Here is a 72,089-nt window from a genome sequence, read left to right on the forward strand (position 1 = left end):
TTAAGTAGTATACATTTCAGTTTGTTGAAACAATGATCCCTGAAACCAAGATAAGATCACCATAGGAATTTTGTAAATTGATGCGTAAAAAAAAAATTATTTTAAAGAACAAAGCTGCAATTTAGTTAAAGGCTATGTAGATATGTATAATATGCTTCACTGTACATTTGGTAATATTCAGAACCATGTTTTCCCCTTGAACCGAGCAAATGGTACACTTCTTATACGGTACAATAAAGCACCCACAAATAGGCTATACACTATGTGCAAAATTCATATTCAGGCGTCTTTCTCGATTTTTGTTTTTGCATTCATAACCACCTGTGTCAACACTTCGGATGCCCTGGTGGATTATTATAATAATTAAGACATTTCAATTTGCATTTGAATAAGTTTACATACATCATCTGACAGGTTGTGTTTAATGTCTGGAGTTGTCAATTGACAGTTCTAGCGTTATGATCGGGTTACTCTCACAGCTATGGATCTCTTTGTCACAGCAAAGTGACTGTGGTGATCTTCGAGACCTATGTACCTTACACATTGTTTGTTCTGTTTCAAATATCAAATCCAACATCCAGTATGATAGCCAAATATAAAACAACCATTCTTATAAGGACGCCCTAGCTGTTACTTAATGTTCACTTTCAGCATTTATGAATTATAAAAGTAATATAAATATATGTATGCATCTATATGTCAGGAATTTCCCCTGTGCTATATGTTCGATAGTTCTTCACTATGAGCAGTTACATTTATATAAAGACTTGTTGTGAAGAATGTGCTTCATAAAAAAAATATTTTCAAAGATAGTATGTGCCATGTTCGATCGTTTCTCAATAACGGTGTAGTGTGTGACATCATGGTATCTTTAACTGCACTAGATGTTTGGGTGATTTAATATGCTTGGTCACGCACTACTAGGAGGTTGGTTTACGTAGCTTGTTACGTCGACCGCAAGCGGGAGTGAAAGTATCTACAGATCTGTAACTTTCTGGAAAAGTATTGGGATAACATGCAGAGCTACATTCCCACCCCTCTTAAAACCTTTGATTTACTGCGCAGAAAAATGCGCACAATTGAGGTATTCAGCCATGCAGTTGTTTTTCTGAGCCGTAAATTGAAGGTTTGAAAAGGGGTGGGTATTTATAAAGTGTAGATCTGCCGTTCTCTGGTCCGTATTTTACCAGAGAGCTATAGATCTGCAGGGAGAGCGGAAGTGGGTTACTAAATTAGGATTGTCCCCTGTCTCTACGGCTATACATGTACAATTATTCAGTGGGTTATGATTAGAATGAAGTGAAGCTGCTTTTTCATTTTCTTTTGTTTTTGTTTTTGGTAGGCGTGATGGGGTGAGCGATTCAATTTGAGTCAAAATGCATGAAGGGATGAAAACGAAACAAGCAAACAATCTGTATGACTTACCTATATCTATTTCCTTAACCTCTTCGTAATTGAATAAATGTATATCAGTAATATATTAGTTCATGTTCTCTTTAATGAAAATCATCAATACAAGGTGAAGATAACGAACAGTGATCAATCTCATAACTCCTACAAGCAATACAAAATAGATAGTTGGGCAAACACGGACCCTTGGACACACCAGCGGTGGGATCAGGCTTCTCAATTCCTATTTTTAAAATCGTATCTAATTGGTTGAATTTCATGCCAATTTCTTACTAGTGGAAATATTGAAACCCACGCACCACCATCACCACCGTCATTATAGTGATAATCATTGTCATCGTTGTCATTTTATTACAACTATTCTAATACTATTGTTATTTAGTTCTGAATATAGCGCGTATAATGCATATTTGGATGCCAGTGACCCCCAAAACGAGGTAAACGTGATATGTTTATCAATCCATTTCAAGTTTACTCTGCATTGACATAATCAATGTTGTTTTAGCACAGACGTGTTAACAGACTGCAAGTGCAACGAACGTTTCTATCTGTGGTGTATAGGGTATTAGAAATGAAAATGTAACAGGTGATAGTCATTATACAGTTTAGGCAAAACAGAAAAATTAATATCACAAAAAAAAAAAAAAAAAAAAATTAAATTACTATCAATCAATTGAATTGCGTTTTAGGAAAACAAACCAGTTGAAAAAGAAGGTCAAACCTCTATTTAGAATAGAAAAAAAAATCTTCAGTATATTACAATTGACTTATGTGCAATTGGCACTGAAATCCATAAACCTTATCCTGAATATTTTGTAAATTTCAGATGTCTTCTCGGTGATTTCCATAAGTACATTGTAATGAAAAAGACTATATTGACAAGATGTAACACTGACACTCAGTCAAACGTCCAGCATGTGTTTTGGGTGTTCAATTGTTGAAAACTAGTGAAACCATAACTATCTATTTTGTAAAGCTCTTTACCATCAAAACAAGACAGGAACGTATCTAGGTTATTTCGATGTTGACTCCCTAAAAAGCCCAAGACGAAGCCCTAGAATATTTTGGCGGTTTCTCGGCAACTTGACATCGATTTTAAAAACATCCGGGGAACTTCACATTTACATTTTGCTAAACTGATTTGCATATATTTTTATGTTATTCAACATTTATAGTTAGCTTATATATTCAAGAAAATGCATGTATTTTTAAAATATTTTTAGAACACTGACAATTAGAAGAAGAAAAACTGTCATCCCTACGTTGAAACAAAATCTGAATTAAATTTATCCAAGTTAATGGAAACTATATCTTTAATCCTTTTTTTTTCCAAAGGAAATTCTTGTATATTATTTCTATTTCATTTATTTTGCCGATGGATATGAATCCTTGAGTTTACGAGCGTACTAATAAATATGCCCCCCCCCCCCCGAAAATGTTGTCTTACGTGTATTATTATTTCTTCTCTGATATCAATCATTTAACACAATGTTCTGGATTGGGGATTGTGAGTTAATGCAACACAGTGCGTAAGGATACAGCTTGCAACTCCGCAGGGAATAAATTGCACATTGATTATGATATGATATACATGTATAAAAGAGACATGGACGATGGTTTTCAAATCAGCTGGAACACGGTAAGTTTTAAAACATTGAAATCGCATTTGAAAACGGCTATCTTCAGCCAAAATTTGTTCGTGTTATCCCCTGTTTTCGTCTTAATTTTTCTGTTTATTTGGTAATTTATATGTAACTCTAAATCACCCATTCATAGAGATGCTGTCTTGTGCGCAGCTAATTTTTTTTCGATGTTTCCAAGCACAGTAGTATAAACAAAAAGTGAAATACTCTCTCTACAAATCATAACGTACATTATATGTAATGATGTGGCACACTAATTTTGATTAGGATTACTCCGCTTACTTGATCAAGACAGGGCTCATGGCGGGTGTGTTCGGTCGACAGGGGATGTTCATTCCTCCTAGGCACCTGATCCCTCCTATGGTATGTCTAGGGGTCCGTGTTCGCCCATTTTTTGTTTATTTTGTAATCCTTGTGGGAGTTATGGGATTTATTATTTTTTGTTATCTATGCCTTTCTTTGAATTGAAGGTTTACTGCTAGTTTGTTTTTAAACGATTCTAAAAATACTTATTCACCAGATAGACAAGGTAGTACCCTCTTCTTCATGTATAAAGGATGACGTGTGTTATATAATTTGGCATTCATTTATATAATTGGAACATTCTTTAAGAATAGAAACTGTGAGACATTCATTTAGCCTTCTATACACACGGATATATACACTTTGACAGCAATCATGATATTGCATAAAATGGATATCATGAACAAATTATGAATTATCCCGTAAGATAAAATACTACACATTACCCAATAACAAGGTTCCTTCGTTTATCTGTTTTGATCTTGCAGTTATTTATTTTGGTATTATGGCGTCATTAAAACATGATCAGTTACTTTAATTCTTTGTCGCACGAAAAGCCTTGACGTTAAACTACATGGCTCAAATATGGTGCACGATAGCTTTAATTCCTTTTGAAAAATACCAAACATATGTACACGTTGTACAATAGAGTATTGTGTAACATAAATAGTTGATCTAGTATATCCAGGGGTTCGTATTTGTCCTTCACTGATTTTATTCTTAAAGGAACCATGAGATTAATCACTTCATTATCTTCACCTATCTATCTTCAAATACCAAATTGGCAAACAAAGACCAAATACTCCAAACGATATGATGAATATGAAATCCACGTAAAATGCGTTTTGCTGCTTTATTTTACTCGGACGTAATGCATACAATTGTATATAAAAGCCTTTCGCGTTAAATATCCTTAGCCTCTACGTTTACGAACCTAAACGCATATATTGCATATAAACCTGTACATCAAACAATGTATATCGTGTGTTATATATTTGTATGTATAATTAAGGATCTTGTTGACAAATTATCAATTATAAAATAGAAATCGAAACTGAAACTTCTAATATTTTCAGGATCAAGGTTGGTCATTATCAGAAGATGGACGGTTTCACAGTTAGGAATGCAATTTTCTTACTCTGTTTTGTTGCTCTCATCTCAGCAGGTATGGTGTTTTTGTCAGAATCAAATAATCAAAACTCATCAACTATTGCATTATGAAATTTTCATTTATCATATCATTCTTAATTTTGTATTCCTTATAGGAATATATACAGGTCGTTAATTTCCCGTTTTCATAATTTCTCTGGTTTTTTTTTATGAAACTTGGATAAACAAATTTGATCAAATATTGCATAATGAAATTATTATTCATTACGTAATATTTCTCTGACAACTTGATATTGCATATGTCCTCTACCAAGTTACTTGTTAACATATTGTTTGATTTGGTTACTACTAAAGAATCATTCACCTTGTGCAAATGATTTTAAAATTAGAGAATTAAGATAAAAATATACTAGACAATTGACAATACATGTTTCTTCCTAATCTTTGGTGATCAGGTCCTCCAACAGTCTGTTGGAATTCCCATGAGCACGAATTGTGTTTCTTTGTCCACTTTTGCTTCATACTTAGATATTTTATTGAAAATAAATTTTAACGGCAAACTAGCGAATCAACTTAATGAAAAACGGGATGATTTCAGCTTCTCTATCGTCAACTTCTCATATTCATGTAGCAATATTCCATTATCACTTGCATATGATGTTTATATCTCTCAACTGATTCGATGCGCAAAGCTTCTTATGCGTATGATCACTTTTTATATCAAGGTAAGCTACTGAAAAACACGTTAATGGTACTGGGGTTTCCACTTTCTAGGTTCAAGTTAGCATTGTGCAAATTATATGGTCGTTATAACAATCTAGTTTGCCTTTACAACCTATCATATAATATATGGCAGAACCTATCATATGAATATGGCGCACTGATTTTGACTACGGATAACTGCGTTTACCTGATCAGGTTATAGGGCTCACCGCGGATGTGACCGGTCGACAGGAGATGTTTACTCCTCCTAGGCACCTAATCCCACCTCTGGTGTGTCCAGGGGTCCGTGTTTGCCCAACTATCTATTTTGTATTGCTTATAGGAGTTATGAGATTGATCACTATTCGTTATCTTCACCTTTCATCATTGGGTCAAATGCTGTCTGACGTGCTTCATACAGATTGCTAGGCCATTCGTTGCACATTCGTTGACTACGGATAGCTCCGTTTACTTGATCAAGATATTGGGCTCACGGCGGGTGTGAACGGTCGACAGGGGATACTTACTCCTCCTAGGCACCTGATCCCACCTCTGGTATGTCCAATGGTCCTTGTTTGTCCAACTCTGTTTTTTTGTATTGCTGATAGGAGTTATGAGATTGACCACTGTTCGTTATCTTCATCTTTCTTGACCGCTCCGAAAATGCTATGTTCGTTATAATAATCTTATTTGCAAATACAACCTGTCATTAGGTTGAGTGTTGTTTCTGTGTGTTTCATATCAATTATTGTACCATTCTTTACATTCTTATTTTAATTAACAATTACCCCATTTATCTGAACAAGACATCATGCTCACGACGGATATAACAGGTCAACAGAGGGTGCTTATTCCTCTTAGCCATCTTATCCCACATCTGATGTTTCCAAGATTCCGCTTCCCCTACTCATAATTTTGTATCCTTTATAGCAATGTTTCCGAAGTCCGGAAGATAGTGCGAGAGTCCACGGGGGTGTTTTGTTTACTTTGTCATTCTATATTTACAGGATTCTTAAATTTAGAAAGTGAAATTTGTCAGACATGAGTACACATATGATATGGTAAACTATCATAGCGAAAGATAAACTGATGGTACCCTCATGATGCAAACTGAGATTAATAAGTGATTGATATAATGTTTAATACCTAGATTTCCCTTTAATAGTACATTCACCATCGTTCATTAACCACCTTAAACCCTGTAAGTCTGTTAAAATTATTTACAACTGACCTTAGAATATTTCGTCGCTCCTATTGGGCATAACTATGTGATATCGTTTTTCTTTATGATATGTAAGTATGCGATATCAAATACTTTCAATGAAAATTTCATACATCCCCGTTGTATTATTTGATTGTAAAGGCATATGCATATGTACCCGCGACAAACGTGATGGGTATACTTGAATTAAGCACAAATATATACCCGGTACCTACAAAATTAAGCTCTGTAAATCTTTCTTTTTTCTGTGTATTATTTTTTGTGGGTTTTTTTTCATTAGCAAAATTACAATATTACTATAAAAAATATACAAATGATATTTATTAAGAACTTTTCTGATGTAATTAGATATATGCTGAATAACAGATCACTCTCATTATACATTTTATTAAGTGAAATGGCCAAGGGGAACATATACTTTGGTCAAGCCAATGACCGGATGTCCTCGTGGGTGGCTGGAGGGATGGAGACACCAGGACAATGAGGACAAAAATAACAAAAACGATATAGAAGACGGACATCACTTCTTTGGTAAACAGTCACACGACTTCTGAATAAGAAGTACAATACTCATGTTCACATACATTTCTTATAACAGTGTTTCCCTCAAATATCTTGACAACATACAAGCGTCATGTTTCCAAGTACATCAGCAATACATTAAAAGAAATGCTCATGGAAGCGATAGTGTGTATGTTTCTGTTCTACGAGAAAAGCCATATATGGATCCGGATTACGATAGGTTCTCAGTACCTTTTGCCTGTCGTGAGAGGAGAATGAATGGGACGGTCATTCGGACGAGACCTCCAAATCCGAGGTCCCGTGTCACAGCTGATGTGAAACGATAAATATCCCTCCTTGCTCAAAGGCCGTAAGCGCCGAGCATAGGCCTAATATTTACAGTCCTTCACCGACAATGGCGACCTCTCCGCATGAGTGAAATATTTGAGAGGGCGACGTTAAACAATATATAATCAATCAATCAGTCATTAGCATGATTGTCCCTTTTTATTAATGCTACCTTTTAATTATTATCACATTTCTTTTATATTGTATTGAATCACTAAAAGTAAAAAAAATCTCAATTCATGCATTGTTTATGTCCTAATTCAATCCTTTAAGGTTAATGATAAATTTGCTTCAAATAATACTATTCAATATAACTTATGCAGGAAAAAACAATTGTAGAAAAGCTGAAGGAATACGGATTATGCGTTTTAAATTAGAGTCACTTTCAGCAAAAGCGGTTGCAGTATCATTGTCGTTAAAACTTTCACTTAACAACTCAGAGGCCCAAGTTCTGCCCCAACGCAGCATCCCATTTAAAAGTTTTAGCATTGGTAGTGACTTACTGAAGTAAAGAAAGTGAAACTGGATGCAGTTTCAATTTGAAGTAGTTAATCTAAAACATGAATGGATGAAATTAAACAGTAATTAAGGTCTTCCGTAACAACGGAAGACCTTCTACTGATTGTGCTGGTTAAGATTATTCTTATTATTCTTTTTTTTCTCTTTATCCTAGACGCTAACTTTGAAGCTTCATATCTCGCTCATTTCTGCATGGATTTTGCTCAAACTTTCAGGGTTTATAAACTTTACACAACAATTTTAAAATCATGTTTTACATTTCAGAAATTCCCTTCTGTTCACGAGTTATTCCCCTTTGAATGAAATTTTAGGGGCTTTGGTTTCCAGACAAAGGCTCCGAGACTGTATACGCTTGAACAAAAAATGCATTGAAAATGAAAAGTGGGAGCATTGTAGTTGTGCACATCGCTTTTTGTTTTTTGATTACAGCGTTCGAAATGGTGGTTGACAGGGTTCAAAAATTGGGACTTCCAAAGGAGCAAAAAAATACACATATTTTCCTTTGTATCTTTTAAACGAAAAATATTTTGTTAAGACGTGTAGAACAAAAGTTGTGCAAAATGTTAAGAGCTTTCTTTTGTTATCCCTAAAAAGGGGTTGGCCCCTTACATTAGGGATCTGAGGATCTTCAAAGTTTTCGCTTTATAACTCAAAAACGGTAAATATTTCGATATGGCTTTTGCTGGAAAAGTTGTTCTTTAACATCTTATTGATCTCATAAAAATAATATTTTGCTCGATTATTGTGTTATATATGAGTAAAAAGCTTGACCCGCAAACAGTTAACCGTATCATTAGGTAGGTGAAGGGGGGGATATGCGTATAACTTAAATAAACTTGCTTTAATTGATAAATCTGACTTAATGAAATGCTAATATTCTTTTAAAATAAGGTTTTATCGTGATCTATGGTTCCTTTAAAAATCATCTATCGACAATTTTCTTTTTTCATCATTAGTAGCTTTAATATAAACAATCGTTCCAAAGAAAAAAGGAGGAAAAGGTTATCTCTTTTACGTTTGTTATTAAAACAACGATATATTTAATTGAAGAAACAAACCTTCAAGCATAGAATAACTCAGTCATTAACTACACGCATCTTACATACACCACGGGATTTGTTTTTGTTTACAATTACGTAACCGCCTCGAGGAACCATCGCGTGTGAACCAGGGCATGTACACAAAGTAAACATTGTCGTCCTAAATATAACACAGAATGTTATGTTTTTGATCATATTGGATTTTTCGAATAATTCAGTCTTTCCGGGGATGTATATACTTGTTTATACGTCCCTGGTCTTACGTTTGATTTGTTTTAAATTCAGAACTCTAGAGCATTGAGTCAGGCATCAATTTAAAAATCTGCAATTTAATATACAGTTCGTTTCTCAATCATGTCTAATTGAATGTGTGTTTAATATCGGAGATTCATCGCTGCTGGACTAGCGATCTGTGATTTCACACTACTTTAACTGAACACACAAGCTTTACTCAAATTCTTCGTTTTGAAAAAGAAAATGGATACATTTTTCAAACATAACAAATTATTTCTGAACATGTTTTGAGATCAATAGTTTATAATCATGATTAAACCAAATCTAAACATGCGTATAGAATATTCAGAAACCCATAGCCGACCAGTCTCATTTCAAATGATTTGTTGTTTTATTGTTTAAAAACAATGACTTTAATTAAACATTGATTCAGAACTCCTGGTCCAAATTATGTAACTTCGGCACGTGTCCCTGGCATGAAATTCATACGCGACTTCTGTGCGCATTGTGTACATAATATACATACATGTATTTACGCTGATAGATATTAAAATTTAACAAATATTCAAGATTTGAGAGCAATTTATTTGATTTGTATGTATAAATAATTCAAACTCGATGAATTATTCTCTTCAGTCTGAATATTATGCTATCATAATTTTGTTGTATGACAAAATATTGGTAACACCTATAAACCTTTATTGTATGTCCTGAGCCATAAATTTCATAAATTTAAATAGTAATTTTTTTCTTCATTTTATTGGGACTGAAAAGTTATGTCACACAGCTCCGAAGGAAGACCTCTCGTTGCTTTGCAACGAGCTTTGCTCTAGTTGTTTTCATTTTTGAACTGTGGATGGATATCTTCAATTCAAAAGAGTTTACTGCAGCCTTTGTGAGCTCTCGTGATTTCAAATTGACTGATATCATATATACACCATGTTATGAAAGCCTGTAAGGCAGAATCTTATTTGTGTATGTAAAACACATGCGCAGATAATGTTTCATTAGTGAAATACTATCATTTGTTTGTTAAAGCGGTGATGAAGGTCGCATACATTGCGGGAATGAGTTATGCTTATTTTCTGTAATGTTTGCGACATTCATATTGCATTTATAACAACAAAATAAACGCATTTCATTATTTCTATTTTTCTTTAGTTTCTAATACAAATACTTTACAGTACATATGATAGAGATATTAATGATCTGTAAGTTATTTCAACGTAACAGCTGGAAGTCACCTATCTTTGGCTTTCCCTTATATTTGATAATGATGTACATATCTAAACGTTGGTAAAGGGAAATGAAAGTAATATTCACCTTTTCTTTCTGGATTACCAAATGTATAACCGAATAACACAATAAATATATCTACACCCACCTTCATGACGTCATTTGGTATCTAAATCATTTATACATCAAATATATCTCTTACGTGTCGCTTATACGAGACTGAATCTGATATAATGCAGAATTATTAAGTTTGAAATTAATCTGCTTGTCCAGGCATCAGTGGAAACAATCCTAGGAATCTGAATTTCTCTTACTGCACCAAGGATCCCGATGATTTTAATGACGAGGGTTATTGGCCCGGTGGAAACTACTGTATTCTGAAGCATGGGAATACATGTCCTCCTGGAGGTAATTAAACATGATATATTTCTTACTATTGAAAATGTTTGTTCGCACCTCTTCCCTCAATATCAATTACTTTTTGCAAATAGTGAAGATAATTTCATTCCTTGTCATTGGTATGGATTACGGTTTTCTCCATTCAATATATGTTTGATGTCAATTAAGGAAAGTAGCGAATTTTGACAAATTTTATACGATATAATCTAACTTGGTGCATTTTACAATTTATAATCCGACTTCTGGTAAATTTTGTAACAAATGACGTATCTTAATACTCTGATCAAGAAATACCCCGCAGTGAAAATATATTTTATAGTGAAACAACAAAATTTGTTAATACTTGATGTACCATTGTTTCCCATATAATATCGTTGCATAAGACTTCATATTGAACTTCTATCACTAGTGTTTTGTAGAAAGTTACTTGTAACAAAATATACGCCTTATTTGACATCATAAAAATTGTTTGTCTAAAAGCAAAAATGATTTTATGTTAACGTTGCACGTTTAATTTCGTTTACTTCCAATTTAAGCCCAACAACCTAACAGTGTTGCGACGTATAAAAAGTAATTCCATCTTGGTTGTCAAAGGGGTGTATCCCCATATCAAGTTACATTATGCAATATAATCTATTTTTTCTAGTGTGGCCAGCCAATCATATTGCTTGTTGCAAGTAAAATTAAATTACATGCATGTAATCCAATATTGTTAATTTATTGGCACACTGATTTTGTTTACGGTTTACTCCGTTTAACTGATAGGGATATAGGGCTCACAGCGGTTGTGACCGGTTGACAGGGGATGCTTACTTCTAGGCTTGTGACCTCAAGACCATAGTCCCAGAATAGACTTAAGGCAAAATTACGATTAGTTATATATTAAGATTCATCTAGCAAAAATGTTAAAAAAAATTGAAGGTTAATCAAAAATTCAAATCCAAACGTGTACTGAAATTATTATTTGTTTATCAAAAGTAGTTCAAAAGTTAGATGGATTTGAAATTAAAGCTTAAGAATATTCTCAGTCTGTAGTCTTGAGGCCAGATCTCACCTCTTGTATTTCCAGAAGGTCGTATTTGCCCAACTATTCTTTTTTCTATTTTGTATAGAAGTTACATATATAATTATGGATATAGGCTCACGGCGGGTGTGACCGGTCAACAGGGGATGCTTACTCCTTCTAGGCACCTGATCCCACCTCTGGTGTGTCCAGGGACCCGTGTTTGCCCAACTACCTATTTTGTATTCCTTATAGGAGTTATGAGATTGATCACTGTTCGTTATCTTCACCTTGCATGATATTGATCACTGTTGCTTATCTTCACCTTTCATTGAAGAGTATTCCTAAATACATTCTGTAATAGTTATATGAATTTATATTATAAATCTACACAACATCCGGTATGTAATTCAAGCTTTCCGGAGTGGAACCGTTCATTGGGATGACGAAGACTCTAGAAATAAAAACAGTGCAGGAGGAGAATTACCGAGTGGAAGGTTTGGCAGGAATACAGAAATTGACTACTGCTGCAGGTACATTTTAAAAGATATAGGAAAAGAAAATGGAATGTTGTCATATGCATGGTTTTATTTATGAATTGAACATGTGAGCACAGTTACAACAGGAAATAACAGAAATGATCAGAAACTTCGGTGTTTGTATTAGTTACCGATAATGCATCGAATCATTGATAACATGCGTTATTTAATTGATATATGGACTAACATTTTGAAGTTCTTACGCTTAGTCTCTGTCAATCACAACTCAACTAACTGCCTTACGCCAATATATCGATAAATATACTATCCCGTAGCGTATAACCCTTATTAGAAACAGGCTCTCATAAACGTAACAGTTTTTTTTTTTTTTACATTTTGTTCACGAGTATCCTACATTGTATTTTAGAAAAGACGGTTCCTATTCAACAGAAATCCGACTTCCAAAATCTAAACCGTTCTATTTGTTGAGGCATACTACCTACTGTCAGCGAGTTAAGGGGATGTACGTGAGAGAAGAAACAGTGTTTACAGATGATGAAGACAAAAGAAACAAAAATAGCGTGTCCGGAAGTCACCCATACGGACCATCTAATGGAGATAGGAACTACAAACTGTTCTATTGTTACTATTGGTCATTGTAATAAAACACTGTCTCATGATGGTCATAGTTCTACAGTGGAATTCTGTATGAAGTGAAACATGAATTAAAAAAAAATATCATCTTATGTTAATATAGCAATAAAAGAGCACATATCTTTGACCTAAATCCTCCTTGAATCTATGTTGGTTTCTTTTTGAAAAGAGAATGAATATCAAGTAGTTTACAATGTATTCACTTTCTTTCTCTGTCATATATGGTTTGTTATCAAGTGAAATAAGCCTATATGCTTTGTTCTTAGGTTTCGATGGTGAAGCTCACTAATGTATTGGATGACAACTATGGCTTTTTACTTTGATTAATTAACTGATCAAGTTTGCCATGGCTGGGATGAATTTGCAATCTCTTTTGTACGGATCATTATGTAACGTGTCATATAGAAATGTGTGAAGCATCAAATAGAAAATAGCGAATAGAAAGGCAGTGCCTGCCTTCATATACCTCGACAAAAATGTCGTGATGTGACAATAAATTTTACAATTCTAGAGGTCGAAGCCCTTTCACGGCCCGAAGGGATTTCAAATTCATCCCAGTCATGGGAAACTTGATCAGTTAATTAATCAGAGTAGAAAGCCATAGATGTTACATGTATCAAATACATTAGTGAGCTTCACCATCGAAACCATATCAAAGCATATAGGCTTATTTCACTCGATAACAAACTCAAAGGGCCGTGAGAGCGGAACTCTCCATATTAGTAACACGAATGAATATGAAGTAGTTTACAATGTATTCACTTTCTTTCTCTGTCATATATGGTTTGTTATCGAGTGAAATAAGCCTATAAAATATCATCTTATGTTAATATAGCAATAAAAGAGCACATATGTTTGACCTAAATCTTCCTTGAATCTATGTTGGTTTCGTTTTGAAATGAGAATGAATATCAAGTAGTTTACAATGTATTCACTTTCTTTCTCTGTCATATATGGTTTGTTATCAAGTGAAATAAGCCTATATGCTTTGTTCTTAGGTTTCGATGGTGAAGCTCACTAATGTATTGGATGACAACTACGGCTTTTTACTTTGATTAATTAACTGATCAAGTTTGCCATGGCTGGGATGAATTTGCAATCTCTTTTGTACGGATCATTATGTAACGTGTCATATAGAAATGTGTGAAGCATCAAATAGAAAATAGCGAATAGAAAGGCAGTGCCTGCCTTCATATACCTCGACAAAAATGTCGTGATGTGACAATAAATTTTACAATTCTAGAGGTCGAAGCCCTTTCACGGCCCGAAGGGATTTCAAATTCATCCCAGTCATGGGAAACTTGATCAGTTAATTAATCAGAGTAGAAAGCCATAAATGTTACATGTATCAAATACATTAGTGAGCTTCACCATCGAAACCATATCAAAGCATATAGGCTTATTTCACTCGATAACAAACTCAAAGGGCCGTGAGAGCGGAACTCTCCATATTAGTAACACGAATGAATATGAAGTAGTTTACAATGTATTCACTTTCTTTCTCTGTCATATATGGTTTGTTATCGAGTGAAATAAGCCTATAAAATATCATCTTATGTTAATATAGCAATAAAAGAGCACATACAGTACACGACACGAGTTTTATACACCCCACCGTGGAAAGACCACGGTGGAAAATCCACGGAGATACACCGTGTCCTCCGTGTTCCACGGTGTGTGTTATTTGCGAATACACACAGCTGCTAAGAGCTTTGTTCTGGCCACGGGCGCCTTGCGGAAGACGTGAAAATGTGCCGCAGGCCAAATAATCAAGATAAGGGTGGAATTTTAAGAAAAGAAAAAAATGTCAATATTTTCCCTCCTGATACTTATATTGTTTTTCAGCATTTTGAGCCAATTCCAACGATACCAAACACTATATATTATGTTTTTAAGAAAACCTGGTTTTGAAATTTTTTCTTTAATAGTCTTCTTTCTTCATTAAAATATTCTTGAATTCTCTGTTTAAATAATGCGTACTTACAGGCAATTCCTGTTTTGAATGCGAATTAGTATATTCAGTAAATGAAAAACATACATGTACAACATGTGATAGGGATGTTTAATAATTACCGATGTGCTCTCTCTCTCTCTCTCTCTCTCTCTCTCTCTGACAAATGCGCTGTTTAACATAATTACTTCCATCATATTTTGCTAATATGCATCTTGACAAATATAACTTGATCCAGTATAGAAATTAGAGCATTGTCGATAATTAACAAATTGGAATTAATTTATTACATAATTAATAGAAGCAAAAATACAAACCATCGAATGATTTATTTTTAAAATCCCGAGTTAATTACATTTGACCGAGACTTATGTTCAATGTACTTTGATAGAGGTTTTCATAAAAAAAAAGAAAATGTTCATCGGGAGTGTCTGGTTAATGCAATGATTTTTGTATAATAAGTATATACCATGTAAATTCCTAGGGTCTTTGTCACAGTATAACTAAATTACGGTTAGCTAGTTTGGGTTTTGACTTCTTAAGAAAAGTGCGAAATATATTCGGTCGGCGCGATATCAGATCTAGTCTAAGATCACGGGTATTTTGCGCCGACCCAATATATTTCACACTTTCTGCAAGAAGCTAAGCACTTCTGTTGATTTCAAATACACGGATTAGCTGACCCCCATTGTTCTACTGAGGCGAAAACCCCTTCGAATTTGCATGGAATGTACAGTTATACACAGGTCATTGTTATAGTCATACATCATAGTACCGCTAACCCGACAAACATTTTTTTTTAAAAAAAATTTGAATAAGTTATTGAATGACGAAGTATGACCAAACTGCAGATTGAACTTTATAGAGCCCCGTGCTAACATTACTCATATTTTTCAATGTATCAGAAGGGGTATATTGCCGGTTAAGTTGTGTAAATTTCTTGACAAGCGATAAAATAACAACAAAAATGGTGCTTAAATAATCTTAAATTGGGAGTGGGGGGGGGGTAGTAGTCTTAAACTGTCTCAATTCCCCGTTCCGACTTCAATTTCTTAAATCTGCAGTGGGTAGGTCGCTACAAGCTACAAGGCTAAATCCTTAACTTTCAAGTTTTCAAATTACACCCTCTCCGATTCGACGTGCCTATAATCAATATTTAAGGATGTAAATCCTCGGTGTCAAATGCAACTAGTTCATGAAAAAAGACTAATATCAATATAAACAGAAATGACTTAACGATTATTTGCTTTTATTCATATACGCTATCGATTATTAAAATCTTTAATTTAATCTTTAGATGCATTAGATAATGAAAGCAAAAGAGAGAGAGAGAGAGAGAGAGAGAGAGAGAGAGAGAGAGAGAGAGAGAGAGAGCATTGGTAACCATTGATTATAATATTCATGAATGTATGCATATACGGGAAGTTTAATACGTTCAATATAAATCTTGAAAGTACAATTTCTTTCTGATTAATTACCCATCCCCTTTCAATCTGATATTGTTTTTTATTTCCCATTTTGTTTTCTTTACATGTTAAATTTTTCGGCTGGTCCGGGTTAGGACTAATGAATGAGCCCCCCCCCCCCTTCTAAAACGATGTTACGTGCTTAGCTGTCTATCTCCCTCTCAGTCAAAAATAAAATAAATACATGCTATATGTACTACAACATCATTGGATTTACTGGATAATTCTTCGATTTCACCTTCATAATACATGTTAATGCAAGCGGACTATCTATAGACTGAGGCTTCTTTTTTTCCATCTTCGCTAGCCGAGATTTTTCGTCCACGAAGGCAAAGTTGACTGAAAACCCATTGCTAGCGGAGATGAGATGAATTTTACCCCCGTATTATGTTATAATTGACCAATACCTAGTACGTTTGTTTTACAACTTTCATTTAGAAGACGCGTAAGTTTGTGAGTCACTGAATAAACGAGAAAACGTCTGCATTTTTATTTCAATGGTTGTCAACTCTATACTTTGTGATATTTCAAGACTACATGTACCCAATTCAATTTGTTGGATCTCATCACCATTGTGCAATGGTATACAAAAATATATTTATCAAGTTAGAAAAAAAACTAACTTTAAAAAACGTGTTATTATTAATGTGAAGTATTGGCATTCTAGGTAGGGGAGCACATTTTATTTTATTATTTTCTTAATGAAAGTACGGAGTTTTCTAAAAGTTTGTTTAAAAGTAAAGATATTCTTAATATTTATTTGTTTAGGTGATAAAAATTTGATTCTTTGCTCACATTGCTTCACAGTTCAGTACATAATGAAATTCATCTCCAATGTAAACATGTACTTGTATATAGCTGACCTTAATCACATATTCCTAATTACAATGAAAACTTTACGTAAAAATAAACCATTGCTTATGGTACACATTTCTCTGAACTGCTATTTATCAAATTGACATTACTGGCATGTGATTGTCGTTGTTCATGACCCTTCTTTTATTTGGTGAATTGTGCTGCACGTGCCGTGAAACAATGTACCGACGAGTGGTAGGAATAACACAGGTGTTTATATACAGGATGTCGAAAATTTGGGCGTTTCATAAAAAGGTGTGAACGTCTGCAGGGAAGTCTACATACGGATATGTACCGAAAACACCAACGTATCATTAAACAACAATTACAAGAATTGAATGATTGATAGCTAATTTCTAAATAATTAATGGGGTGGGGGCATGCATGCTGGCTAATCGAAAAGGTTTTTGGGGTGAATCATTTCGGAAATTATTTCTTTGTTTTATCACACGGAGGTACATGGTGGCATCGACGGAGGTACAGGTGACATCCACGGAGATGCGTGGTGGCATCCACGGAGATCCTCCGTGGACTTCAATGTCTAGCTCGCGCTGAAAAATAGGACTTCAAAGGTGCCGACAATTTTAAAGGTCCACCGTGTTTGGGGCAAATTTGTTCCACCGCGTTGCGTGGAACACGCATAAAACTCGTGTCGTGTACTGTATCTTTGACCTAAATCTTCCTTGAATCTATGTTGGTTTCGTTTTGAAATGAGAATGAATATCAAGTAGTTTACAATGTATTCACTTTCTTTCTCTGTCATATATGGTTTGTAATCGAAGGAAATAAGCCTATATGCTTTGTTCTTAGGTTTCGATGGTGAAGCTCACTAATGTATTGGATGACAACTACGGCTTTTTACTTTGATTAATTAACTGATCAAGTTTGCCATGGCTGGGAGGAATTTGCAATTTCTTGTGTACGGATCATTATGTAACGTGTCATATAGAAATGTGTGAAGCATCAAATAGAAAATAGCGAATAGAAAGGCAGTGCCTGCCTTTATATAACTCGACAAAAATGTCGTGATGTGACAATAAATTTTACAATAATAGAGGGCGAAGCCCTCTCACGGCCCGAAGGAATTGCAAATTCATCCCAGCCATGGCAAACTTGATCAGTTAAACCCATAAGTTTGAGAAGTAGGAATGGGGGTGATATATATTCTAGGAAGCAAAAAGTACACGTTGTTTTCATTTCAGATAAAATTCCATTGCAAGCCCCTTGGATATCCGGGTTAGTATAAGTCCTCAGTACCCCTTGTCGTAAGAGGTAACTAAATGTGGCGGTCCTTTGAATGAGACTGCAAACACCGAGGTCCCTTGTCATGTCCTGATATATTTTATTAAAATAAAAATTCGCGATATCTGATTTAGAAATTCAATCATCATCGTAAATGTTCAACACTGGTTTATTATCTTGCTTTACATTTATTTACACGTTTTTACTCGATCTAGAATAGCAACGTCATTGAAATCCAACTTCCTATATATCATGAAGCGGCTGACACGATAAGATTGATTCAATAGTAATTCAATAACAGTACCACCATACAAACAAGCAATTGGAATCTCTGGTATTATGAAACAATCCAACACGCTTATATAAATAATTCTTGCTCTCCATTTCTATACGCTAGAAGTTTGCTTAAAGTTATTCATATAATGACTCTCAATACGATATTTAGATATATCAAGGACGTTTTATCTAATAACAATAATCATTTTCATTCTTATGTCGATTTGGTATATCCCTGTGAACTCGAAATAAAAGACACCAAATAGCTGTTCACTTCTGCGTCATACTTAGATATTCTACTGAAGATAAATATCAACGACAAACTAACAACTCAACTTCATGATAAACGGGATGATATCGACTTCTCCATCGTCACCTTCCCATATTCCATTTTAACCTGTATATTGTGTTTATATCTTTAAACTAATTCGATAAGCAAGAGCTTGTTCCACGTATGATCAGTTTTTAAATCGAGGTAGGCTACTAAGAAACAAGATGATGATGCATGACTTTAAACAATAGTGTTCAAAGTCAGCATTTTGCAAATTCCATGGTCATTATAACGATCAAATTTGCCAATACAACCTATATTTAGGTTAAATGGTGTCTGACTTGTTTAATACCGACTGTTAGGCAGTTATTCGCACACTGATTTTGATTATGGATAACTCTGTTTACCTGATGAAGATATAGGGTTCACGGTGGTTGTGACCGGTCGACAGGGAATACTTACTCCTCCTAGGCATCTGATTGCACAACTTTTTTCTACAGACCCTGAAGCGTGCTTCTATACAAAATGATGACATTTAAAAGGAAAAACAATCAGGTAAATGTAAAATCCCTTCGTTCCTCGCGAAGTAATTTGAATACCTTCGATAGTTTTTCTTCTTTTTTCACAATTAAAACAGTAGGGCTGTAACGGCTAACCAAAAAATTGACCGCGGTAAAACACATTCAGTTCAGTTCGTATTCTCCGGATTTCGGTGCGGTTTTGTTTACCTTTTATAACATTCCCTTTTCTTTTATACACGCGCTATGATTGTTTCTATATGTTTTTCTAACCAATGAAAGTGCAAGTAACATTGGTAGGTAAAAGTAAAACAAAACATGATGACACGTGCAAAGAAATGGCAAGGTCGGGAATACTTTAATTTTCTAAAAATGGGGAAGATCGAAGTTTTTAACAAAGCATTCACGGTCTGCATACTCTTCAAGAGCGAATTGTAGCATGCAATGGAATCGCGGTAGGTCAGTGGTAGAGCGTATGTTCGCTTTGGGAGGTCGTACGTTCGAGCCCCACTCAAACCTGAGACATAATGATAGATGGTGATTGCTCCTTCGCTCGGCATTTAAAAGTGATAGTCACGGGTCTTTCAGATATGATCTTGAGGCCCCGTGTTGCGGCACGCGTTGGTACGTTTCTAAGAACCCTTAATACTGCGACCGTAAGTGTTATCCATAGGTCTAAATTTACAGTACTTAAACAGTATTTAATGTATATTCCATGCAAAGTCCACGAGCTCTGTTAATCCGGATATTTGAAATTAAAACTGTTTTTACTGGAGCATTAGAAACATGACAAAAGAGGTGGTTTTAAAGATACATGTGTAATATGCAAATGGTTATCTTTATGTTTTATAGACAATTACTAATACTAAAAAGAAATATGTTCAAAATAGCTGGACATATGTACTAAGCAAATAAATTGGACTGGTATGTTATCAGTTATACGTATCTAATACCTGACTAGGTGACACCTTGGATCAAAGTACTAAGAATTGGTTTGGGTGTTCTCCATCAATTGAAAAAGCACAGCGAACAAACATGTACATTGATAAATACATACCATGCGGCATGCAAGTGTTACATCCACTGCTCTCCATTGGAGTTCGATCCCGACAGGTAGTTTATTTTTAATAGTTAGTTAGCCATTGTTCATTTAGCCTATTTATCTAATCAATGAATTGACTTACATTGTATTCCTTTATCTATTTGATCAAGGATTGGATTGCTACATTTTTGGCATTGTCCATTCTTATTTAATGTCAGTTCGATGTCTGTACTTACATGAACCACCACCACCATCCTCATACCCACCACTCCCGTCGGGATTCAGGTTAGAATAGGTCCTCAGCACCCCTTGCTTGTCGTAACCGGCGATTAAATGGGGCGGTCATTCTGATTAGACCCCCAAAACCAAGGTCTCATGTCACAGCCGATATTGCACGAAATAGATTCCTCCCTGCTCAATGCCCATAAACGCTGAGTATAGACCTTAACATTGCAGTCCTTCCTTCATCGGCAATAGTGACGTCTCCATATGAGTGAAATATTCCCTATAGGGACGTTAAACAATATACAATCAATCAACCATACCATCCAACCACACCGGGGATGATTTCTTCTAGTCGACAAGAAGTGTTTTATTTCACCTCGAGTCTGACCGGTTAACAGGGGGTGTTTACTCCACCTAGGTTCCTGATCCCACCTATGATATGTACAGGGATTCGTGGTTGTCCTCTTAATTTTTGATTTTTTATAGGAGTTATGAGATTATTTATTTGTTCTCTGCACTTGTTCATCTGTAATGAATATTTCTTTCCGATCTCTGTCTTTGACAATAGGCTAATTGTTAATTATTTTAATATACTTTGAAATATACAAGTTGTACATATGCCTACTTAGCATCACTGTAAATAAAAACGATATACATTGTAGCTGTTGATAGATAATTCTATTAACCATATCATTTTTAAAAATATCCAAATACGTTCAGTTTTGAAATATTACTTAATATAGTACTTGTAAATATATTAGGTTACCTAACTTCATTGCATAATGTTGATGATTCATAACTTGATATTTGAAATAGATTTGACAGAATTTAAGTATGTATCTCTTGATCTTGAAATGTCCCGTGGTTCCAATCATTGTCACGAAAATCAAATTATTGGTCTTCTGAAGAAAAACAACAACATATTTTGTAAATGCACTATTATGAGATTGATCACTGTTCGTTATCTTCACCTTTCACCATGCATATTATCTTTCTTTGTTATTAAACACTTTGAAATCCATTGATCACTTAATTTTACGGTTTGGTAAAACCAAGAAAATTGATATTCACAGAAAATTATAAATGTGATGAAATCTCAGAATATTGATCCAGTAAATATTTTTTTACTCCATTATCAAGAGATCGCAATTAAGAAACGGTGATGACATGTTGACAGACAGTTATACAGAACTAAGTTTGGAATGTATTGTGGTATGATGTTTTTAAATGTGAGTATATATAGATAATGTAAGCTTTGTCTAATTTGATGAATTGCACATGAAAATAGGAAATGGCCAGAATGAATTGACGAAATAAATGACCATTTTACGCACAGAAATAGAACAGACGTGTAGCACAGAATGAATTGACGAAATAAATGACCATTTTACGCACAGAAATAGAACAGACGTGTAGCACATACCTTTATAAAAGACACAAAATACTTTTCCTCTTTACTCAGATTCTATTCAAATCAACGAGGCTTCATACGAATTGAATCTTTGTAATTACAACTATCCTTTCCAAAGATTATCATTATCTTTAAGATGGGTGCTCTCTTTGTATTGGAGACAGTGCTTTTAGTTTGCTTTGTATCAACCATCTCCGCAGGTATGTATTTTTAAAAATGTAAGTCGATTTCATAATTCGGTAATGTCGGTAAATACCAATAGTGTTAATACTATCGCTCCATGAAATGCTAACAGTGACCTATAACTTACATTTTCATAATTTGATAATTCCTTCTATCATGTAGATTTACATAAACATCTTTAGATAATATACATTCACCTTTCCATTATTGGAATGTGTCAGCGAACTTAAACACTACAATATGTGTAAAAGTAAACTCTACAATGAATAAATAAATCACATCGAATGATTTTTTTTCTCATATAGATCGTTTTTCATCATGTATCCATCCTCGAACATGCACTGTAAAGACGTGGTTAAGAATTAATATGGCTGTCTCCACTTCTATAATGATTGACCCTGGCAAAGGTTACAAGGAAGATCATGGCATCTTTGAAGAAAAAAATGGGACACGATTTGAAACTTAGATTTTCGTCTTGTAGTTTATGCACAATCAAATATATAAAAATAACTAGGTTTGTTAGGATTATGCACGTTTGGTCTTAGTAACTATGCGATAGTACGGCTGAAACGACAATTTACAGTATAACCCAATAATGACATTGAAGAATAACTGAATTACCAAGAATCGCATTCATATATTTTAAACGCAAAATGTTTCCAAATTGCTAAACTGTAAGAAGCATGTTGGCACGGTAGTTTAAACTTATAAAGTTTATTATTATTTTCGTAAGAATCAAGGCAAACACCAGTCTGAACGTTATTTGACACTATTTTGTCCCTCATTCAGGGAGAAATAATCAGCACAAGCCGATCATGATATATTTTTACTGAACCAGTTTATAATCAACGTATCGAACCGAAAATTGAGGCAATGAATCGAACTTTGAATCAATAGTTCATATTGAACAGTATCGACATTTCGGTGAATCTTTTCAGCCCTATGTGATAGCAGAAACTCTTAGGCTAAATAAATATGTGATATAATGGATTTTCTATTGCAATGTGATACATTCTCGAAGTATTAATTGAATATAAAATCATGTGTATATATTCGCGGTAAACTAATGCATGAGATCGAAATTCCAAACACAAAATATCAACCCAAGGGCTATTCCTATTAATTTTTCTATGTATTTGTTTTTGTACTTCATGTTATTATCAAACTTCACAATATTGGTTACATGGAAAATATGCAAATAAGGCTTTTAGATTGTCTCTGAAAAAAAATGTGAAATATACTTAATGACAAATCTTTGATTATATATTTCCATTTAGTGAAATGGCCAGAGGGAACATACACGTTGGTCAAGCCAAAGGCCGGATGTCCCACAGAGTGGCTGGAGGGATGGAGATACCAGGACAATGAAGATGATGATAACAAAAATCAAATAGAGGACCAACATCACTTCTTTGGTAAACAGTCACACACTATGTGAATGAGATCCTAAATACTTTCATTTGTAGTTAGCATGTGTACTTTAAGGTATATAAGAAGGGGTTTACTCCAATACCGTGGAAAACAATCAACCGTCGTATTTCAAAAACATTACAAATGCCATGCAAGACATGTCCGCGGTTGTGATAGTGTGTGCGTTTCTGTCCAATGTCAAGATTGTGTTATTTTGATCACTGCCACCTTTAGATATTAATCACCTTCTTAATTTGTTTATTCATTAAAAGAAAAAATCTCAAGTCGTATATGGTTAATGTTAAAATTAACATTTTAATGTTTACTCATGATAGCCACTTCAAATATTTCGATTTAAACTAAGTTATGCTATGGTATGTCCCTGTGGGTTAAAAATAAATAACACCTCATGGTCCTTCAAATCTGCTTCATACATAGATATTTTATCAAAAATAGATATCAACAACAAACTAACAATCAAATGTTATGATAAAAAGGATGTTTTCAGCCTCTTCATTGTCAACTCCCCATGTATTTGTTACAATGTTCCATTACCACATGTATATGGTATTTAATATCTTACCTGATTAAGTACACATGAGCTTCTTCCACGCTTGGTCAGTATTTGAATCACTTAACACTGCTGAAAAACAAGTTAATGATACAGGGGTTCCAAACACCTCGTTTAACCCTTTAACGCCCAGTGACGCCTTTTGACGCCTTTTATGTGCCGACGGGATTAAATTGGGGGCGTTTTGTTAATAATTGGAAAACAATGAAGCAAATCATAATTTCTAAAAGTAGAGTAAAAACTAAACAATTTTTCTACTCAAAGTTTTTCTGTGCGATGTTGGGAACTAGTCGAAAACATGCATTCAAAATCGCACATCGTTACCGGAAAGTAGGAAAATTAAGCCGACATGACAAAAATTGTGCTATATTCTGTTAGTAAAATCTTTTCTAAAAAGCAAAATATTTAAAAACGTATATCATATTCGGAAAGGTGGAAACATTTGCTTATTTTTTTTCTTATGGTCATATTTAGGTACGGGCAAGTGCCATATACCTATTTCTTCATGAAAGTAATGCATTTTATAAGTTAAACGCTATAAAAATGCACTTTGACGTCATTTGACATTAGCGTGCGTGTGTATTGCGCAAGTAGATTATATAACGATACATAACTATATTTACGTGGAAAAACTAAATAAATTTATAACGGTAAATCTGTGATTGGGCTTTTGTTTTTGTTTTATGAATTAGAACTACTGTTTACAACCTAAATACAATGTACATTTATTTCCCTATGTAAGCGTGTCCGCCTTCAGCCTAGGTATACGTGTGTGAACAATGGCTAGTAGTACCTTAACATTCACGGATTTTTCTTACGGATTCTTACGTATTTCACAAATCCATAAAAGTATACGGAATGTTACGATTTAGACATGGATACCGACGAGTGATTTACGAATGCTTGTGATTGACTACGAGTCGGAGATCCGTAAGGACTCGTAAGAAAAATCCGTGAGTGTGAAGGTGGTATAATGCGCACGGGATTTGTGGTTTTTTTTTCTCTCTCTATCTTTTTCACATACATGTCCGCATTCAGCCTAAGTATATGTGTGTGAAAAATGGCTAAAGCGCACGGGATTTGTGTTTTTTCTCTCTCTATCTTTTTCACGTACATGCATTGTATAATCTAGAAGAATACAGTTTTGTTTACATTTGAGTGTCTCGCATGCATGAATTAAAAAAAGGTATATATGTATATTTCCATTAGATGAATAGGCAATAATTATGATGTAGGCTATGGAAAGGACTAAAATGTACATTTTTATAAGTTAATCATTACGAACAAGTTGTCAGTGTGTGTTAGATGTAAGTATGTATACTCATTTAAAAGTGTTAGCGTTTAGATTAGGATTTTTCCGTTTATTTGCAATAATAATCTGTTAGAATTTAAAGAAAAATAACTTCAGTACAAGTAAGTCAAATGAGTTGTTTTGACTAAATATTTCCATTTCTTGTTACGTTGTCATGACTGTAACATAAACAGCGTATAATTTAATCATGGAGTATAGCGCAGAAAGCGATACAGGCTCAGTTTTGTTGTCCGTTGGGTCACCGTCAGACATTGGTGTAGATGACTACAGTTATGAATACGTTTCTATAATAAGGACATTGAATCAGAATATATAGAAACACAGTCACCGGTGTACACTGGACAGTCATTTGAGTGACATTACGGACGAGGATGTCTACTTCTAGTCGCATCAACTCCATTGCGTAAATATTGTAAAGTTCCATGAAGATGTTGGTCCTTCTCATGAACTGGACTCCTTACATGAGGGGGCGGACAGGGGTGGCCCTCTCCCCCTCTCTTCCCCTGAATAGTGATGAATTGCATATTTCATTTGGGTACTAAAGCGTATTACATGCCAGTTTACTACCCATATGCACGGCAACGATTATGATACATATAGATATAACAGGCTAACGCGATATTGCAAATGTATTCTTTATATTCTGTATTTGTTAATTGTTTCTTTTATCTGTTAAAACACAATGGGTACGGCATCGAATACGTATAACCGTTGATGCAGATTAGATGTGAAAAAGGAAAAACGAAGGAGTTATAAGAAAAGAAGTATAAGAACCTCCCTACTAAACCTCTCTCTCCTCTTCGATTCACCTCCTTCCTCTCATCCTGTCCGCCCCCTCTTATATCATGTATACTGTTACTTTCTGCTGATATTACCTCTTGTCAGTTTTGGGGAAATAGCAAAGGTTATAGATATGTAAGGAACAGAAAGCAGATCGAGTACAGGACATACTGACCCCAACTGGACCCCGACAAACGAAATGCGTATCTTTGATGGGAATTAACCAATTACCCGATATCAAAATATACAGAGACATATAATCATTTCTATGATATATATACTGGTCAGATGACAATGCATCGGTAATTTTTTTTAAATATTTGATGACAATGGCAACAATTTTGATAAAATTTCCGTTATTTGAAAAAACACCATAAAACACACACACACACAAACACACACACATACACGTGATTCTACAGCATAAAATATGCATATATGTAAATACAAAATATTGCAAACATTTTGAATTATGTCAGAGAAAAAGTACGATTATGTACGGTGCCGACGAAGATTCTCTGATCTACATATAGTACTAAATAGTGATGCTTTTAAAAGTACGCTTAAAATATTAGTAATCAATTATCACTACATGTAAAATCATGCAAGAAAATGTACTCCATTGATTGAATATTGTTTAATGTCCCTCTCGAGAATGTTTCACTCATATGGAAACTACTTTGTGAAAAGGGATTCTATTATGTACGGTGCATACTCATTACACAAAGACTTGCAGGATAACTGCATTACGACATGCAGGTGTTTTATACAGGACAGGCACGTACATGTATGTAGCATATTTCTTCAACAGGGGGAGGGGAAGCCGGAAAAAATCCCTACACCATTGTCTAAATTTCTTGACGAGCAAATAAAAATAAATAAATGGATAAATGAATAGATAAACCAAAAACATACAAAAGTTCTTCTTTAGGACAATCAGCACTTAAATTTTCCAAACTCGGGGTGGGGATGCGGGAGTAACGTGCAACCTTTAAAATATTCCGAAAATAAATTTTAAACTCAGGGGTGTGACATGTATTAGCGACGACTCATAAATAATCCCAAACTTCGACTTCTTAAAAAGGGGGAGGGGGTTGCGCACCTTTCAATACATGTACACAAGTTCAATTCATAACTTCGACTTTACATTTTTATATTTCAATACTATTATAAAATATGGGAGGGGTCACCAAATATATCTTTTAACATTAAAAGGTGTTGAGAAAAGTTGGGGGATGGCAACACCCCCTCCCCCTATTATACGTGCTTGCAGGAAACACGTTTTATGTTATATGGTTGAACACCCCAGTTACCGTGAAACCTCACAGGCATTACTCTCTAATTGATTGCTCACTAGACGTTGCCCAGTGTCTGATCGGAAACGTCTTCAGTCCGATGAGAAAACGGCTTGCATGTGAGACATATCAGCGAAAAAAGTGTCGGTGCCGATGGTGTAGTTTTCTATGCGTGATCGAGCCGAGACAGTGTACGCATTATTTTTATAATATAAATAGAAAAAATTCAGTAACAATTAAGTTAGATCATATAACGCTGTAAATATATGGTTCACTGTTTTATCAATATATTCATCGTCGCAAACCACGCCTAATGTACATACGTACGGTACTCCCGGACTTAGTAAGCGTGACTTGCGCGGATGCAATGTACATGTATTTGGCTTATTGTATTATAAACGAACTAAGCTATTAACGCATTTATGATCTACTGAACAATATTATATTAGAATTTGGAGAGTAAAGGTATTTAATTTCTATAGGCATATGGTTGTATGTATTGTAGGTTTATAAATCTTGCATGTATATTTGAACTTGTACTGCTAGTTTTCATGATATCATTACGTACATGACGTAAATATTGTGATAGTTTATTGAACAATTTTTCTATTTCAAGGGAAGAAAAGGATGAAAAACTCATTTTAGCGATTTATGGGTTATTGTGTTGCCATGGCAACCATAACATCAGATCATACTACATAATTCAAAACTTAGCGTAGCAGTTTACTGGTCAATTTGTATTTTCATGTGAAGGAAGGAATGAAAAATCAACAACAAAAATGTACCGGAAAAAACCCCAACAACATATTTTTGTCATTCCTGGACTCATTTAGTTACCATGGTAACTGTAAGAATTCGTTACACTGCATAATTAGAAACTTATTTTTTCATTTTGAAATTTTTATGAGTTATATTCTAAAAATATGCGTAGGGAAAGTTTTAATTTTCATTAAAAATTTTCTTCAAATTTTAAGGAACATTTTACAATAATTACATATAGTCTACTGTAACTTATGCGCATCTTGTACTTCAATGTTTATGCACATGTATAATTATATTTACAATAAATGACACTTAATTTCATGAATGCATGTAATACATGTATATGAATACAACTATTCCTAAAATTTATTTAAATGATGGCTGATAAACATTCAATTTGTGTGTTTTAGGTGACGAAACTGGTGAAAAAATACATTTTGGGGATTTGTGGGGTATTTTTGTTGTCATGGCAACCGTTACACCACATTTTAGTGCATAATTAAAATCTTCAAGATTTTTCCTTTCAGAATATGCATAGGTTATATGACGAAAATGTGACTAGAAAATGCTTTAATTTCAATTTGAAATATTTGTATCTGCTTTGAAGGAAAACTCGAAAATTTCTGGTAGTTAAAGGGTTAAAGTCGGCATTTCGCAAATTCTACGGTCGCTTTAACGACCTAGTTTGTCACTACAGTCCCTCATTGGGTCAAATACTGACTGACGTGTTTCATACCTATTGTTAGGCCGTTCTTGGCACACTGATTCTGGTTTGGTATCACTCCGTTTATACATGATCAAGATATGGGGCTCACGGTGGGTGGGAACGGTCGACGGAGAATGTTAACTCCTCTTCGGCATCTGATTCCACCTGTGTTATATTCAAGGATCCGCGTTTGACCACATTTCAATGTTATGTTCCTTATACGAGTTATAAGATTCATAACTATTCATTATTTTTCCTGTTTATCATGAACAAATACCAATCTTTATGAATGCATGTAAATCACTTGCACACAGAGGATGTTGAGGTCTACAAGGCATGGAGATATTAGCAAGTACATTCTTTGTTTCATAAGTTTCATTCTCTCTTGCTAAAGATCTCACTCAATGTAATGTACTCTCTAAAATTCTGCATGAACCTTTATGATATTATTTGATATGTATGTCCTTTATACGTTTAAACATATATCTAACCTCTCGCTTATATGAGGATATATCTGCTAAATGAATCTGACATAGATCAATATAATAAAAAATAATCCACTTACCCAGGTATCATTGGAACCCATCCAAGGGATATGAATTTCTCTTACTGTTCCAAGGATCCAAATGATGTTAATGACGAAGGTAATTGGCCAAGTGGGGACTATTGTATTCTGAAGCATGGAAGCACGTGCCCTCATGGAGGTAATTGAATATAGGATGTCTATTACTATTGACCAAATTGACATTACTTTGGAAAATTTAGATTATGTCTGTAGACAATTCTTATTAAAGGTAACTATCATTATTTCCCTATAATTTTTTTTATTCGATTGTAAATGCATATATTCCGTAATGTTGATTTGGTATGATTAAAGAGATGGAATAGTGATATGAATGTACTTTAGAAATCTGCACAACATTTGGTCTTTAATTCTAGGTTTTCAGAGTGGATATATTTTTTGGGATGACGAAGACTCGAACAATAAGAACAGTGTCGGTGGAGAATTACCGAGTGGAGGTTTTGATAGGAATACAAGAATAGACTACTGCTGCAGGTACATTTTAACACCAAGCAAGATGAAAATAGAATTTTACTTGCATTATATGCTTTATAGATGAATTAACATGTAAGGGTGTTTACGGTTGTAGTATTTCATTTTTAGTGTGGTCAGAATTTTGATTCCCCGTACTATATACGTCAAATGCATGGAATCATCGATAATTTGCTAAACTTACTTGTCCCATAGGGATCCGGGTGTGAATAAATCCTTAGTACCGCTTGCTTGTCGTAAAAGATGAATAAGTGGGACGGTCCTTTTCATGGGCTAGTAAAGAAAACCGAGACCCCGTGTCATAGCAGGTCTGGCACGATAAATATTCCTGACTGCGTAAAGACCGTGAGCGCTTAACCTAACCCTAAATTCTTGCGACCTTTCATCGGTAATGGTGACATATCCAGATTCATGAGTGAAAAATTCTCGAGTGGGACGTGACACAATATATATAACCAACCAACCTAAACTTAAAACATTAATATAGTGCTGATCAGTTCGGGGTTTCCTATCCTTAATTTCCTTGCATTACAACATAGTATAATTTGCAGTCCACCAAACTATCAATGAATGTCAAAATTTATATAGTATTATATCTTATACACCTTTAAAAGAAGCAGGCGTTCAAAACCAAACAGATAATTAAACATTTTGTTCATGAGCAACCTACTCTGTATTTTAGAGATGACGGTCCCTACTCTACAGCTATCCAACTTCCAACATCGAAACCGTTTTATCTGTTGAGATACAACGACTTCTGCCAACAGGTCCAAGGAATGTTGGTGAGAGAAGAAACCGTGTATACAGATGATGAAGACGACAACAACATCAATAGTGTGCACGGAAGTCATCCATTCGGACCGGTCAGCGGACAAAGCAACTACAAGCTCTTCTATTGTTACTATTGGCCATCGCTATCAAGCACTGTCTTATGACAGTAATATTTCTAGAGCTGAAGTCTATATGAAATCAAACATGATTTTAAAAAGTATTAGTTATGTTAACAACATATCAAAGCAGAGAGCTAACAATTTCGACCCAAATCTTCCTTGAAATTTATTTGAGTTTCATTTAATGCCTTGGTTTTCTGTTTTCTGCTTTACCAAACCTGTGAAAGAGAAGGAATATGAAGTAGCCTATACTATCTTTCATTTTCTTTTTCTGCCATATATAACATACATCGATTAAAAGATAACGTTTCAACGCGTATTAGAGGGAGAAACGTGTTTGTTAATCAAATGTACAGGAAAAATAAGGAAAACAAGAGGACCATGGACATCAATGGTTACCTAAAGATCAAACAGTATATTGCTAATAATTCCCTTACCACTTTTCAATTACATATATGTTCTCAATTTTCCAAGAGTACTGCGCCCCATAAAACCGTAGCAAAATGTGGACTCTAAATACTGTATACCTACTGCATGTTTGATTAAATGCAAATATTCAGACTATATACACCAACAGTCTGTAAAATTGTACATGTGCCACTGCAGAGTACGCCGCGGTAGAATATGTCTCTGAAATGAAATATTCCTTTTCCATACACCATTGTGAAAATACGACAGCACCAAGGAAATACTATCAATAGCATACTATAATGTATTGTTCATTTAATGATTCTAAGAACTATAATGTAGGGGTGTAGTCAAACGGATTCAGGAATCTGAAATTATCGTAAACTTCAATTAAGTACTACTAGAGGAGTTACCGGTTTAACACCATTGACATCAAGGAAATATCCGTATTCTGCAACCGGATGGAAACCACATTATATCGGAACAAAAACTAGAAGACTGAAAACAATTTGTAAAATAAACTCTAATTTAGCCCCTCGGTATCTCTCGGATATTTCTCTAAGCATCACATCCCGTTCCTCAAATTATGTCACAATAATTTTTTTCAAGACTATAGTATTTCAATTTGTAGACTACAAATAAAAAAAGCCAAATCCTTTCCTTCAACAGTCAGACAGGAGTGGACCTCTTTACCTTTGGAGACAATGCACTCTGAACCTTTATCAAAATTTATGAAATGCACCAGTAACTTTAAAATATACCCTCCCATTTATTTTTCTTTCGAAGAGAGGTATTTAAATAGATAAAGTTTCGACAGAACTGCATTCTCAATGAAGATATATTCCACTCAATATCGTTGAGAGGCCATGTTGCACATGTGGATCAACAGAGGATATATATTTGTTTTCATATATTGACAAAAATACCACGTATGAGTTATTGAAAATGTTTAGTATGAGAGGTGAAAATAGCGAACAGCGGTCAATCTCCTACAAGCAATACAAAATAAATAGTTTGGCAAACACGGACCCCTGGACACACCAGAGGTGGGGGCTTTTTTGCGTATAGTAAATTTTTAAATCGAGGTAAGCTATTGACAAACAAATTGATGGTACAAGAGTTTCAACAATGTCGATTGAAGTCAGTATTTCGCAAATTATATGGTCGTTATAAGGATCTAGTTCGTCGGTACAGCCTATCATTGAGTCAAATGCTGTCTGACGTGTTTCATACCAATTGTTAAGACGTTTTGGTACACTAATTTTGACTACGAATAGCTGCGTTTACCTGATCAGGATATAAGGCTCACGGTGGGTATGGGCGGTCGACCGGTGATGCTTACTCCTCCTAGGCACCTGATTCCACCTCGGATGTGTCCAGGGGTCCGTGTTTCCCCAACTATGTATTTTGAATTGCTTGTATGAGTTATGGGATTAATCACTGTTCGTTATATTCACCGTGCATGGATCACATCAGACAGGGTAGAACTGATGACATGCTGTAATTGCCAATAACAGCATTGCGACGACAACGTAATCTGTGAAATGCTGATGATCAACGTAAAACTCGTGTTACATTCATGAATTGGAAGTATGTCTAGGTTTAAAAGTTGATTATGTACAGAAGACAGTCTCGCGTATCTAGTCCGCTCTGAACGATAAACACATACGCAGGTGACAATGGAATATTGTTACATATTCATCAAGTAACGAGAGTTTACAGAGGAGAAACTGGGAATGTTTTTTCAAAAAGTTTAGTTCGATTATTCACGTGGGAAAATTTACACTAATTACACGGTCACTTAATAAGCGCGTAAATTTCCTCCACATGTATAGCTATAGTATGTACATAATATATAGTTTATATCTCCCAACCGGTACGATACGCAAGAGCTTGCTATAATTAGTATCGTCACATCTCGTGTCGCATTAAATAATTATTGCATGCAGTTGAGGGTAACAACCGGTCGACAGGGGATTCTTACTCCTCCTAGGTACCTGATCCCACCTCTGGTGTGTCCAGGAATCCGTAACTTCCATGTGCCTTATTCAGTTATATAGTTATAAGGTTAATCACGGTTTTTATCTTTACCTTTCATGCATCATATTGAATTACTGCAGTTGCTGAATAATTCCCCACGTATGATGTTGGACTTGAAAAATAACGCGTATTTATTTCTTGGCATAATTATCGAATATTGCAATACATCAAACAGATATGCGAATGAAATTTAATCATCTAAATACAAAAAAATGCATGTACCAGGTACAGTAATTGAAAGCTGTCTTATGATGTTATTTCTCATGCAGTATTGTTTGTGAAAAAATCGGGTCAGCTTTTAAAGGAGCTCAATATATGACCATGGAAATTCCAAAGACTTAATAAACATTGCCAATAAGTAATTCAAACACATTTTCAATAAACACTCAAAGTATCTGTAAGTAAAATGACAAAGTAAATTGTCGGTGATTTATCAACAAGGTGTGAACGTCTCCGCGATCCATTGTGAATAAAACAGGACCCGTACAGGATGTCATAAAATCAACTTTTTGCATTCTCATGAGAGATAGTGCGCACCTATTATGAGATGACATCGTAAAATGCTGATAAATCTTTCATTGAAATTGATGTTGATACAAAAGTGATCTCATATTAAATAGACTATTATGATGCGCGACGTTTTAATGCTAAACTTAATGGATATAAGGAAGGACGAATTAACTAATCATGGCGAGCAGTGCAAATTGATTTTTACATTGATTACTATAGTTAACACACATATTGATAAGCGGCGGAATGTGACTTTTAAGTACGAAATCCCATGCAAGAGTAAACCCTGATTAGAATAAGATTTAACTTGTAAAGTTAGCAATAGGGAAATACTTTTTCGGGAAGATTGCTACTTGTGCCAAACATGAGCAATATTTCCCCCCTAATGATGAAATATGAATGCAAATATGTTTGATGCAAAATTCAAGGTTAAAGGTCATTCAAACAAAGTATATTCCTTCATTTCAAGTTAATTCTAGACTGATAAAGTGATGCTTGATCGCATACGTGCAAACAGTTTGTAAGTGTGTAACATGTTTTCAGCTGTCATACTAGAATCTAAAAAAAAATACTTTGCAGCAGGTGTTAGCCATTTTGATTTTAGGCTAGCAGAAAAATCAATGTCATTGAGAAATGGAAAAACATACTACCAGATCGCTTTTATAGCCATTTTTGCATAGCCTCTTCAAATTTCTATCAGGAATGACACAGTCTCTGATAAGAAATAATTTCTTTTCCAACAGGTACTGACATCTATCAATATATCATGAATCAAAAGGTGAAAATAGCGAACAGTGATCAACCCCATAATTCATATAATAAATGCAAAATTTAGAAAAGGACAAACACGGAACACTGAACAAGACAAATATGGGATTAGAAGTCTAAGATAAATAAGCATCCACTGTTGAATGGTCACACCCACCATGGGACCATGTAAACGGAGAAAGTCTTAGTGAAAATTAGTAGCATGTATATGTTCTAATTAACGAGGATTTGTTTCTTGTATTCATCGAGTCAACTATATCAAAACAATGGCACTTGGTCAAACGTCCAACGTGATTTTAGGTGTCCAATTGTCGAAATCTGTTGCAAATGAAACTGAATGTATCGATTTTCTAAAGGCCAGATTTGTCAATACAAGGTGTTAACTTTCAGGATTTCTGACATCCATTTCCTAGGACAGGTTCTAGGACTGAGGAATGTACACATTATATAACAAACAAGAAAAACATAGAGCATTCGCACAAAACTCCACATAACATCATTTGCATATTGATTATCATGTGAAATATAAAAGACGACATGAACATGACTTTGGAATTACCTGGAACACGGTAAGCTGGTTAAAAACTTTCAAAACTTCAATATGGCTAATTAACAAACGGTGTCAAAATGATTTTTCCCATTTGATTAGGCTTAGTTTTTTGCGTTGTTTAAGAAAAAAGCCGAATAATGAAAACAATCTCAGTAAATCAAAAACGAGTATTTGATCAAGATCACATATATGTATGCCTTTTGTTAATGAGGTCACAATTATTATTGACAATGTACACGTAATGTTTGGGGACAATGTTTTTTTGGCAGTTTCTGGGGATACCCATAGGCAGGAATTCTGCTCCTTTTATCACTTAGTCTCTTTTTGTATTCTAACGAAGCAGAATTTATCCAAACGTTTCTACATGAAAAGACGAACATATTTTTCTACGATCTTTAAATAACATTTATATACATCGGCGACAGTTTATCAGTTTATGAGATACCGAATAGTGGGTTTTTTGTCAGCGGGGTGATAAATTTGGTTTATTTTAGCGATTAGCCAGCTTTCCGCCAAACTTTAACTCGCCAAATATGCTCTCGATTGCGACTTCAGTATTTGCAAAAGAAATAATTCTTCCTTGTCCGCTAAAATTCATTCTTCTAAAATTAATAGCATACGTTTAAGCTAATAAATCGCCAAATTTTATACTTGCGGAAAAAGCCGCTCTACGGTATTGTCCATCTTCAACTTTCAATATTTATATAGCAATATCCCATTATTGCCGTTATGTGGTGTTGATGTATTTTGATTAGTTAGATCTACTAATGGAATAATATACCAGCATTTTAAAAATATTATCCAACATTGGCAACATTTAAATCCGCTTATCTTAGAATTTTTTACATTCGGGAAATTAAAACCATATAGATTTTTTTTTTTATATTATATTCAGTTTTATTTTTATTTATTTATTTTGTTTTATTTTCAGTTCCACTTTTTTGGCACGCTGTTTTTGGCTATATTTAGCTCTAAAACTTCATAGTTATTTCGGATTTCAAACATTTCGGTTGAGCATCACTGAAGAGACATTATTTGTCGAAATGCGCATCTGGTGCATCAAAATTGGTACCGTATAAGTTTTACATTATGACCCCTGGGTCGAGGCCTTTGCTGGTGGACTGCTAGTCCCCGAGGATCTCTACAGCCCAGTAGCTAAGTACTTCGTTACTAGCTTGAAAATATGGATGTATATTTAATTGCTGTTATAAAATTTAGAAATTCATTTCAAAATTAAGGATTATCTCCCTTATTTCGGATTTCAAACATTTCGGTTGAGCATCATTGAAGAGACAGTATTTGTCGAAATGCGCATCTGGTGCATCAAAATTGGTACCGTATAAGTTTTACATGTAAATAGCATGCACGTATATATACAACATACCTTCATATACTATTTCATATTGTATCTGTATAATACTGCTGTCTGTATATATGTTTTCAGGACCACAGTGTAAACTAGTTTTAAACTAATTGTGATATCCTGTTTAAACAAAGGACATTATTATTATTATTATTATTATTATTAGAACACGAGTTTGTTCTGTAAAAACTTAGTGTTTCAACCGAAGCAGGCTGCTAAATATAAGTTGATGCTAGAAGGATTGTAGCAACTACGCTTTGTCTAGATGTTGCTTTCTCTCTTTACATACTTTTGCCTATTGCATGTATGCATCATAACAATGATAAATGATTATGTTATACTTTTATATAAAAGACACGAATCTGATTGGTCAAGAAGCATTTGAAAAACATATCGCTACATAAATCATGAGTTTCAGGGTGATAGTACCTAGCAATGAGAAATATTACATGACAACGAGTGATATAAAAATCATCGCGCGTCAAATTTTTGCGCGTACAGTTCGCTGTAGATCGTTACTTACGTTAATTTACAAACCATCGCATTGTAGTGATTGATCAAATGTCAACAAACGTAAGTTTTCTGCTCGCGTTGTTTAAATACCGTTCAGCATAATGAAACAAATATTGCATGCAGTTGAGGGTAATATTGAAAATGTTCACCTCTCGAGAAACTTTGTCAATGGTTTTATGGCGGTGAAAGGTTTCAATGTTAGCCTCAACTACATGCAATAATTATATAATGCGACACGAGATGTTGCCTCCTCATAGGCACATGGCGGCCGTTTCACTAACCGACTGTAGATCATAAACGTACGATTACGCTTCGATCACTTTGACGCGCACGTATACGTGCATTTCGCGAAACCTGTCGTAGTAGTAGCATTCGTACAATTGCGATTTGCGTTTGACTTTCTAGAACTCTCTTTGCTATGGGGGTTGATTTAAAAATAATTATACTATGAAAAAAAAAACAACAATTCATTACTTCGTTATGGTTTTGAATATATGTTTATGGTCTTCAATAACCAATATTGTATGAAGCAAAATAATAGGAATTTTGAGACTGATCTCTAGTGATTGATTGAATGATTAATTATTATTTAACGTCCCTCTCGAGAATATTTCACTCATAGGGAGACGTCACCACCGCCGGTGAAGGGCTGCAAAATTTAGGCCTATGCTCGGCGCTTATGGCCATTGAGCAGGGAGGGATCTTTATCGTGCCACACCTGCTGTGACACGGGACTTCGGGTTTTACGGTCTCATCGGAAGGACCGCCCCATTTAGTTGCCTCTTACGACAAGCAAGGGGGTACTGAGGACCTATTCTAACCCGGATCCCTACGGGACCCGATCTCTAGTGTAACGTAAAGAAAATTCTTAGAATGTTGAAAAGACTGATATGATAGTTATTATTGACCTCCGTGTTTAATCCTAAATTTTAAGATATATGTATAAAATAATACAATCTAATTAAAATCAGATCTTTTTAATCGTTACTGTGTAATGGATAGATACGATCTGATTTTAATTAGAATGCAAATGATATAAACGATCTGCATTCAAAGAATTTCAAATATCATGTATTGATCTGCTCAAGCGTCAAGTTTCCGGACCATCAATAAGTAAATTATATTCAGTTATATAGTTATGAGATTGCTCACTGTTCGTTATATTCACCCTTTTATAGCAACATCCCTATATTTTTTTAACACCTGTTATAGCTATATTGACTACTGCGCCCCTCCCTTTTTGAAAGCAACAATTAATGATAGTAAAAATATGAGAGTGAAGCGATGAATTCATTGCCTTTATTGCTGTGTCATTCATGTAGGCAGACTGACAGTAGTTTCGCATATAAAAGGATGACTCTAAGTAATTTAGAATTCAGGATTGGACTGTACAAATGATACTATTCTTGTGCAAAAGCAGATAACAAATCATCGTGTTGGTGTTCTTCCTCCACAGTGTCAACACACTCATTCAGGTAAATACTACCACAAAATAATATCCAGCAGGACCAGTATTGCTCATTTACATGCATGTAGGAGCGCCTACGATAGCCCTAGATCACGTGTACATTTACAATCAATATTTGTCGTAAATCGGACAAAATGTCTTAAACACTATTCAGTTACAATGTATGCAGACGACACTTCACAGGCTGTGAGTGATACATCTGTTGATGTAATTGAATCAAAATTACAAGAGAACCTTAAGTTGGGTGCAGAATATATGTTATATATAAACTCAGTATAAATCTTCAAAAAATACAATGTATGCTTATTGGCACGTTTCAAAGGAATGTCGAATGTTAGATATAGATTGTAATGGTGTACAAATTGAATTTGTGATATAGATAATACGTTATCGTGGGATGCAGACGTGGAGTTTATTTCAAAGAAAATTGTAAGGAAACTTGCTGTACTTAAGACATTGAGTTATTTTATGCCACCAAATGCACTTATCAAGGTTTTTAATAGTATTGTTTTCCACATTTTACTTACTGCTGTACTGTCTGGTGTAACGTACAAAATCAACTATATTTAGAAAAAAAAACTGTCAAGCTGTAAAAGAGAGCAGCAAGAACACTTGTAGATATTCGAGATATCAGGACCTCTTCTGGCGTGTCACGTTCTTGTTTGAACTGGATGCCAATTAAGGATTTTTTATGTTTAGAAAGGTTGTCTTTCTGTTCAAAGTTTTAAATGATTAAATGTCAAATTACCTAAACGTGTTTAAATATACAAGAGATGTGAGTTGCCACCAAACCAGGTCGAATGATTATATGACTAATTTATTATATTTACCAAGAGCTAAAATTGAAAATGATAAACGTGCATACAGCTACTCTTCTGCATTCCTTTGTCTCAAAATGTTCGAAGCTCTTGTTCAGTTGGCATTTTTAAAGCCATGTAATTGATGGAATGTTTTCATAGAAGTAACACTTAAACATCGTGTTTTCCTCCTTTTGTTCAGGTGTTCCAAATGTAGTTGTGATATGGCACTGTGTGTGCGTGTGTCTTATGCTATTTTGTTCTTATTTCCTTTTATGTCATGCATTCATATTTAGGTAATAATTTTATCACTAATTAGATGTGTCTTATGCTATATTTTTCCCTTCTTCCTTTTATATCGTATTCATGTTTAGATATTAATTTTAGATGTTAATTTTACGTTTGTGTATATGTTTTAATGCAGGACCACAATGAAAACTAGCTATATGCTAATTTGTGTAATCCTGGATAAATAAATATCATTATTATCATTACTATTATTGTTATCGGAAGGCGTAGCTTGTAGTGAAAAGTCCGTACGTGCTACGCTCACATTTAAGGTTGATCGATCCTTATGTGACGTCATAAGTTTTTGCAAAATCTTTATTCAATTAAATTTTGCGCATAATATAAATACATCTTTGAAAGGAATCTTATTCACTGAAAAAAAAAATTAGTAAATTTTTGATACTGAAAAAAAGTTTTTAATTTCCCATAGATAATCAATTATTCATAATTTTAAAACTGTTGTCAAGAGCAATAACTCCTATGCTAGATTTTCCTCTACTGCATGTCTATGACACAATGATTTCTCTAATATCTACAATTTATTATACATCTATGAATTAGTAGCTTTCTTAAAATGTTGATATTTAAAGTTTATCTTTTCAACAAGTTTTTATGACCGTTCCTTACTCTGTTTAACGAAAATGTGTTATTTATTTTATGTTGACATATACTTCTGTTTTTTGTAAGTCTGGCATCTTTAAAAAGGTGGCAAAATACACATTTCCTTTGGTTATTGATTGCATTAAACTATACTGAATGGAAATCAATACAGTTTTTCCACTTTCAAACAATAATATTGATAAGTCACAGGATGATTGATCCACTTTAAGTCTACGTTTACGATATGCGATCGTTTAGTGAAACTGCTGCCTGTTTTCACATGTTGTGTGTCGAGGGGTCCATGTTTACCCAACCCTCTATTTTACAGTCCATGTAGGAACTATGGGATTGCTCGTTTTTCGCTGTCCTCTTCTTTTCATTATTGAGTCTAATGATAAGAGATTAGCATTGATATCTTATTCAAAATATTAACACGAAATATAGAGAAAACAGACAGTGATCAATCTCACAATTCCTATAAGGAATACAAAGTTGAAAGTTGGGTAAATACTTACCCTTGGGTATACCAGAGGTGGGAGCAGGTGCTTAGGAGAAGTAAGCATACCCTGACGACTGGTCACACCTGATCAACAAGGAATATGTCAACGGGAAACTTCAAGGGTTTTTTTTAAATTTCAACTTCAGGGTACTTGTGCATGGAATCAGAGTGGTATATAATAAATTGATCTTTTGGATGGATACGAATATTTCATTTTCCCTTTTTAAGAAGCATTTTTCTATGATATAAAAAGTTTACTTTTTAGCATGGGTTGTATAACTTCTTTTTACACACACACACACACACAAAATCATAATAGTGTATTAAAATAAACGCAATTAGTTTGATAATTGAATATTTTTGCACAAATCTCTATTTGGTATTGCTTATGGGAACTTTAAGATTTATCATTGTTCATTATGTTTACCTTTCATTCTTCTGAGAGTTATATACAAATTGCCACTAAATTTGTCTAACATGAATCATTATGCATTTAGATAAGAAATTCGTGAAAAAAGTTGACATACATCATCAGTCGAAGATGTAATGAAACATGAAATTCTAGTAGAAGCAAGTTCCAATATTTTATCATAGTCGAGATGTTTTATAGATACTAGCATTACACATAAACACATGTATACAACTGTTCTACATGCAAAATAGTATTAGCACTAAACTTTACGAATAAATTGGACTACGTCACGTAAAAAACCCGTATATTATATATTGTATATTTTTTCTTGTAAATCTGTGTACAAATGATAAATAAACTTCCAATATTTCCATGATCAAGGTTTGTCACTATCAGAAGATGAACGGTTTAACACCTGGACATTGGATTCTCCTCATCTGCTCCATTTCTGTCGTCTCAGGAGGTTTGATTTTTTTCAAGTGAATTGTCAAAATTTATCAAATGTTGAACTATGAAATATTCTAAATGAAATTCATCATTTCTCTCTGACAATGTAATTTTACATAACCCTTTAGTGGACCTATAATGGAGAGTTGTACTACAATTTAGCTTTTTGTACTTAATTTATATGCAGAATATTGATTAACCACAAGGTTATACTAAAGAATATGATATCAGCTTAAATACAATGCAACGAAATCGAAGTATTGTTCTATAGTTCTGCTTTTGTTCCCTAAATTTAACAACTGCATCGACAGTCCGATAGTACATGCACTGTTTTACCTTCCCTGGTCTATCTCGATGTCCCAAAGCAGTGATAAAAGATAAATATTTCCTTTCCAATACTGAGTGTTGAAGCTGTACAAGTCAATCTCAAATAATTTAAGCCTTAGAAATTGAAATATCAACAAAATAAGATTCAATCAGGAAACATATGTTAAAGATACAGTCTTAGCATTCAAATGATGTCAACAATTATACCAACACTACAAAATGTAAGTCATAACCAGCTTAGCTCCTATTCCCAGTTGTTTTATGTGCTAAGGCATACATAGCTATTCCTTTAACTATTGCCAAATGAAAGTAACTGTTACCCATTGCATGGGCATTATCTTAATCAAATTTGTTTATTTCAAATATGATAACATTTTGTACCTTACTATTCTCTATAATACCTGTACATAGTAAGAGTAGATTAAAAAACACGAGTGTGGTATTCTAAAAGTCAAATAAAATGTATGTCCGTTAAGAAAATACCTACTTATGAATATAAGCTTTTGGTATGTGTTAAGTAAACTTTTGAAAGGTGTTAGGTATTTGATCCTCGAAAGTGGATGTTTTCAATTAACTATTTAAACCCATCCAGATGCACATAACAACATCATCCAAAATATGCCATTTATGGCCTCTCCGTTTCGATAAAAAATAAATAAAAAACACACTTAAAAATGAATCAAAGACTATTTCTCAATCATAACATGAACCAAGCTATGAGAAAGCGTTCTAAGTTTTAAGAAAGCTCAATCCCTTTGTAAAACCAGTTACAATAAAATATGTTGAAACCCACCAAGTTACATTGCACAAGCGTTTCCTCACTTAAAATGTTTTGACCAGACATGTAAATGTCCAAACCAATTTTTTATCGTTTTTCGGGATAATCACATAATTTTGTAACGCGGGTATGTTAAGGCAGGTCATGCTTCATTTATGCACGTAAACTGCATAATTTCAAAAATCTGTCTTACACAGAGAGAGGGACCTACTAACTCTAAAAAACTATTTTGGTTGTTTACATGAGAACATTTTGTATCATAACAACATGACAAACATGCGTTTCCGTATGATGTCATTGCATGGCTGTTATAAATAGATCATGGGGGTACCTTAATAGAAAATGTAAAAGTAACACATTATCCCAAGATTTAAATATTGGTCTAACTGGCGATAATGACGGTAAAACATCCATAGTATATCAGAATTACTGATAGAATCCTACCACTTTCAATAAGAAATAATTATTGAACATTTAAACACGAAACCATCTAGCCCATGTATTACATTTTGCACTGATGGCTGATGCTATGTAGTTTTCTTTAAACGTTTCCTTAACAGACGATTATATCAGTAATTGCCGTGTACATTAGTTTATGACCTTTCAAACGGTGTATAAAAAGTCTCTAAAAGTATGCGGCCTAATGTGTTACTTTTGAAGTTTTATTTCAGTCTGTGACAGAGGAAAATCGGATCGACATGCTAAATGGAATGTTTTCTCCGTTAAACAAAATTGTCAAAGAAAGATATCAACATACCTTCTTAATATCAATAAATTATCAGCGTTTCACATATATATTCCATATGTCCCATGTCATATATTTCAAATACTCCACATTTTGTCGATATTTGCATGGCACATATAAACAAATTCCTTGCATGTGTCAACGTCACTCGATGTATAGTCATGACGTCATCAGTTTACTTTCTTATCGATCAGACAGAAATTACACAACAGCAGTGTAGCATTTCGAATTACGTTGGATCTTAGTAGCTGCATGGTTTATTTTATGCATAAATAAAACTTAAATAAAAAATAAAATCGGAATTACTTAGTGATATACTTATTTCAATTATGACGTCACATTGTTTCGCGGATTTTATCCCAGTAAAAATTTTCATAACCTGCCTTAACGTACCCGCGAAACTTGAATAATTTATTTTCGAATATCCATAGCTTTGATAAGTGATATCTGTCAAAACTCGCAATATACATGTTTTAGAAAACTGGCATTGCTTAAGACCATCTGATATGTTTCTCTCACAATGGGAAAGGTTATTAGAACAGATCAGATGGTTGTCATTTTTATGTTGATTGGCGTTGATAACCGTGATGTAGAGATAGGAATACGGTATCCTATGATAAATGTGACAATTTTATTCTTATACTTTCCACTTACAGCACATGGAAATTAGAATAGGAAACGACTCTCTATTAGCCATCTTATAATCGTATACTAGCATTATTAGTATTATATCATTGGTCGATTACTACAAGTATGTGATATTATAGATTTTCAATTCAAATTCCATATATCATTTTATCTTGATTGAATATAGCATCATCTGCACATTCTTGCGACAACATCACTTGCGATGATCGAGCGAGCAGTGTATGTCCACCCAAAAACCAACTAACGTCAAAATTGAGTAATATCTCAGACTGAATTCCAAGTTTGCGAATTTATCATTTTCGAGAACTCTAGGGCAGATCTCTTTCGTTTTTTCTTCTTCATATTTTGTGTAATGCTTTTTTTATATATAACTTGAAATCTTCTGAATAAGAAACATCTCATTTTTTCAGTGAAATGGCCAAGGGGTACCTATACTTTGGTTAAACCGAAGGCCGGGTGTCCATCGGGGTGGCTGGAGGGATGGCGATACCAGGACAATGAAGATGGTGATAACAAAAACCAAATAGAACACGGACATCACTTCTTTGGTAAACGGTCATAGAACATCTAAATGAAAGCCTTGATACAGACATCCAAAGTAAATGTACATTGTGTATTCATGAGTGTGTACAAGAATGTTTTTTTTTTCTTAAAATTTTACAACAAGCACGCGCTATATATTTCTAAATAGATCAAAAATGCATTATCAAGGTATAAAGCAATAAACAAACAAAACTGTCAGCAAAGTTAGTATGGATCTAAAACCCTTGGTGACTGTTGACGTTTTTATGATTAAATAAAAAAGTCACTGCAAAAGTACTTTGCATAAGATTAAATTCTGGTACATCACCTACTGCTAGTACTATCTCAATATTTCCAATGGGACCAATACAAACAATACAATTCAAACATGTTACAAATCTATGAATTATTTTTGAATTTGTATTGTTACATGAATTCCATTAAACGGCTCAGAGAGAAACTATCAACGTTCAACTGTGCCCAACTTGATTTGTTCAGGTGATGCCGCGAGCAGGAAAAGAAAATATATTCATCTTAGTACCAATACTTTGGAACACAATAATAATATCACAGCATTTTGTAACCACTCGTCAAATAGATTTCTAATGTAAACTCACCAAGCCTCGTGAGCCTTTAAGAAGTGCATGTAACATGCAAAAATGATAAGTAAAGATAACGAACAGTGATTAATTTTATAACTTCTTTGAAGAATACAGATTAAAAAGTTGGGCAAACACCTCTGGATATACCAGAGGAATATTAAAGTAGAATGTTAACTTATGCAGGTCACGTAGAAATCAAATATCAAATTCTTAGTTCAAGAAGTGTTACTAATAATAAGACGTCCCATTCAATCTGATTAAAATTATAATATAAAAAGCTATAATATAAAATATATAATGTAAAATTCCTGGAACGTTCTACATTCCCACTTGAACGGTGAACACACGGTGAACGAATGATGAACGCACGGAGAACAAACGGTGAACACACGCAGAGCGAACTTCTAGCTCATTGGTTCTTGAGAAGATTTTTAAAGATTTTCCCTATATATATCTATGTAAAACTTTGATCTCCTATTGTGGTCCAAACCTATCTCTGTGGGACATGATTTGAAAAAAAAACTTGAATCAGCTCTTTGTCAGAAAGCTTTCATGTACTGTACATCTCAGCTTTTCTGGCTCAGTGGTTCTTGAGGAAAAGATTTTCCCTACATATTTGTATGTAAATTTTGATCCCCTATTGGGACCCCATCCAACACCCAGGGACCATAATTTGAAGAACATTTAATTTGCACTATGTTAGGAAACTTTCATGTAAATCTCAGTTTTTCAGGCCCAGTGGCTCTTGGGAAAATTTTTAAAGACTGTTCCTATGTATTTGTTTGAAAAACTTTGATCCCCTATTGTAGCTCCTTCCAGCCTGCGGATACCATGATTTTAACAAACTTAAATTTGCACTATGTAAGAAAGCTTTCGTGTAATTTTTAGCTTTTCTGGTCCAGTGGTTCCTGGGAAGAAGATTTTTAAATGACCCCATCCCATTCTTTTGCATTTTTGTGATTATATGGTATCCCCCCTTTGGAAGGGACATGGCCCTTCATTTGAACAAACATGAAAGCCCAAGGATGCTTTTGGCTAAGTTTGGTTGAAATTGACCCGGTGGTTCTGGAGAAGAAGTCAAAAATGTTGAACGTTTACAGACGGACGGACAGACAGACAGGCAGACAGACGACGGACAACAGGCGATCGGAAAACCCCCAGGTGAGTTAAAATTCATTTATTGGATTTTTTAATCCTGGTGAGTGATCTGCAATTTTTCTTGAATTTTCATAGTTGATAATTCTGACATCTGTATTTTATGAATTAAATTTATGACATAGAAATTTTACTTTTATTCTTAAGCACCCGTTCCATTTTTCATGTTTGTCTTACTATAAAGATAAATATTTTCACTCTGGTATTCGGAATGACAATGAACTGTGAATGCACGATGGACGATTTGTGAACGGTGAATGCATGGTGAACGAATTTTGAACGGAGATCTGTAAACTAGAGCGTACGGTGAACGCACGGAGAGCGCATGGAAAATCTTAATGTAGAACGTTTCGGGGGACTACAGGTCACTACATTACAAGTACAATACAATTTTGGATGTACCTTTACTTTGGTGGTGCATATTGCATACTTGTTACGTCTAAAATCAATCTGTTCAACCAGGTATAAGTGGGACCAATCCCAGGAATCTGAAATTATCTTACTGCACCAAGGATCCCAATGATTTTAATGACGAGGGTTTTTGGCCTAGTGGGAACTACTGTATTCTGAAACATGGGAATACTTGTCCTCCTGGAGGTAATTGAGCATTATACATTTATTACTATTGTTTTTGTATCTTACCTCTTCGGTCAATAGCAAATGCTTTCTGTAAACGGTGAGAAAATTCTTATCCTTTCCCAATGGTAAGAATAATTGTTTTCCTTATTATTTACTTGATATATAACCAACTGATAACCTCCGGTATTATTCATTCTTCATCATGAAAGTGTACCACTAACTACACCATGTGTAAGTGAATTAATGCTATATTTCTACGCAATACCCGGTATGTAATTCAAGCTTTCCGAAGTGGAAGCGTTCATTGGGATGATGAAGACTCTAGAAATAAAAACAGTCAAGGAGGAGAATTACCGAGTGGAGATTTTGGTAGAAATACAAGAATTGACTACTGTTGCAGGTACCTCTTATTATCTATGGAAGACAAGATACAATGTTACCATATTTATGATTTCCTTGTAAACACCGACACAACAGCAGTTGAAATAAATGTTGAATTTGTCCACGGTCAAAAAGAGGTTTTCCGAAATGTTTACCTCTATCCACAGGATTATTGGCCAATTGATTTTGATATAAGGGATATTCTTTTAAGAGTCCCATTGTTTAATTTCCATCAAATAGACGCCCAAAAAATATCGATTAATGTGTTTATCCCTGCAATAACGGTAACCCGAAGATTAAAATATTTACGAACAATCCATACTTAATCCTATAAAAACAAAATTGAGAATAGGAAAATCACTTATCTCTGAGCACACCGCTGTTAGTATCAGGTGTCTAGAAGGACGTTCAAGGTCTAATGAAGTAGCTGATAATTTGTTTAGATTGCATTTCGTTGAATTTCAGAAATGACGGCTCCTACTCAACAGAAATACGACTTCCAAAGAGTAAGCCGTTTTATCTTTTGAGATATACCAGTTACTGCCAACGTGTTGAGGGAATGTACATGAGAGAAGAAACCGTTTATACCGATGATGAGGATCACGACAACAAGAATAGCGTGTCTGGAAGTCACCCATATGGACCGGCTAACGGACAAAGGAACTACAAGCTGTTCTATTGTTACTACTCGTCGCTGTAATAAAGCGCTGTTTTATGACGGTATTGGTATTACATCAGAATTAAGTTAGAAGTCAAGCATGATTTTAGGGAAAAGTACCAACTATGTTTACTGTAAACACAAACAATTATTAATATATTTCCGTTTTTATTGAGAATAATACAGAGCTAGTCATCTAGACTTGAATCTTTCTTGAATTTAATATTAGTGCGGTTTTTTAATGCATAAAAATCAGCATTTGCGATAAGCTAACTTTAAATGAAAGTGTTGAAAATCAACTTACAAACCTTTTTAAATCTTCAAAATTTCACCTTAACATATTCTTGATTTGGAAACTAATATGAAGCAAGTTTGAATTTTAAAAAGTTCGTGTGTAATTTTACACATTGTATTACATAGTGAGGCTAATTAGGATACTCAAACCATGCCGGGACATTTAAAAAGTCCATGTGTACAAGGTAATTTTACACAATGGATTACACAGTGATGATATTTAGGATACGCTGTACCTAAACCATGACGGGAAGTAAAAATAAGGACGTTGCTATTGAAACCAAAATCTCAAGTAATGACAAAGTCAAAATTAAATCTGACTATTCATGTCAAAGTTTCAAGTAAAAGTTTGGTGAAACATAACTGGTAGTTATTTATACCAATACTTCAAGAAATAATAAAATAAATCTAATATGTAATTGCTTTTACCGATGCTTCAAGAAACATAATTTTTTTTCAAAAACATAGTCTCGAGAAAGGTTGACCTTGACCTCCAGTCGATAAGTCGGTTAATTCGGTTTTTTGAAAGTATCCAATGAGGATCTCCTCAGCTGCTGAACGTTCATATTGAATACACTACACCAAATTACACGTGTAATCGATTTCACCAGATGTACAGCAGTGTAGAAAAATCAATCACGTCCACAATCAACACAATTTTGCAATAATTTAATCGTAACTATCCTATATGTATACATGTCATTCATACTGGAAAATTAAAAACGTTTGCTTTTCCAAATGACGCTGACCAACTGAAGGTTATAGAAAGAATCTCCAGCATTTAAAAAAACCGACGAATGTTTTTTTACTGCACCTAGCATGTTTTGCAATATCAAAGTTTAACATTAATAACTTCTTAAAACATCAATATAATTAAGACCATCCTGAGAATATCGTTTATGGTTGACAAGACGTTATATACTAATATCCTGTGAACGAAACCCATTGAGTTATATGTACCGTGTATCCAGTTCTACAAGATCATGGCGATTTTCTGAGACGAGACCTACTGTTTTGATGATTGAAATCAAGGAGGGAATTACTGATCAGGATATAGGGCTCACGGCGGGTGTGACCGGTCGACAGGGGATATCTACTCCTCCTAGGCATCTGATCCCACATCTGGTATATCCAAGGATCGGTTTTTGTCCAACTTATTATCTTTATTGTTTATAATTCACTGTGGTTAAAGTGAAATTTGATAATATCATAGTTGCTCACTATATCCATACTATTCATTTTCCTGATTTGCCTACAATCAGAGATAGCTACCGCTGTAGTTTTACTTAGACTCCATACTTCAGGTTTCCATTCAAAGGCGAAATTCTTCAAAATCACGTTTCAATTTCAAATGCAACTGATATTTCTTGGCATCTGTAGTCAAAGTCAGTGTGCCAGGAACGGCCTAACAATCGATATGAAACACGTCAGACAGCATTTGACTCAATGATAGTTTGTATTGGCAAAGTAAATCGTTATATAACGACCATAGAATTTGCGAAATCCCGCTTTCGTCATCAAATCACATGCTTTTTAAAGCCGAACAATATTAGGAAAATACTCCTTTCGAATCACATCGTATGTTGCGTATATCAAGAAATAGATGCTATTAATATAAGCAACAATTCTTGTTCAGTCCTTTGTTTTATTCCAGTATGCATTCCTATATCAGTATGGTATAATCTAGCGTCCGGACATTCACAGGGCCTAGAAATACACCATCTCATTGAAAAACCATCCGTATGTTTTTGTTTTTATTTTAACTGTAACTTATATTTAAGCTGGTCATGTCATTACCATGTCGATGTGGTTGACAATGACTACCTGAAGTCACTTATTGTAAACTATCCAAACTTAAAAGATCCCCAATCTCCTAGTTAGTCTATCATGAATCATGTTGAAGATTAGGTTAGATGATGGGTTAAATGTGAAGCACATGACATCTTGTCAGAATTTATATAAAAAAAATAAGAGAATTATTGAAACCTCGTATTAGATTGATTGATTGTGTTTTGTTTAACATCTGTTAAATGTCATGAAAATAGGTAGTGACACTTCCATTGCCAAACGCTCGACATCAGGTTTGAATGTCACTGGTCATCGGGATGACCTTAAAAATGGATGTCCCGTGTCACAGTAGGTGTGACACGCTACATAGCCCTCACTACTTAATGACCATAAGCGCTGAGAAAAGGCCTAAATTTGAAGCCCTTCACCGGTCTTTGTAACGTTTCCATATGAGTGAAAAATTCTCGAGAGGGAAGTAGTTGAACAATATACAATCAATCACAATGATTATACAGCTGCGCTTATGAAAATAAACATAATAATATATTACAAATACAGCAATATAGTAAATATATTTGGTGTCAGTTTCTATTATCAGCAGTTTAAGTTTTAAAAAAATTTGAAACTTCTGGGTCAAATCTGTATTTGTTGATGAATGGTGAATACAACGAACAGTGATCAATCTCTCACCCCTATCACCTATTACCAAGGAGGTAACTTGCGTGTAAATTCATTTTGTGCCATGGATACCCCTGATTTGTCTAAACTAATCACAAAGTGTACTTCTTTCCGTAATCAAGTGCAAAAGTGTACACTTTTTGTTTTACATAATTTACATTCTATACAGGTAAAGTGTTGATAAACGGAAGAAGTCAATATGGCTGAAAAATGGTATAGCAAAATTCGTTAATTGTAATGTATAGAAGAGGATAATTTCAGCTTCCTGTATGTAGTCATTTCGAGATTTTAAAATGTACTTCAGAAATAACGAAAACGATTCAATTTTGTATAATAATCCAAAATAGGTTCGCCGCAAAAAAATCAACAAATATTTTGAAATATGACTTGTTAATTTTTCAGACGGATGTAAGTATTTATAATCAGTGAGGATCTTCTGGGCTCCTGAACGTCACTATTGACTGCTGCATTACACAAAATTATAAGATGTGCAATACAAATCAGGTGTACATCGGAGTAGACATTTCAAGCGGGCACAGTGCAGGTGGAAATTTCAATGCTGATTTAAGATATTTTATTGTGTTAAAATGACTATTTATGGCCCAATTTGTCATTTTCAGTAGGTTTGTGAAGCATTTCAACCACAAAACACAAACTCTTTAGATAAAATTCAACTTCATCTTCATTGTTTGTTTGCCTGGTCAGCGTCACGGTAACGATTCCAATCTACAGTCACGAGATTGAGTTGTGTGGAGCATTGTTTTCGACGTGTCTGTAAACTTTCGAATTTTTGCTAAATGTGGTAATTCATTTTTTTTTTTTTTTGTTAAATTTTTTAAAAAATTACTTTCTATATCATTATATATTTCATTGGTGATAATGTCCTTAATTTGATATTATATTATTTTTCTTCCAGTATGGGACGTTAATATTTGACTGCAAAAATAAGAATGTATCTAAAAGAACAGAAAAAAAATTAAGAATGTCAGAGTTACATATGAACTTTTCAAGGAGATTTTTTATTCTAAATTGTGTTGCTACACGTTAGAGAATAAAACGAATGTCTTTATTTGAAAAGAATTTGACGTATTTCCAATACGATGTGTAAGCAAGATTTTTATAAGAATTGCATACACAATGAATGCATAAATATGTATTAAAGGTGAAGATAACGAACATTGATCAATCTCATAACTCCTACAAGCAATGCAAAATAGATAGTTGGGCAAAGACGGACCCCTGGAAACACCAGAGGTGGGATCAGGTGCATAGGAGGAGGAAGCATGTATATTTAAATTGCAATTAAAATGATACTTTGTAACATTGTAAAAGCAACCTGGGCATTCAGGAGCGATACGAGCTCAGGAATAAATGTTTGCATCTCTCTCTCTCTCTCTCTCTCTCTCTCTCTCTCTCTCTCTCTCTCTCTCTCTCTCTCTCTCTCATTATTTGAAAAAGGTCTTATGACTATATATCAATGAAGGTGAATATAACGAAGAGTGATCAATCTCATAACTCCTATAAGCAATACAAAATAGATAGTTGAGCAAACACGGACCCTTGGATACACCAGGGGGGATCAAGTGCCTAGGAGGAGTAAGCATCCCCGTAGACCGGTACTAACTCTACAGAAATGAGTAGAGTAACAAAAATATACAGCCCACTTTTTCACACAGATGGAATTGGTTAAATGTAAAACAAATTTTAGATATCGGGTATATGGTCATAGTCGTACGATTTTTTCAGGTAAAAAAAATCTTATGTTTTTTTTTTCTTTCTGAATACGGGTACACAATAGAATGAATCTTTGGAAACCAAAGACGATTTTATCAATACCTTCAATTTCGTGAAGAGTTTATAATAATACTTCAGATATATTACAGCTAAAACAAAAATTCTGAAAATAGACACTGCATATAATTCTAAATTGTTCGGAAGAAGATTAAAAATTGAGTTCCTTACTACTTATTCCAATACAAAGAAAAGAAAATGTATCCTCTAGACGTTATTCATCAACTTTATATGTATTCGATGAAAACGGTAATTATACTTCTGTTATGAAGTATAAATCAAGGTTTATTGATCAATTGTACAAGTACTTGTTTAATTTGAATTGAAATGCATGCATCTACTTTCGAACAATAATCGACTTCTGTGGAAAATCTGCATCTGTACATTTTTTTTCGAATGAAAGAAATCTGCATTTTAATTTACAGGTTTCATTACTTTTTTCACATCAGTATAACAAATTAATTATGATTTTATCCTCACAATACTGCTAAGAAGCTACAGCAAGATATCCCAGCGTGTGAATGCTTGCCAACTTCTATGTATAACAATGGATACTTTTATGCTCTGGTATTACCACAATAAGACCTCCCCCTTTTTCTCTCCTGTTAAAACTTGCATAAATGTGTATCTATCTATACAACACTAAAGGACCACATGCTTTATCAATCTCCTGAGTGCTAGGCCTCGTGAAAAGTTCCACTACTCCATATCTAAGCTAAATTTTAATGTTCAGAAACAGTATAAATGCCTTCAAAAGTGAATACACTGATGAAAGGCATTGCACAATATAATGTGTATTAAAATTAAAAGATATGACTAATCTGGACCAATTCATCTGAGAGGAAAAAATTTTGGTTGTGAAATTAATTTTTGTTTCATCTTTTTCGGCATTTCTTAAGTATGCATCTATATTTTATATAGTATCAACAAAATTAAATATGCCCTTCAAATCACCATTACAATTTTGACACCACCCTGAAACCGAACCCTTACCCCTATGAGCATGCAATTTACGATTTTGGTAAAGTACTACCTACTCCTTCTAAATATCCGATCAGTTTCAATTTAGTATCAATAGAACTAAAAAGATGTTAATCAAATGTTTTACACATTAACACTATATACTGAGTTTGGCTCCGTCATGGGGTCAAAACACCAGAGATCATGAAATATAAAATTTTGGTAGATGCCTTCCTGCTCTACATCATTATGTATTTAGTTTTTTGTAAGCATGTTTGGCTTTTAGAGATGTTGAAGATTGGTAAATTTTGGGCAGTTTTGTCCCTGTTCTTGGCGTCCCAGGGGTGAAGGAATCCTAAAATTAACAATTTATACCCCCTCCCTGCTCAAGTGATGCTTCATAACAAATTTGAAAACAATTGAATTTAAAAATGTTCAATCATTAAAGTATGATGACGGACGACAACCAATTGCTATAGGTCACCGGCGTTTACTCAGGTGACTTAAAAATTCCTGATCAATTCCATGATCCACAAATACTCTAACCAGTAAACTTTATATTATCAATTAGTAGGCTACAATAAGACATAAAAATTATACGTTGAGAATCCAGCTGATCAACTCGAACTAAGTGTGCCACAGTCTGTATAATAGTGTGACAACGTGTTTTCGTGTCGGATTAAAAACGGAGTAAACCATTGTATAACGTGCAGTATTTTTTCAATAAATGGAATAAAGAAAATATTTTCTATGAAAAGTGCACATTTTTGTCCGATTCAGGAGTCCCAGGTAATTAGTTATCTGCGCTTGGTGCGTTTCTTTACATTACAAGCGCCATAAGATATGTTTCAGAATGTGAATACTCTTTTGGTATTCAATGTATCAGGACCTATTTCAAATCTATTATTGATTTGATAGTGGGAGTTTTGTAATTATGGTGTCATTTTGAAGGGTTCATAAAATAAAAATAATCCACCATAGGAATTTTCAAAATTTTGAAAACTGCTTGATTTATTTTCACCTAGAATTTAACATTGAAGTATATGGGAAAACATGTTTTATTACATTATTTTAAAAAGAAATTATGTTTTTATACATGTCTCTTGGTAGTAAGTAATATGCAATAGCTCTTTAACCGTCGTGGTAGCCGATAGGTTAGAGCGTTCGCCTCGCATGCGGTAGGCCGGGGTTTGAATCCCGGTCGCGACAGACCCAAGTCGTTAAAACGGATAGTGACAGTTCCATCGCCAAACGCTCGGCATCGGGTGTGAAAGTCACGGGTCCTCGAAGATGACCTTAAAAACGGATGACCCGTGTCACAGTAGGTGCGGCACGCTAAAGAACCTTCACTGCTCAATGGCCGTAAGCACCGAGCATAGGCCTAAATTTGAAGCTCTTCACCGATCTTGGTGCCGTCTCCAGATGAGTGAAAAACTCAACCAACAATCTCTTTAAGAAACTATGAAATAAAATTAATTATAAACCATACACATATTTAGAAAATTTGGTTTTACTTATTTCCGCAAAGGGTAGATAACTCTTCCAAAAGTATCAAGTGCAAAAACGACAGCTTCTAATCATTTACTAATCATATGAAGCTCATCCACTTCATTTTCATCATCATTTAACAATACATATTGTTGGAATTACCATGGGCACGAATTGTGCTCCTTTGTTAGCTGACTTGTTTCTATATTCATATGAAGCAGAATTTATTGAAAAACTTCTACGTGAGAAGAAAAAATAGCTCGCTGTGGCCTTCAATTCGACATTTAGATATATCGATGACGTTTTGTGTATTAACAATAATAGCTTTCATTCATATGTCGATTTAATATATCCCTGTGAGCTCGGAATAAAGGACACCACAAAGTCGTCCACTTCTACTTAATACTTAGATATTTTATTGAAAATAGACATTAACAGTAAACTGACAAATCAACTGTATGACAAACGGGATGATTTCAGCTTCTCCATCGTCAACTTCCCACATTTATGTAGCAATATTCCATTATCACCTGCATATGGTGTTTATATATCTCAACTGATTCGATATGCAAGAGCTTGTTCTGCGTATAGTCAGTTTTTCAATCGAGGTAAGCTACTGACAAACAAGTTGATGGTACAGGGATTTCAACAGTCTCGATTGAAGTCAGCATTTCGCAAATTCTATGGTCGTTATAACGATCTAGTTCGTGAGTACAACCTCGCATTGGGTCAAATGCTGTCTGACATGTTTCATACCGATTGTTAAGCCGTTCTTGGCACACTGATTTTGACTGCGGATAACTCCGTTTACCTGATCAGGATATAGAGCTCACGGCGGGTGTGACCGGTCAACAGGGGATGCTTGCTCCTCCTAGGCACCTGATCCCACCTCTGCTTTGTCCAGGGGTCCGTGTTTGCCCAACTATCTATTTTGTATTGCTTGTAGGAGTTATGAGATTGATCGCTGTTCGTTATCTTCACCTTGCATTGAAAACCTTAAGTATGGCATGTCAAACGTTGCAATATTTGATCTTTTCCATTTGTATTGTATAATTTTCCATTTGTATTCTATGTTTTCCATTTGCATTGTATAATTTTTCATTTGCATTGTATAATTTCCATTTGTATTGTATATTTTTCCATTTGTATTCCCTATTTTCAATTTGTATTATAAATATATTTCGTTTGCAAATGTATAATTTCCATTTGCATTGCAAAATCTTTCATTTGTATTGCATCCGAGGGATTCTTTATTTTGATTTGTTACGAAGGATTTCATTAGTTTAGGTCCCACTTATATTTAGCCGTGACGTACCGCAAATAGAGTTACTATGCTACATATACGCGCACAGTGGCGTAGTAGTGGGTTTTTTAACGTATCAACACTGGTTTGATGCAGCCATGACACGAGCAGAACTCGAACATGCGACTTCACGGTTACGAATCAAAGGTATATCACTGAACTACCACGATCGGTTCCATATAATGACTAGTTGAACTAACATGTAGCTGGCAATATGGAATATGGAATCTTGCGCTGGGAGACCCCCACCCCCACCCCTTACTTCACAAATATGATAGCTCGTATATAGATGTCGAAAAAAGCATGAATGCACGTTTTATTTTGTCAAAACGCACTTGTTCCAGGGGACTTCAAGGGGCGGATCCAGGAATTGTGGTTACTTTATGAGGCAAGGGGTCTGGGGGCGCCTTGATGCGGCCCCCAGTGGGTCCAGGGGGCGAAGTCCCCGGAAGCTCCTGGATTTTAGATTTTATACGGCTTGAAATATGTCAGTTTTAATAAAATAAAAGTAGTAAAATGACGCAAATTGTAAGGGTTTCTGGAAAAATTAAATTCTCTCAATAAAGTAATTCAAGAAATTAAAAGATTGTGTCATTATTTCTTCGGGAATGGAAGGAAGAAATTATTGCTTCTTTCATCTTTTAATACATTTATCTAAACAAGATATCAAGATTTACCTTAAATTTAAAAATTTGGGGGGGTGGGGGTGGGCGCCGGGTGCGCCCCTCTTAAATCCGCCACTGAGTTCGCCCTCCTCCTGTAAGCCCTCCACCCCCACCATCCGCCAAGGCATCGCACTGGACTCACTTGGGATCTTAAGACAGTCCCCAGACATCCAGCAGCGTACTACATCCTTTCGTTCAGAATTATCTAAATCAGCCGGTGGTTAAATAGGAAACTAGTTTGATTATGCTGATCACATTAGACGCATAAAAGCGATCAATTAATGGGGGGGGGGTACGCCATTACAATTAGCAAATACGGTACATTCCTGCGAAACGTGGCTCCTCAATTTTACCTCTTCAACATCTCGAGCATTACTAAATTCAATAAACGATAACTTAAGATTAATCCATGGAATAGCTGTAACAAGCCAAACTCGATGTTAGCAATTGGTGGGGACCCAAGGGCCAAATTAAGTCCCCCCCCCACCACCCCCGAATCTGCTGAATTCTGACTAAATAAAAATGTGCATGCTTTTCTGGACAGTTCTATTTTAAAAAAAAATGACAGTAGGGGAGGGGGATTCGCCATTATTAGAGCTAGCTACGTATTTTAAAAAATAAATAGTCCTGCATGGACCTGATCGCGGTAGCTCAGTAATATATCGCTTGGTTTGTGGGCGAGAGGTCGTGAGTTCGAGAACAGTTACTGCCATTGTCACATCAAACCTAAGACATACGCAGAGACAGTGATTGCTCCTTTGCCAAACACTCGACATTTAAAAGTGAGAATCATGGGTCTTTCCTTAATGACCTTAAAACAGATATTCCGTATCGCTGCACAGGCGTTGGCATGATAAATAACCGCCATTGCTACGCCCTTTGTGCTAAGTACGTCTACAGATACGGTACATCAGTGACGTTAACTAATGTGATTTAACCCCTAAAGGTTAAATCCATTGATCAAAGTGATACGGAGATTTTTTTTTTTTTTATTACTGTGCTATTTTCCGGCATCCCAAGGGCACTACCCCGGGTTCTTAGAGTCATCCACGTAAGGATTTTCGGGATATTAGCCGAACACAGCACAAAATGTGACGTCATACGCAAAGTCGTCAGTCGTCTGCAAACAATATAAAAATCCTGGTTGGATTGACCCGTAAAAACCCGCGTGTTGACGACAGGAAACTACTTACATTGGATATATTGTCAAGTATACTTCGCTTGCTGCCTACAATTTGCTAATCCCCATATGAATCTGCGCTATTATCGGCCAGATTCACAACCGCTTTCTTCGGGTATTTCAGAATGGGAGAACTGGTTCAAAATTCAGTGCATGACCCTGGCCATGCTATCCAATCTAGGGACGCAATCTACCTAGAACACAATAATACAGTCCCCATTTTCCTCAGACACTCAAAGACTGACCAGGTGGGAAAGGGGGTAACTATAACGCTACCCTCTACGCTTCAGTCTACATGCCCAGTGCGCACTATGCTATCATTCATGCATTTAAGACCCAAAATCCCAGGACCATTTTTGGTCACTTCTCAGGCAGACCAGCGACTAGGTACCAAGTAGCGTCTGTTTTTAACATGGCTATAAGTAATTTAGGATTAGACACCCGAGTATACAAAACCCATTCCTTCCGCATCGGGGCAGCTTCCTCTGCTTGGGTCATGGTAACTAGCGAAGAAGATATTGCTAGTAAGGGCCGGTGGAAATCCCGTTGTTTCTTCAAGTACATTCTGAAATAAGATTCACTATGTTGTAGTGCCTCGAGCTCAGGAGGGGGGGGGGGGGGGGGGGCTAAAGTATAATGATTAAAAAACACAAAATATTCACATTGTAGGTCCAAAAAGAATTTGGATCATTGGGTCATCCATAATTAAGCATGCTTTTTGCTATGCTAGAACATCTTCATTTGGTGCCAACCTAGAGTTAGCCCACCATAACGCTACCATATTTTGGCAAGGCAAAGGGGGCATGAGACTGGAAGATATTTACCCTAAAGTTAGGACACTATTGAAGGTAGAAGATGTCCCTCACATGCTAGTTATATATTGTGGGGACAACAACATCCCAATGGACGAAGGGTCGAAATCAGCTGACTTGCGTTTCAGGCTAAAGGCTGTGTTGAAAAAAATAACAGCATTACTACCATCAACAATATTGATTTGGTCGCAGATACTGTCACATCTTCACTGGAGGGGGGGGGGGGTAAACCAAGCTGCCATGGAGAGAATAAGAATTCGTGTAAACAGCCATGTGGCTACTTATATGCTTAGGTCAGGGGGGAAGTACATCAGGTATCCAAAGTTATATCGCGTCAACACGGGCATGTTCTTTAAGGAAAAAGTCCACCTTTCCGACATGGGCAATAACTTGTTTTTGTTTAGATTGCAACAGGCATTGTAAGCCTTTTTAAAGGATAATTCCGTTCAGGTCTCCCCGAGACTTGGCGAAAACGGGCCATGGCTGTGCTATGACTGATTGATGATTCTTTTAGTCATAGTTTTATTATTTTCCTACATTGATATTGACAATTTATAGACTATTGAAGGTCTATGATTTCTGTATTGACAATTAGTATCACCTAGTCATTTATGGCGTCATTGATTGACTTGATGAATTTTCACCCAGTACTCGGTTGACATGGATATTAATTGGTGTTGAAGGTGGCAGAGGACTTAAGATTTAAAGCCACACATGGGCTAGAGTGAATATTCAATATTGCCTCATCGTGTCAAGCACACTCTGATAGTTATTCGTAACCGTGTGGTATTGTACGGGTTACCCTACTGGTGACGCAGCCTATGCCTGAGCATAATCTCGTGGCGGCTATTTTGGCTCACCAGTAGCGCTCAACAGCTTGTTTTCCTATTTGACTTTGTGTTTAAATGATTGAATTTTGCCATACTAGGACCCACCTGTTCATGCTTGTATTGTTCAGGGATGCCAGAAAGGTAATAATTGATGCCTAGCTCCCTTATTGTTATTGTAAATTGCAGCCGTGGCCAATATCGCCAAATAAAAGTTTTTCAAGGTACATTATGCTATTTCTTAAATTTTATTTTGTGCATGAGGATATGCAAGTCTGGCCTCTGTGCATCTTTTTGTAATGACATCCTTCGTAACAAATCAAAATAAACATTCCTTGGATACAATACAAATGAAAAAATTATACAATGCAAATGGAAAATATAGAATACAATTGGAAAATTATACAATACAAATGGAAAATATAGAATACAAATGGAAAATTATACAATACAAATGGAAATTATGCAATGTAAATGAAAAAAATTATACAATGCAAATGGAAAATATAGAATATAAATGGAAAATTATACAATACAAATGGAAAAGATCAAATATTGCAACGTTTGACATGCCATACTTAAGACCTGCTATTTCATGTGTTTATTGTTCGATCTTTGTATTTTTAGGGTACCGTCCTGAATCATTTCAGAATTTAAGATAAATAAATAGAAATGAACTTCGATTTCAGTAGAACAAAGTTAGGATGTCTATATCTCGATATGTTCACCTCGTAGATACCCACGTTTTACTTGAAGGCCGGTGTTAGCAACGTTGAGAATTTAGCGAAAACAACTAAGGAATATACCTCTGATTTATCTTACTATGATGCTGGTTTGTCCCTGTCGATTCCGAATACATCAATAAAGCAAAAGAGTTACTAAAGCTTGTATTATATTATCTTTATATACTACAGTTGTAGTTGTTTACATTATAAGTAAATCCTATCTTGAGTTATCAGAAGGACAGACAAATATCGTACACACTTTACGTGGCGATTGGATCATTGCTCAGTTCAGTGGGCAATTAGAGGGTGGATTTATTTTCCAATAATAATATCTCGCGATCATGGTTATTCAAAAATCGATCATAATTCTTGATCGGTTTGTTGAAATATTTAATCTGTTGTTTAACAGCAACACAGCTGATTATTACTCTGATGATGGCTTCGATATCAACTAGAATTTTGTGTTGGCATTTATTGCTTTATTATGGTAAGTCTAATGTTATATGGAAAAATACTGTCATTATTTTTTTTTTTATTGTTGATATTTTTTTCAGGTGAATGTTTATTTTATGTTGATATTAATTTCAAATTAATAATCAAATTATGTTGATATTTATTCCATATTAATATTTATTTCATGTTGATATTCATGTCATACGAAATTCATTCCAAAGAATTACATTTAAGCGAATTAATCTGCTTTAAATGAAAAGTCGGAAACGTAAAGGTTTTGCAACCAACGCAAGCAAATTCATTATGTTTCATTACTAACAATGAACCCTTTGATTAAAAATAATGATAATAAAACAATCAGGAAATAACACTTTAATTAGAAGTTACTAACAATGAACCCTTTGATTTAAAATAATAATAATAAAACAATCAGGAAATAACACTTTAATTAGACGTAGCCTCTATTTCTTGCACGGTGCCTGGCAATGCGGAACTATTGGAATATGCCGGAACGACCGATTAAACTTGATGTTTATACACCGCGGTCACGTAATAATAACCAATTGTGGGGCAAAGTTGGTGTTGATACATTAGGTTTTTCGCTAGCATATGGTCTGTAAAGAGCTAAGCGCAGTTCCACGATGACGACCCAAGTCATTGTTGTTGCTTCGTACCTGGGTGTAAATTAGATGGAATGAAAAGGCCACATTTAGACGCGTATTTTTGGATGGAATGCGTGAAGTTTTACCGATATTCTCAAGATAATCCCTATATCTATTTCCCTCGCATAATTACATACAATGCAGTTGTACTGATTCCTTTCTTTTAACAATACCATTTTAACACAGGGATTCCATAGCAGTTAAAGTGTTCCATGCTTAGCTGTAATCCAGAAGTGACATGCCTACAAATTACGTTCAACGGTTGATAAAAGTCAGAGTGGATCCGTATCTCGAAAGTTCCATATTAAGCAACATTGTGAAGGTGTTGCTAGGTTCGCTGTCCACGTTATCTGCTAAGTAAGGCTAACAGAGTGTGCATTAAAATTATGCAAGAAGTCGCGAAGGTAGACCTTACAACAGTATATCCAAATAATATCATCCCTGTTCGAAGTTTACGCTCAATTAGAACTACCCGTCCATGTTACAGTACCACAGATATCAGAAATATTTATCAATTTTGAGTTTTTCATGGTTTAACTATGACGTTAAACACCCCAAATACAATGAAATTATATATCCCTACAGATAATGAAAAGGTCACTTCTTATATCTACACTAAACGTTCTTTTCTATAAGACAAAAATCAAACGTAGGAATAATTGGCAGGTTTTTAATTGACGAATAACAACAATAAAAGTTTGAATATCACCGTGACACGTCACAATTAAGAATCAGGCTTAATGGTGAATGTTTTGACATGGAAATTATAATATATGTTATACATACAGCACGGGTCGTGCATGATATTCCTTTCAAATCATGCCAGTTCCTTAACCTCAAATTTACAAACAAAGAAATAGATGCTGTGAACATAAACAATATTCTTCGTTATAAAAGGTTTCAGTCGTGTATTCCAACTTATTTCAAGTTTACGTCCACACCCTGTATTTCCTACAGCTATACTTCTGCTACTGGATACATTTTTAAAAAAAAAAATTATTAACAAACTTTTCAGTGTCTAGATTTAAACCATCGTATATGTAATCCACCAACGTGTCCTTCATGAAAGGTGAAGATAACAAACAGTGATCAATCTCAAAACTAAGACATTTATGAAAGAACATATATCGAATATATATCTTCTTTCGAGTATAGTCCTCTGGACATGTCATTACTGGTGATGGTGATATAGTTGAAAATGTGGACCTAAAATCACTTCTTCTAAACGATCCCAAAATACAGAGAACCTCGGTCTTTGAATTGGCGATATAACTTCATCTCTATTATGAATTTTGTTAAAGATAATGCCAGACAATGGGCTAAATATGAAAACGAAGAACTTGATACATTGTCAGAATGAGTTAAAAGCATAAGAGGAATATCAAAATCCGGCATTAGACATATTAAAACAAAAATACGTACCTTATATCCTTCTGTGTTTAGTAAACCAGAAAAAAATAAAAGAATTAGATAGGTTACATGGGGAATATGTTTTGATTCCAGCTGACAAAGCTTGTAACAACAATGTATTTGTTTGTAAGGTTCATTATCACAAATGTATTTTAAACGAACTTGGCTTTAATTCCACTTTTGGTAATCGTACTTATACTCCAACTGCCCTTTAAAAATTCTTTAAAACAATGCTTCAGTTTTAGACACATTTAATATCCCAGTCAATGAGTGGAATGAATATAAGTTACCGTACCTATACTAGATTCCTAAGCAACATAAAAACCCTTACAAACAAAGACACATGGCTTGATCTAGGAAGTGCTATACCAAGCCCTATTTTTGCTCCTCACGAAAATATCAACAACTGTGAAGGATAAACTTCCAACTTACTGTTCGATTACATAAAACAGAAGTTGTGTTAACAAATCTCGATAACATCAAAACATATCAGTGTTCAACACTTTATACGATCATTCCTCACGATAAATTAAAGACTAGACTTTTCGACATCATAGACAGGTGTTCCTTCAACAAAAATGGAAAACGGAAATATTCATATCTAGTGATCAGTCATCCAAAAAATTACGTTCTTAAACACCACTCTGATTTCACGCACAAGTACTCGGAAGTTGAAATAAAAATAGATGTTAGAGCTCCTCATTGACAATATATTCGTGTTCGTTGGTGACCAGGTATTCCAACAGTCAAATCAACAATTACTCACTTTAATCGAACGGTGCGTTTGCACTGTAAGCCGCTAATTCAAGGTGATTTGGAAAAAAAAAATGCCCACAGGCCTTATCGGTCAGCTGAGTGAAAAGTGTTCGATTTTGCTTCTCCTAAATATGCATTTACTGTTCAAACACTATCAGAAAAAAATCTCTCATAACCAGCGTGTGGTCTCAGTAAAACAATTTCCTACCCCTGGGATCATGGAAGTTTTAATTTTTTTGAAGGGCAGCTTCTAAATATCCGGTTAGTTTCAAGTAACATGAAAGAAGATTTTAATTACCATGTTTTACACATAAACACTACATACCAAGGTTTGCTACCAACCCTGGAGTAAGAATCGCTACTCCGGGGATCATGAAATTTACAATTTTGACAGTTATCTTCCTGCCCCACATGACCAGAATTTAGTGTTTCTTGCAGATGTGCAGCTGTACTGGAGAAATATTTAAAAAATTGTTATTTTTGCTTCACCCCTTAGATCTCAGGAATCCTGAAATTTACAATTTATGTCCCTCTTGACTCAAAGACGCTTCATGCCAAATTTGAAAAGAATGGGAAGGGACGTTATTAAAAAGAAATGAGATATATTTGATTGTTAATAAATACATGTAATAACTATGAACATTTTGGCCTAACCCTGATATTAAACCCGTACCCCTGTGATCATGCAATCTAAAAGTTTCGTGAAAGACTATCTGCCCCTTTGAAATATCCATTTTGTTTCAATTTAGTACCAATAAAAAGAAAGAAGAGGTTATCTAAATTTTGCACATAAATACCATATGAAAAGTTTGGCCACGTCCTGGAGTTACATGTTGAACCTCTACAAAAAGATCAGGAAGTTTACAATTTTGGTAGAGATCTTTCGACTTTACATGACTATGCATTTAATTCTTCCAATAGATGTGTTGTGGGAAATAATTTTTTAAAATATATTTTGAATTTTTGCTGCGTCCCTTACACCTCATGGGCGTAGGAGTTCTGAAATTTACAGTTTATATCCTTCATATCCAAAGGTGCTTCATACCAAATTTGGAAAGAATTGGAAAGTCCATTATTGAAAAAAAAAGAAGTTGAAAATGTTCTGTAGATAGCAAACATAAGTCATCTCAAAAACCATTTATACCCTATCTTAAGGTAATGGTTGCAACAACATGGAGATGACTCTTGATATACCTCAGTGCACTCCGTGCTTTTTGACGTCATAATGAAAAAAAATGTGTCACGTCATAGTTGAATTGAGGGAAATGTCATAATATTTACTTGTTATCTAGTACCGCTGCCAAGTGTCAAGCGGCGTATGTGTAACTCTCTATGACAAAATAATAATAATGTTTCTCAAATGATCATTTATAAATTATTTTCTTTGATATTATAAAAGTCTACATTCTTTTTTATATATACATATGTAGTATGTGCTACAATTAATTTCCATTAAAACTATGTTGTGACCATGTAATCTCTGCGAATATTGCTAGGTAAAGTAGGATTTATTTTGATGCAGTTATAATCGATCATTGTTTGTGAATAGTATCCCCAAAGACAAGGTTCGACATTAACGAAGCTAGGGATTTTTATGACATTCACAAGCATTTTTTAAAGAAAACCTGACAATGCTCTCAAATTACATGCACTTCATATTTCAATGCATGACATCTACTTGCGCTAATAGAGCGATTTATCACATGAACTTTGAAATGTAGATAACGCGACTGATATGATCATGTAAGAATGAAAAGGGGCTCTTCTCTTGTACATCTTGAAATAGTCTTAATTTTGTCTGAGGAACATTTGCATAACAGCTTTATTAGCGTCATTTTACTAACTTTACGTTACCACCCCACACCCCTCTAGATTCACCACTGACCGGGCTTTATATTGTCACGAATGTTACAGTTGTATGTTCCACTATGTAAACAAACATTAAGCAATAGAACAAAGAGAGGGAACTTATTTCAAAGATGTAGTATATAAGACAAGTTCGGGTTAATGTAACACGGAATTAACGACGAAGCAGGGCCGCGGAAAACCCACCGGGATATTAAAAATATTGTATTGTATTCAATTTAGAAAAAAAACAAACAACTCAACATCTTAATTTCTAATTAATGTGATACTACAATACACTGTACTTCACAAATAAATATAAATATCATTTTGGGACTGGAATTGTATCTTATTCATGAAAATGCTCAATGCACACTTCAAAAGTTGTACAATTATAAAACAAAGTGATAAATCGGATAAATGAAATAATTCTTTTTCATCTGTTACCATGGAAATAAAGCCCGGTGGGTAGTAATTATATATGCTTTCTGAAATATTTATGGTCCAAATATTATGTTTATAGTAAAACATTTCTGACGTAGACCTAGTAAAGCTGCTCAATATACAATTTTTGTTGCCATGACAACCAATTTCAATTTCAAGATATAAAAAGTGCTATCTTTTGTGTTCCAAAATAACATTTTTCTACCAATTAGTATAATCTAATAGATAAATAAATACTCTTTTAAACAATTCTACCAGCTCTTTACCCCATAAGTTTACCTCGTATAGTTTTTATACCACAATTATTCCCTTTTGTACAAAGATCCCGAAAATGTAAAACATCACAAAAATAAGCCCATTTGGTCAAAAAACGACATGGGCGATTTTTTTTAAAAAGTCAATTTTTAGAAGATAAACTCCTACTAAACATATTGATATGCAGCATGACTTTGTTCTCTACATGTCAAAATGTCGCAAACCTTACCTTGATACCAAACCCTAACCCTGGGGAAAAGGAAATTTACAATTTTGGTAAAAGGCTATCTGATCCGTCTAAAAGTCCAATTAGTTTCAATTTGTAATTTTTAGCATTGAAGAAGAATGATGCTATTTAAAGATTTACACATATACAACATAATTGGCCAAGTTTGGTCCCACCTTAGAGTCAGAATCTCTATCCTGAAGATCATAATTCTAGTAAAAACTTCCTGCTCTACATCACTATGCATTTAGTTTTCCTTACAGGTGTGCGGTTCTAGAGAATAATAAATTGAAAAAAAGGTCAATATTTGGCAGTTTTTGTCCCATCCTAGATTTGCTCAAGTCTCTATTTTTGATAATCAGTGCTCTATATAATTAATAGGTTTTAATAATGCCAAAATAGATTACATTTATGTATTGTAGAGAGCAGAGATTTATATTTAGATTTCTGAAACACAATGAAATTTGGATGAAATGATAAAGTAATGAAAACAACACCTATACTTTAGCAAGTCAAGACCCTTCCCTGAGGCCCTGGGAGTGCATGGGTCCAGAAATTCACAATTTATGTTCCCAAACATGCTTCATTCCATTTGAAAAGAATAAGAACGATAGATGCAAAGAGGTATGAAATGTTAAAATTGTGAGCATCATGATGCACGTGTAGCAATAGGTCATCCGCCAAGTGACCTCCAAATCCAAATGTGTCAATCATTGGATCAAATGCGTCAATCATTGGATTCTGCAATAAATAATGATTTTTAAAGTGCGCGGATAGTAAGATCCAGTTCAAAAGATTAATTATGAGAGTGGTTTAAAACATAGGACTATTTCTACGCATTTTGATTTTTTTTTTCAAAGTAGATTATTGAGGTATATTCTATAATTATTTCAGTTTCTTTTTGAAAATATCTAGTCGAGTAACGGGCATCGCTCACGTCTGAATGATCTTGCCTTACTCCATCTCAGCGCTCTGAAATTACTTGACCAATTTTATCCTGATTTATAGTTATGACATTTTCCCACCATTTTGGGTATTCCGATATAAAATTAATGTTTTTCTTCTTCTCAAAAGTCAAACATCGTCGCAAACCACGTACAAAATGTACGATCTGCTCATCTCCTGACAAAATGTATAATCCACTTCCCGAAGCATACTTTAACAATCTTAAAATAAGCTGTATCCGTTTTGCGTTCATTGATGCTGGTGTATTTTGAAAAATGTCAATACCCTAGACAATTAAATTTCATTACTATTAATGTGACAATCCGATAAAGTCATTATGGTCCCGATAAAAGCGTAAAATAAGAAGCCATGGGAAGTAAAATATAAATATTTCATGTATATGTCGTTTAGGCTGATACACAGACAATCGCATCGTATTTACAAATAAAGAGTGCTCTTTAATTGTAAATTCGCCCCGAATCGATGCAATTGCCTGTTGCGTAGCAGATAGCAATTTTTTTTATCATACAGAATGTTATATAAACAAAGCGGGGGGGGGGGGTAATACAGTGTTTGATCTGGGTGGTTGTAAATATGTAAAAAAGAAAAAAAAACATAATAACGATAAACTCAACATGGTGAAGTAATTCAAATTTAACAAATTTGAAATGGTAGATTCTGTAATATTCAACAAATCACGGTTCACTTTTAGGGATACATAGCATAGTTTCCTCATCATGTTCATATTTGCTCAAACGACGTCGTCTAACTATCTACGGCGAACTGTACGCGCATAAATTTGACACGTGTATTAATTCTTTTATCACCCGTTGTCAAGTAATGTTACCCATTGTTAGATAGTATCACCCTGGAGCGTATACTTTTTATTCTCAAGTGGGAAACAACTGTTTTCTGGCCAATCGGATTTAAATATTTTACATGAAAGTATAATAAATACATATAGTACATCATGTGTATTTCACTCGGAGTTAGACCTGACTAAATTAGTAATGAGCTTTCAACAATAAAGTGACTGCTATTGTTGTTTATATTTCCTTTTATGATTTTAGTCACGATCCATTTTAATATTTCACGATATTTATTTCAAAATATATTCGAAATAAAGGGGCTGCTGTTATTGGTTAATATTTTCTTTTTATGATTTTAGTCACGATCCATATAAATATTTCACAAAATTTATTTCAGAATATAATGGAAAGAAATCGTTTCTCAGTTAATTGAAAATTTATTCAAATGTTTAAAGTACTTCACTGCTTTTATCAACGTATCTCGAATACGATTCAATTTGTTAAAACCAATCCCCAGAATGAAATATGTAATACTGTTTGATTGAGATGAAACTTAAGAGATACAAAACAGACTACAATTTGTTTCAGGAATATAGTTTCAGATCGTATATTCTGTAATAGCAAAGGGTGTGAATCTCCAAACAAACAAAATAATCCCGAAAAAGAGGCTTAGAATAGGTCTCGTGAAAACTAACACAAACTAGTGTTAAAGAATGCCCTGGATTTCACAATTTTACACTTTCAAGTTACGGGGAAGAATTCCATCATACAATGAATACATCTTTGTTGCAAACTAGTTCGATCCGGTTTTCTAGTACCACCTGTTTACATAATTATTACGAAGCATGGGGCCTCATCAAAGTAAAAGGATGGATTGGTTGCTCCGTTTAACGAATGGGTCCGCCATATGATAATTGAGAACTTAATTCTAGTGATATATATATATATATATATATATATATATATATATATATATATATATATATTTAAATACATATATATTATTACTACAGTAGCTTGATCCGAAGAGTCGGGCCGCTTCACGTCTCGTGTGATCTGATAATCCACGCCTGTCAGCGAGACGTGATCCAACTCTTCGGTTCAAGTTACTGTAGGAATGATAAATTTATTATATACTCCCTTATGCATTTCAAATCCACATTTATAAGATAATAAATGTAACCCAAATTATCAAAAACACAGACATACCATGATATTATGTTTTGTGTACGCAGTTTTGTTTTGTGACGAGGTCAATATTTTCAACAAATAACGTTTAGTCGTTGCATTGTGACGTTATTGTGACGTCATCAGTTTCAGAGGATACTGATACGGAATCAGAAAATCACAGTGTGGTGATCCGGATAACCGGATTATACGGTGTGAAATCCACAGTATCAAAGAACGATACATTGATTGGTATATGATACAGATATATTATTACTACAGTAACTTGATCCGAAGAGTCGGATCACGTCAAGTTGACAGGCGCGGATCATCAAATCACACGAGACGCGAAGCGTCGAGTTTGATCTGATGATCCGCGGCTCTCAACGATACGTGATCCAACTCTTCGGATCAAGTTACTGTAGTAATGATAAATTTATTATATACCCTCTTATGCATTTTAAATACACATTTATAAGATAATAAATGTAATCAAAATTATCAAAAACACAGACATACCATGAAATTATGTTTTGTGTACGCAGTTTTGTTTGTGACGCGGTCAATGTTTTCCACAAATAACGTTGCGTTGTTGCATTGTGACGTCATTGTGACGGCATCAGTTTCAGAGGATACTGATACGGAATCAGAAAATCACAGTGTGGTGATCCGGATAACCGGATTATACGCTGTGAAATCCACAGTATCAAAGAACGATACATTGATTGGTATATGATACAGATATATTATTACTACAGTAACTTGATCCGAAGAGTCGGATCACGTCAAGTTGACAGGCGCGGATCATCAAATCACACGAGACGCGAAGCGTCGAGTTTGATCTGATGATCCGCGGCTCTCAACGATACGTGATCCAACTCTTCGGATCAAGTTACTGTAGTAATGATAAATTTATTATATACCCTCTTATGCATTTTAAATACACATTTATAAGATAATAAATGTAATCAAAATTATCAAAAACACAGACATACCATGAAATTATGGTTTGTGTACGCAGTTTTGTTTGTGACGCGGTCAATGTTTTCCACAAATAACGTTGCGTTGTTGCATTGTGACGTCATTGTGACGGCATCAGTTTCAGAGGATACTGATACGGAATAAGAAAACCGCAGTGTGGTGATCCGGAAAACCGGATCACACGCTGTGAACTCCACAGTATCAAAGAACGATACATTGATGGGTATATAATAAATATATATGATTACTACAGTAACTTGATCCGAAGAGTCGGATCACGTCGAGTTGACAGGCGCGGATCATCAGATCACACGAGACGCGAAGCGTCGAGTTTGATCTGGTGATCCGCGCCTGTCAACGAGACGTGATCCAACTCTTCGGATCAAGTTACTGTAGTAATGATACATTTATTATATACCCCCTATGCATTTTAAATCCACATTTACATGATACTAAATGTAATCCAAATTATCAAAAATACAGACATACAGTGAAATTATGTTTTATGTATGCAGTTTTGTTTGTGACGCGGCCAATATTTTAAGCAAAAAACGTTGCGTTGATGCATTGTGACGTCATTGTGACGGCATCAGTTTCAGAGGATACTGATACGGAATCAGAAAACCACAGTGTGGTGATCCGGAAAACCGGATCACACGCTGTGAAATCCACAGTATCAACAAACGATACATTGATGGGTATATAATAAATAAAAATATACACAATTTAAAATGTCTTTGTTGTTCCATCAGGTGATGAAGGTAGTGTTGTGTACTCTTTCCGTGCACTTCATTGATTCCTGTGACCTATTCCTTTCAACTATAGTTCAGTTGGACATGTCATTACTGGTGATGTTCATATAGTTGAAAACGAGGACTCAAATCACTGATTCTAAATGGTCCTAAATACAGAGAACCTCCGTCTTCTAATTGGCGACATAACTCCATCTCTATTATGAATTCTGTCGACGATTATGCCAGACGATATGTGTATATGTAAACAATTGAAGAAATTCGAACCTTGAATGGATTTTTCTCGCCGATCTATGGTGTCTCTTTATACATTTTTTTTCATGTTTCAGGAAGCTTGAATACACGTGTCATTATAACAGAACACTAATTTATCTTAATGTCTTATTCCACTTTGTCCTTGACCCAAGCGCCTATAGACCTACATGTAGATTGTTCTAGAGCCTCGAGTAATTTTTAGCAGAAATATGACGTAATGGTTGCATCCTTGTCTTACAAGATCGTAGGCCTACTAGAAAATTTATTCTTACTATAATACACTGGAATTCTTCTGATTAGAAAAAGCTCTGGAATATTTTTTTATCATACTGGGAAGTATCATTTTGCAATTAGGCCAATTATTTTTTGTACACACGCTTGTCGTTTTTTACGATGCAAAGAAAGTATGTCACACCCTACTGATTGCTGATATTTCTTGAAGCCAGGTTCTACAAATCATGGTGTAAGAAAAATGCCCTATATTACCTTTTCATGGGCGTATTATGTACCGTGGTACTCTTCTTGTCTATGTGACAT

General features: G+C 34.7%; 3 protein-coding genes across 4 annotated transcripts; all 3 read left to right on the forward strand.

Annotated features, from left to right (window-relative positions):
* Nucleotides 1-3,008: 3,008 nt before the first annotated feature.
* Nucleotides 3,009-12,936, forward strand: LOC130048505 (uncharacterized). The gene is made up of 6 exons (XM_056145355.1): nucleotides 3,009-3,049; nucleotides 4,433-4,521; nucleotides 6,784-6,921; nucleotides 10,542-10,676; nucleotides 12,086-12,203; nucleotides 12,577-12,936. Exons 1-6 carry the CDS (start codon nucleotides 3,024-3,026, stop codon nucleotides 12,809-12,811), a joined length of 741 nt encoding a protein of 246 aa, XP_056001330.1. The 5' UTR covers nucleotides 3,009-3,023; the 3' UTR covers nucleotides 12,812-12,936.
* A 9,260-nt stretch (nucleotides 12,937-22,196) lies between these two features.
* LOC125656287 (uncharacterized) lies at nucleotides 22,197-31,068 on the forward strand. Its single transcript, XM_048886900.2, has 5 exons — nucleotides 22,197-22,260; nucleotides 23,521-23,658; nucleotides 29,649-29,783; nucleotides 30,019-30,136; nucleotides 30,816-31,068. Exons 1-5 carry the CDS (start codon nucleotides 22,197-22,199, stop codon nucleotides 31,066-31,068), a joined length of 708 nt encoding a protein of 235 aa, XP_048742857.2.
* Nucleotides 31,069-35,236: 4,168 nt separating this feature from the next.
* Nucleotides 35,237-48,142, forward strand: LOC125657180 (uncharacterized). 2 transcript variants are annotated; one of them, XM_048875723.2, is made up of 6 exons: nucleotides 35,237-35,318; nucleotides 41,621-41,702; nucleotides 44,595-44,732; nucleotides 46,926-47,060; nucleotides 47,325-47,442; nucleotides 47,889-48,142. In XM_048875723.2, the coding sequence occupies exons 2-6, from the start codon at nucleotides 41,639-41,641 to the stop codon at nucleotides 48,121-48,123; spliced, it is 690 nt and encodes a 229-aa protein (XP_048731680.1). In that variant the 5' UTR covers nucleotides 35,237-35,318; nucleotides 41,621-41,638; the 3' UTR covers nucleotides 48,124-48,142. The 2 variants fall into 2 exon arrangements, with proteins under 2 accessions (XP_048731680.1, XP_056001331.1); XM_056145356.1 differs by lacking the exon at nucleotides 35,237-35,318 and adding an exon at nucleotides 40,829-40,943 and having other exon boundaries at nucleotides 41,616-41,702.
* The last annotated feature ends 23,947 nt before the right edge of the window (nucleotides 48,143-72,089 follow it).

The sequence above is a fragment of the Ostrea edulis genome, chromosome 7, assembly GCF_947568905.1.
Source record: "Ostrea edulis chromosome 7, xbOstEdul1.1, whole genome shotgun sequence".
NCBI lineage: Eukaryota > Metazoa > Mollusca > Bivalvia > Ostreida > Ostreidae > Ostrea > Ostrea edulis.

Excerpts from the sequence above, each read along its gene's own strand:
- LOC125656287 (XM_048886900.2), top strand. The coding sequence starts at position 22,197 with ATGGGTGCTCTCTTTGTATTGGAGACAGTGCTTTTAGTTTGCTTTGTA. Across the intron at positions 22,261-23,520 it reads TGTATCAACCATCTCCGCAG|TGAAATGGCCAGAGGGAACA; the intron begins GTATGTATTTTT and ends ATTTCCATTTAG. Across the intron at positions 29,784-30,018 it reads AAGCACGTGCCCTCATGGAG|GTTTTCAGAGTGGATATATT; the intron begins GTAATTGAATAT and ends CTTTAATTCTAG.
- LOC125657180 (XM_056145356.1), top strand. Across the intron at positions 44,733-46,925 it reads ACACGGACATCACTTCTTTG|GTATAAGTGGGACCAATCCC; the intron begins GTAAACGGTCAT and ends CTGTTCAACCAG. Across the intron at positions 47,443-47,888 it reads AGAATTGACTACTGTTGCAG|AAATGACGGCTCCTACTCAA; the intron begins GTACCTCTTATT and ends GTTGAATTTCAG.
- LOC130048505 (XM_056145355.1), top strand. The coding sequence starts at position 3,024 with ATGGTTTTCAAATCAGCTGGAACACG. Across the intron at positions 4,522-6,783 it reads TGTTGCTCTCATCTCAGCAG|TGAAATGGCCAAGGGGAACA; the intron begins GTATGGTGTTTT and ends CATTTTATTAAG. Across the intron at positions 10,677-12,085 it reads GAATACATGTCCTCCTGGAG|CTTTCCGGAGTGGAACCGTT; the intron begins GTAATTAAACAT and ends ATGTAATTCAAG.